The sequence below is a fragment of the Rhineura floridana genome, chromosome 3, assembly GCF_030035675.1.
Source record: "Rhineura floridana isolate rRhiFlo1 chromosome 3, rRhiFlo1.hap2, whole genome shotgun sequence".
In the NCBI taxonomy this organism is placed as follows: domain Eukaryota; kingdom Metazoa; phylum Chordata; class Lepidosauria; order Squamata; family Rhineuridae; genus Rhineura; species Rhineura floridana.
Window position 1 is genome coordinate 32,744,218 of NC_084482.1, and position 65,398 is coordinate 32,809,615.

Here is a 65,398-nt window from a genome sequence, read left to right on the forward strand (position 1 = left end):
GTTCAGGTCTATAGATTCCTTTAGGGAATTCTTTAAACATTGTGAAACTACTTCTGGGCAAAATGAATTCTCATTTGAAGATTCTCAGTTGGGAGAAAAGGATTCAGAAATATTACACCAGAATTTCAAACTTGATATCTGTATTCAACTGTAAAATATGCTTTATTTTTAAAATGCTACAGAAAAGCAAACCAACGTTAGGCATGTATCATGTACATTTTTTCTGGATTATGAAAATATATGTTTGGGATAGGATCATTTGAATTCTGTAAATTATAAGTCTCCTGCAAGAAGAAAACATTTCTTTCACATGTTAAATTATAATTTTTCACGTTTTTTAAAACCATGTTCTTTTCTTTCAACCCGTCAGTACAATAATCATAATATAATTTACAGCCCATAAAGCATACAACTGTAACTGGACAAGGCCTTTTGGGTTTACATTTTTTTAATTAAGAGGGAGAAGATGGAAGATGGCGTCGGTGGCAGATTTGTAAGATAAGAGCTCCTAGTTTTTATTACAGAAACCTTAAAACTTTAGCTCCAATTTGTTCTGGCACAAGTAAGAAAATGGCAAGATTATTATGAGCTAAAAATATATATTTACAATTCCATCATAAGTGCCGTAGTTCCTACTAAAAGAGTAATTAGACCTCCTTATACTGGTGGCCTTGCCCTGAGTTGCTATCTTGGACTGCAGCCATAAAACTTGGGAAGCTCTTAATCATGCTTATTCATGAGTTCTTCAGGAAAAGCCTCTAACTGCCTTCATTTTTCATTTAATCTGTATAATTTGCAAAATACTGTAACAGGTCATCTCAGTATGGTTCTACCAGGGTAGGGCTGTAAGAGCTTGAGGGATTACCCCCTTTCAGTGTTTGACCTTTCTCAAAGGAAAAGGAAAATGCAAAGATTTTATCCTATGTTCCTTCAATAAATGAAGGCAAGAAAGACGAAGCATTTAGCACTCATACTGGTACTCTTGATTGGTCCTGTGGATGGTGCATGGAATCAATTTGGAACATCTGAAACATTAGAAGGAACGTTACAAGGATAGACTTAGCAACTGAAATTGCCCAAATTGAAAAATCCAAGGGATTAACACCCAGGGAAGGGAGCAGCTCTGGCTCTTTATTTAAAGGAAGACTGTGAAAGCTGGACTCACAAACCTTTCATGTTCATCATGGTGAGGATATGGCCCCTGTGGTAATCCAAAATACATGGAGCGATTTAAGATCTTTGGAGGGTGTTGCGATTCCTGAGGACATAAATCAAGTTTCCTGTTTTAACATGGATAGACGAGACAGGACTTTTATGCAGGGAAACTCAGACTCAAAAGAAACGACATCCAAGAAATATTCTGAGTTAATAATCAAAGAACTGGGACTAATTAAGAATTTTTTGTCCAAGTGTTATGGTTTGTTATCTATTACGGCCAAACTATGTAAGAGAGATGAAGGGCCGGTATGTCCTAAAAGAAGTGATGCCAAGAGTGAACCTGTGAGAAGTGGGAAATGTGCATGTGATTGTCACCCAAAGGGTATAGCATCCACAAAACCTAGTAAGGAAAAGAAAAAGAGCCAAAAGGAAATGCCACCAAAAAAGACTAAAAACATCACAATTGCTAGGAAAAGTCAAAAAATGAATAAACAATATAAGAAAATGGATTTTAATAGACTTTTAAAACTATTAGAGGACTTACCAAAGAAGATACTAAAATCAACCCAGAAGAAACCTAAGAATCATGAGGTGTTCCAGCCTAGTGAGGTTGGGTCTACAGGTCAAATAGACTCAGAATCACCTTTACCCATAAATGGGAAAATGGATTTAGTGGTTACTACAGACAAAATACATGATCCATGGTGATATGTCATTGATTCAATGGCAGGTCTAATGAACAACAAATGGAAGGTAGAGCAAGAAGGAATAAAGTTAACACCTCAAAAATGGGAATTGATTTTGAACCATCAAAAGTTAGTCTTCCTTAATTTTCCAAAACCTAAAGGCATGCTTTCTCAATTACAGCATAAATACATTTTTTTACAACTAATGGATAAAGTGATCCCACAAACTCTTAATATGGATGATATATTAGAGTATTTATGCTATGAACATCATCATGCATGCTCTGTGGTGACATTAGGGAGTTGGCAGATTATATGGCTTGGGACCACAATACCTGACAAAACTCCTCTCCCGACATGAACCCACCCGTAAACTACGCTCAACATCAAAGGTCCTCCTCTGGAAGCCTACTCCAAGGGACGTTCAGAGGATGGCAACATAGAATGGCTGCAAACAATGTAACTTAACAAAGATGAATTGGGTCATTATGAATATCCATGAAGACATGAAAATGTAACAGCTAATAAGGAGCCCTTTAAGTCCCCTAAAGGATGTGGAAGGAAAAACTTTCCATACCAAAGATTGTGCTCCAAAGGACAGAGGTTTATTGATCAATAACAAAAAAATACCAGTATGCATAATGGGAGAGCAAGCTCTCTCGAACTTCACTCTGCCAATCAACAGGAAAACATTGCTTTTTATAATAATTAATACACCATACATACATTGGATCTTGTGACCCTCTGTGCCAATCCCTGCCCTGGTATCCTCCCCTGGGGGCAGGTACCTGGCCTATATGTCTTAAGGACTGTTTTTGTTCATCCACAAGAAAGAGGAAGGGTTTTTATGCCCTTCTAACCTTGTTTTGACACATTTAAGGTACATAACAAGACGTCCAGAAACATCTCAAAACAGAGTAATGATCAACACTTCACACAATGTAAAACCAGCATATGTGATTTCTCCTAAGAAACATTCTTGTGGCAGTTCCTCTTTTACACTATGTTGCTCGGGAAATGGCTCTGGAAACATGCCAACCACAAACCACAATCTCTTCAAGACTGCATTTAGCAGAACATCTATGCAAACATGCTTCTCTTTTATAATTTTCACTGCAAACATTATATTTCGACTTCAGCAAATTAAACATACTTTAAAGATGGGTTCCTAAGGGGATAAAATCAGAATTCCTTTCACAAGGAATAGGGTCTTTGTGGATGAGAATGGGGAGTTGGATCAGACTGTAGAGCTGGATTGACAGATTATCAAGATGAACAGTTATTTAGAACATTGAACCTTTGATTTAATAGATGGTTTAGGGATAACTAGAAGATCTGGATATGATCAACAACCAACTTAAAATCCTTACATAGAACATAGCAGGATGGGTCTCTAAACAAAGGAATTCTGAGGTTTTGGATTTTTAAAGATCTTATGATGTGATTTGTATTCAGGAAACTTGGTTTACTAAGAAAATGGATTTGAATGGTTACTTGGTAAATGATATTCTCGCTGAGCTCGGTAATGGAAAAGGTAGATCAAAGGCAGGCCTGGCAATACTGATATCCACTCCTCTTCAATCAACCATTAGATGGTTTCTGCCATGCAGAAAAATTGCAGTGGGTGGCTTACGTGAGTTTAGATCTCTGTCTCTTTTGTGCAATGTTTATATCCTCCCTCTTCCTACTAGGAATGGTACAAAACAGGTCTGGGAAGATTTGGAGACATATATATCTCCCAGAGCTCATATAACGTTAATGGGGGGGGGGGTTAATGTAAGAATTGGCCCTAATAACAACACACTTTTTTCATCTAGTTTATGGGAAGTACTTGATACTGAGAATTATGTTTTCAGCTATGATAGAAGCTCAAAATATCTTAAAGTGAATTATGGCAGTATATGTTTGATACAAATGGTGAGATGACTTGCCCTCTCAATCTTGAACGGAAATCATATTTTTGATGATTGTGCTGAATTTACATATGTATCTGGGCATGGATGCAGTGTGGTTGATTATGTGCTGATTTCTCTATCTAGCCCAGCCTTTCCCAACTAGTGGGCCACCAGATGTTGTTGGACCACAACTCCCATCAGCCTCAGCCAGCATTGCCAATGGTCAGGAAAGATGGGAATTGTGGTCCAACAACATCTGGTGGCCCACTAGTTGGGAAAGGCTGATCTAACCTGATTAAGGACTTCTCGGTAGGAGATAGGCTTGACAGTGATCATTTACCCCTTAATCTTACTCTCTTATCTGCTTCTATCCTCTTGGATGCTAAACATCAGTACAGAGACCAATTCCTAAAACTTAGGCATAAGAGACTATATTGGTCTAAAACACTAAACACTGAGGTTGTTGATCTATTAAATTCTCCTGCAGGGGAAGAACTGGAAAGTTTTTTTTTCTTTTTTAGACCTAAATGATTTGCCAATATGGACTCCAGTTATGCAGTCTGAAACAAAATCTCTTATTATTTGTCTCAAATCAGGAAAGGCGCCAGGGATAGATATAATAGCCCCTGAAATCATGAAGGTGAATATAGCCTGGTGGGCAAATCTATTTACGCATATTAATAACACTGGTCAATTTCCTCTAGCATGGCTAGAGGCCATCGTGATTCCAATCTTTAAGAAAGGGGACAGGGAGGATCCATCAAATTATAGACCAGTCAGTTTACTGTCAATAGTGGGTAAGTTCTATGCTAGTTATCTGAACTCTTGGATAAAGGACAAGAATATTTTGGGAAATGAACAGGCAGGCTTTAGAAAGAGCAGATCCACCATTGATCATTGTGCAGTTTTACATGATTTGGTTGAGAAATACATGAACTCTTTTGGAAATGGTTTGTTTGCTGCATTTATAGACTTGGAATCCGCTTTTGATTCAATCCCAAGAGGTAAATTGTGGGTCAAATTATCTCATTCTTCTATTGATAAGATTGCTTTATCTTATCAAATGTCTCTATCAGAATACTATGCTTCGAGTAAGGTGTGGACTAAAAGGTAATTTGACAAATTCTGTTTCTGCCACTAAGGGAGTTCATCAAGGTTGCATATTAGCCCCTTCATTATGCAATCTCCATCTAAATGATTTGGTTGGATATAGTTTAACATCTGATTTTCACCCTCCAAAACTGGCAGAGACTAAATGCCCATTATTATTATATGCATATGACGCAGTCCTTATGTCCCTATCAAAAATAGGTCTCAAGCATTTACTTTGTGTTTTTGTGACTTATTGTAAGGGCAACTTGTTGACAATTTTAGTAAAACAAAGATTATGTTTTTTTTCTTGGTGTGCTCAGGCAAATAAGTGGACAATTGACGGGCAACACATAGATCAAGTCAAGCGTTTAAATATTTGGGCATTATGTTTTTTTCTAATATTTCTTGGACCCCCCACAGACAGTATACAGTGCAGGTAGGTAAGAATACAGTTAAGGCAGTTTTTCATTTTTTCTATACCAAGGGGGCTCAATATATGCCTGCTGCCTTTCAGGTATTTAAGGCTAAAAATTTGCCCCAACTACTGTAAGGTGTTCCGATTTGGATCCAGGGATTTAATTCAGCTGTGGAGTGTTCTTTCAAGATTCCTGAGATCTCTCTTCAGAATGCCAAGATGTGTCACAGCTTCAGGTCTATGACTTGAGGCCAGCCTTGCATCCATTGAATGCTTTGCTTGGTCCTTTGCTTTCAGATATTGGCTTAAGGTTGTTTACAGTAACCCATCTTTAGAATATTTAAGTCTTCTTCAGAAAGATGTTTGTACCAGCTCCTGGTTTAAATCTTTTATTACTAAATTGCATTTATTAGGTCTTTCTATAGATTTCCTTCACACACAAGATTTCAGGGCTGCTAAATTTATTTTAGATCAAAGGATATTGATTTTCAATACAGTATTCTGTATCAAATGCACGTAAAATCTGTTCCCCTATTCGTTTTCATCTGAGTTTGCAGCTTCCCAAATATGGTAGTTATTTGGCGAATCTAACTATCCCTAAGTATCACCATGTTTTTTCTAGAGCTAGATTTAGTCTCTCTTCTGCACTCTTGGAAGGGCGGTACCAAGGTACCCTTTATGAGGATTGGCTGTGCCCCTGTGGATATGAAGTTGTTGAATCATTAGATCACTTTTTTTGCATGTAATTTTTATAGGGAGGAATGTAACAGACTACTTGGCCCTGTTATGAGGAACTTTTCTGGCAGATACCAATAAGCTTGCAACAGGGTCAGCGGCCAAGTTCCTCTTCTTTGCCCAAAGGAGTCGTAAGAGGATTCTTTTTTTAAATTATAATCTTTTATGTTTTATCTTTGGCATTTCTGTATTTGAACTATTTTGATGTTTTATTATGTATTTCATTTATTTTAATGGATCTGTGACCATATATCAATAAACTAACTTAGTCCCCTACAAAAAGAAAAGCATTTCTTTCACACGTTAAATTATCATTTTCTGCATGTTTTTTTTAAACCATGTTCTTTTCTTTCAACCCAGCAGTACAATAATCGTCATATAATTTAAGGCCCATAAAGCATACAATTGTAACTGCACAAGGCCTTTTGGGTTTACATTTTTTTAATTAAGGATTTTTCAACTTAGTTCAGCAAAGTTAACAACTGTGTACAAAGCATAGATTATAGAACATTCATTACTGTAAAAATAAATGGCTAAATATACTTGTTTGGAAGAGGAAGCAATATGTTAAAAAGGGAAATGAGGCAATTCCAATACCGTAAGAGAATTTTCCTCTTCAGAGAACAAGATGAAAGGTTACCCACCCAACAGTAAAAAGTACAAGAATGCACTGAAAGCTCTTAGTAGTAGTTCTGTTAAATAACATGGCTGCTGAATCTATCCAATCTCTGTACATTGCTGTGCGTATATAGATTCCTGGAAGTTTTGGTCGGCCACAACCAACTCCAAAGCTAGTGATTCCTATCAGATAATACTTGGTATCATTTGGGAAATAACACACCAGAGGTCCACCACTGTCTCCCTGGAAGATGAAAAACAAAGACAATTTAAGTGATGCTTATGCAGTTCTAAAGTTTTAGGATGCAGAGAGTGTGAGCCAACAAGTCTTATGCCTCACATTAATAGTCAGAACAAAATACTGTTGTCTAGGCAATATGAATGTTTTATTCGTTGCTATGATTTCTATCTTTCTTATTTCCTTGCCCAAACCTCAGTCATCTGTATCTTAGCATTCTCCCAGAGCATCTAGATTACTACTGTAGTCTGGTTGGATTCTTAGGGCACAAACCAACTCACTTGTCCGCTCGGCTGGGGTGAGCTGGATGCTGTGGGTTCCCAACAGCGCCAGCAGGCTCCCGGCGATGGTGGGGTCTGCCAGTAGCAGCCCTCCGCAGCAGCTGAGCCGTGGTGCTGCCAGGAGTCCACCGGGGATGGCCAGCTCGGCAAACGGAGGCTGGCAGAAGTCCCAAAAATGGGGCATTCCAGGGGCATGATGGGGGACGAGCCACGGGGGGGGGGAACGTACGCAAGATCCTCCTGGCGTTCAGAGCGCTCCCCTGGGTCCCACTCCACCTGGAAATTCCACTGGAAGGCTGAAGGAGTAAAAAATTGTAATGGGCCTCTACAGGGAGCACTTATTCCCTGGCAGGCTGATTCATGGGAGCCGGCGCTTCCCGGCCAGCCCACGTGTGTGGCTTCCAATGGAGCTGGCAACTCCCGAGCAGGAGGAGGATCCTGCGGAGCTTTCTGTTAGCTCCTCCACTAGCCCCCCTTCTGCTGGCTCCCCGGCATTTGGATTGCTCTGTTAGTGCTCCTCCCACGTCCACATGCAGCAACTATGCCCCTTCCGTCTATTTCTGGCATAGAAACAAACAAGTATAAGCCTTTGGTTCAACCATTGTGGGTTTGGGTAGTAACTACCTATTGCGCACCTCCCCAATCTCTGAGTGGTGAGATTTCCGGGGTCTCTGCGTTCATCCAGGGTTTGGTTTCCTTTAAGAAGAAGGTCCATCCTAAGCTCAGGTTGGAATGTGTGTAAATAATAAACCATATTTTATAAAGACACCACAGTCTCTGCTGACCTTCTTCCTCCGCTACTGACTGCAACTCCTCACAGTCCAATCCCTCCAGCTGCCCATCCACTTTCTGGATCTCTTTAGCCATCCCCATCTGGGTGCTCTGCAGCTGGACTCCCAGGTCACTCTCGACTAGGGTTGCCAGGTCCATGGCCTGAGACTGATCCTGTATCTTTAGGAGAAGGTCAGCCAAGTGCAGGTGTTCTTGCAACTCTGTAATGGGAAAAACCACAAGGTGGAATTCTCCCTCCCCCCTCCACAACTTTTAAAGATACAGAAGACCTCTTGGAGGCCGAGCTTGGCAACCAAGAGGTCTTCTGTATCTTTAAAAGTTGTGGAGGGGGGAGGAAGAATTCCACCTTGTGGTTTTTCCCATTAGAGTTGCAAGAACACCTGCACTTGGCTGACTTTCTCTTCTCCTAAAGATACAGGATCAGTCTCAGGCCAAGAACCTGGCAACCATACTCTTGACCCCTTGTAGCGGCTGATCAGGCAGGGCTCTCACCTCCTCACACGGGGTCACCCTTTCCTCTCCAAAGATGCTTTCAAATATCTCTCCCATTCGTTGCCAGTGCTCCTGGCACTCTTTTCGCCTTTGCTGCTGGTCCTCCTGGCGCTCTAGTTGCCTTTGCTGCTGAATATTCTCAATCCGTTCTGCTTGCTGATGGAACATCAATCTCATCTGTTCCAGGAGGGTTGCTGTTATCTCCTCCATCTTGACTCAGGCACACCTTGCTCCCAATGCTTCTTCTAGGAAACTCAATCCCACTTCTCACACCAGTGTTGCGCGCCTCCCCAGTCTCCGAGCAGTGGGATTTCTGGGGTCCCTGCGCTCATCCAGGATCTGGTTTCCTTTGGGAGGAAGGTCAGCGGAGACTGCGGTGTCTTTATGAAATATGGTTTGTTTATTTACACACATTCCAACCTGAGCTTAGGATGGAGGGGTTCAAGGCATCAGCAGTCCAATATCCAGCTTTTCCATCTGGGTTGCAGGGGGCATCCAAAAGCCATGGTGCAGAGGGATAGCCTCTCTGCCTGCCTGCAGCCCAGCCATTCTCTAGACACTTCTCCAACACTGAAAGTACCAACCCCTGCTAGCTGCCAAGATGGGAGGGAGGCTCTCCTGCAGAGTTTAATTGACAAAAGGGTCTTCCTGGCCCATTCACCAGTTGCTGGGCAACTGAAAGACCCATTTTTCTACCTGGTCACTCTATTTGATTAACAAAGGAGAGACTCATCTGACCAGCAGAGTGAGTTCCTCATTCCAAGGCACAGGATTCCAAATCAGAAAGCTGGAAAGGGGAATCACAGGGATCATCCATTCCAATCCCCCCCCCAAAAACCTCATAACATACCCATTTTATTATTCTGTACTATTGTAGCTGGTGGTTCAAGCTTCAAGGATACTTTCTCTGCCATTTTGTTAAAATAAATACTATCTAATCCATCTTTACCTTGCAATTTATTAGTCTTTTGCTAATTCCCCCACTTAAGGAAAAGCATATTGGTGTTGGTATGGTGCAATAGCCTTGTGGTGTACAATTATCTGCAGATTAAAAATTCCTAAAACCACACTTTCATGAGTACATATGTAACATTTAAATTCATATACACATGCAAACAGGGACATGGGCAAGCCAAGTAATAAACCATATGGGAAGATGTTTTGGCAAGATGTTCTAAAATTGAATTATTTTGATTTTACCTGGCAGCTATCAACATGTCCACTTGCAGAACCAGCGCAAACCATATTCCATGATATTGCCCCTCCATACCAATCATATCTATTACAGATATATAGTGGAATAACATCAACTTGAGCTTCTTGTAAAATATATTTGGCTGTACCTGTAATGAACAGAAAACATTGCTAGAAGCATGCTTGTGTTTGCTTAATGTTACATTACAATATAAAATTGCTGGCAATGGATAGCTCTTGGGGCAGTACAATTTTCCTAAAACTAATATCCTGGCCACATTGTCCCACATGGAGTCTAGAGAATCTATATTAATTGCCACAATAAGACATAACAGTTCTAGCATATGGGAATTGTGGTGAATTTTATCTTACAGATAACATGACCATTTGCATACAAAGCTGTGGATACAATTACACAGGTCCCAGAGCATGACCCATTCCCTTTTCCAGTAATGCAACCTCTAAGCAAGCAGTCTGCATGCCTGGTTACAAAGATGGTGCAATGAGTTCAGACATCACCAATGGCTGGATTAGATCACTTTTTTTGCATGTAATGTAATCCCTGTTGGTATAGGCAAATGTTGCATGGTCACTTTAAGGGATATTTGGGGAATATCCCATGTACCTGTTTTACCATGATGTAACTTCCTAATGGGTGTGGTTACTTACCTGACTTCCTCCTCCTTTGTCCTGGGGGATTTTTGAATATTCTCCATTGCTGATCTATCCACCATTGAGAGAGGCCGCATGGCACAGATGCTGTCTCTGAGAGCATCAATACTAAACCACTAAAATGAACTGAGACTCCTATTTTCTTTCTTCTAAGCTAGAGCCCATGTTTCTGAACATATGAAGAATCTGTGAATAAATGCTTTATCTTTTACCTAAAAGATTGTGTCTGTTGTTTATATAGAGAAAGGTGGGCCTGGTTTACATTCTCATTCTGCTGCTTGTATTTTTATATCTCTGCTAAGAAATAGGACCAACCAAATTAGTTCCTATTTCTGTGTGTATTTTTATAATACCGAACAATCCCCACGTGTGTGGGGATGGATGAATATGTCAATATTGGTTTCTCCCAACTTCTCATTTTTCCAATCTTAAATTCCATTTGCCAGATTTCCATATCAGTTTGGGAAGTCCTCATAAAAATCCATCAGCATTTCAGTATGGATTTCTCTTAATATACATATTTTATATGATTTTGCCGAATACATTTTTGCAAGCAATATATAATGCATTTCTTTGTTATCTTCACTAATATATGTATTTCCATACATACTTTGCCCTAGTACTACATATATTACACATTATTTAGCTGGAGAACTGTATTGCAAAATTTGGACAACTGCAAATTTTGAAAGATGGCAGTGTTTCAATGTATGGATTTTTTCAAGAAGTATAAATTAGGTAGATTCATCTTTAAATAAGAACTGAAGCAAATTTCTTCCGCATCCCTAGTTGTGCTAGCAGTAAAAGCCTATGGGAGGCATGGTAATCACATTTAAATGTACCCAAATAAATTATTCAGTTCAGTTTCAGTAATCAGCCATAACAAAATCTATGTGCAGTATCTAACTATTTTATGTAGAGTAGACCCACTGAAAGTAATGGTCCTAATAACTGACTTAAATTAATCATGTCCTTTAATTTCAATTGGTCTACCCTTAGTATGTCTCTAAATTGTCCAGTTAGTGCAAGGGCTTGTGCTACAGAACTTCCTCCTCCTCTCCCCCCAATCTGTTCTGGGGGTTTCTCCAACCTTCCAGAACAGGTCACCAACCTTTTTGGACTAGAGGGCACATTTCAAATTTTGAGAGAGTGCTGGGGGCACCATTCACAAAACAGCTGCCATGGGAGTGTGGCATAACACAAAATTAGAGAGTAGTCAGCTTTTCCCGTAATTCTATTTCTATACTAGAAAAGGCTTGATCTGTTGAATTTCTGCTTGCCATACAGCTGTTAAAGGCACAAGAACCCTATTTTTCCCCAATGCCAACCCTAAACCAAAGCCTAGGCTATCATACTTCACCCACTTACTTGGAAGTAAGCCCCATTAAACACAAGAGACTTACTTCTGAGTAGACATGTAAGTTAACTATATAGTGAATTCTTAATGAGTCCCTGGTCTTTAGCTCCTACAAAGCAGGAGTTGCGCCTAAGCCTCTTTGCAAAGTTTTCACATTTGCCTTTTGAGGGGAGGGAGAATCTTAATCATTCACTCACATTTATTGTGTGGCAGTATTTGCAAAAAAGTATTTTCTAGGCACTACTTGATCTCAGCCAAACCCAGCACAGGAAAGTTTCATCCTGATTGCTAGGAAAAAAGGAAGGACAAACTATAGAGATTCCAACAACTAGGCAAAAAGACAGAAGCAGGAAAGGGAGGACAAACCAGCAGCTTTTTAGGACCCCATGGATTCCTATTGCCTGGTGTCCAAACAACACACTTATCAATCACAGTTCTGAATTCACTCCTTGGCTAATAACATTGACAGGCAGGAGCAGGCAGGCTGGCTCATTTCACATAAATTGCTTAGAAGGGTACCTGTACATTTTGTTCTATAACTTTCTTTCTATGAGGGCTAGAGACTGGCTATAAAAAAAACCCCTCGGATTATCTGCTGGAGGTGTCACTGAAGGCCTTCACGGGCACCATGACAGCAACCCCCGCTCCAGAGTAGATAAGGGGTGGGGAGAGGAAAGTCCTGTTGTACAGGCAGATTTCCCTCTGCTGATGGGACAACTTCATTGGATATAGACCCATATACTACATAGCAGTTCAAGCAATTTACAAATTAAAATGTAGGCTAGTCCAATGCACAATCCAAAACATAAGAAAGTTCACACAGGCTTTGGCCAACAACATTTGAAGTTGGCCAACAGCATTCGAAGTTATCATATTTGCATTGGCAAGAAGGAAATCTGACTTTTGTACATTTGTCCAATTTCCTGAAAAATAAATCATTTATAATGGTAGCCATCTAATTTATGTAATGTGCTCTTGGTAGTGGTTAAGAGATTTACAACCTGCACTGTGAGTGTTGCATATCTATAGCTGAAGTGTGAACAGAACATAAAAGATACTTGCTGATACTAATGATAATCACTAATAGGCAAAAAACCTTGCAGTTTAAGAACGTACCTATAGCCCACAGCTATTTCTATCAAACTTTAAAAAGCAGGGAAATTGGGCAGCTCTAGTGAATGCACCAGGGGAACAGGGGACCTGACCTTCTCTCTGAGATATTGGACTGCCCTACAAATTGGTCAAAATGCAAACACAATTTGGGTTGGTCTTTCACAGTCCAATCCACTTCCTGTGTAGCTTGGAAGAATTTGGTAACGTGCCTCTGAGCATATGGCGAGTGGTGGCAACATCTGCCATCTCCAAAGATGGCGAATTACATTTTTGTATGTTTGTTGGTGTTCTTCTTACTTTGCTTCTTTCCTGTGTTACTAATGTTTCTACAGAGAATCTAAACTAGAAAGGTTTATTTCCCTCATTATTCATCCTAGAAATCTGTGTCAAATTTATTTTTATTAATTTCAAAGCCTTTTTCTTGGTCAGTGTCATACGATGGTGAAGACAGCATTTTTTTGTGTTTCAAATTGGAGGTTATGTTCTCTTTCTATTTTTGGTGCATTAACAGTGGAATCTGAAACTGCAGTTTGATGTAAAATCAGACTGATTCCAATATGTTGCTACTTCAGCAATGACTCTAGCTGTTCGGGAAAAGAGGATGCATGTTTTCAGCCTGCTATGTTTAAACCACTTTATTTAAGGCAAGGTGGGCATGGTCAATTAAAACATAGAGCACACCTAGCATTTTCCTAGAATATATTTCACCTCCCACTGTTTTATCTTGTGCAAATTGAGACACTCCTGAGGTCCACTGGAGACTATTCTGCAGAAATCAGTGCCATTACTCCACAATTATGTTTGGAGTTTTTTTAGTGTAAATTTTGCAAAGTGTTGCTGTACTTCACATATTCACAGAAACAGAAAAAAAGAAAATATTTCCTATAGGAAACTTCACTAACATTGCAAAGGAAATCAGACATATTCAAAGTGACCATCTGAACTATATCAACTGTCTTAATAATGTTGCTTCCTCCCTGCTAAAACAAGATCAGCACAGCACGTCTTCTTTCTATTATTTGGGCTGATTGCAGGTTTTGCCATCACTCACTATATGCTCAGAGGCACATGTTACCAAATTCTTCCAAGCTACACAGCAAGTGTATTGGACTGTGAAAGACCAACCCAAATGGTGTTTGCATTTTCACCAATTTGTAGGGCAGTAGAATATCTCAGAGAGGTCAGGTCTCCTGCTCCTCTGGTGCATTCACTATAGCTGCCCAATTTCCCTGCTTTTTAAAGTTTGATAGAAATAGCTGTGGGCTATAGGTACGTTCTTACTGCAAAGTTGTTTGCCTATTAGTGAATTTCCCTGCTTTTTAATCCGGGAGGTAGGAAATGGGATCCTGTCCAAGTTTGCTGAGAATGGACTGATCTTTGCATGCTTATTTAGTTCAATGGGATTTACTCCCCTGCAATCATGCTTAGGATAGGTGAAACTGACCACAGAAGATGGTGAGGGGAGGAGGGAGGGGAGGAAATGCAGAGGGGAGGACTGGGAGGGGAGCAGGCAGGAAGGGGAGCAGGCAGGAAGGGGAGGGGTGGAGGACAGGTTTGATCATTTGCATGTTTATTGAATTCAGTGCGATTTACTCCCATTCAATCACACTTAGGATAGGTAAAACTGACCGGGGGGGAGGGAGGGAGGGCTGGAGTGGGCACGGGAGGAGGAAGAAGGAAGAGGGGAGGGGAGGAAGAAGGGAGATGAGAGGGGAAGGAGGGGAAAAGCAGGTCTGATCATTTTCATGCTTATTCAGTTCAATGGGATTTACTCCTATGCAATCTTGGTTAGGATAGGAAAAACTGGCCATGGGGGAGGAGAGGTGGGAGTGGGAAGGAGCGTATTGGAGGGAGGCAAAGGAAGGGGGAGGGGAGGGCAGGTTTGATTATATGTATGCTTATAGAGTTCAATGGTACTTACTTCCATGCAATCATGCTTAAGATAGGTAAAACTGACCATGGGGAGGAGGAACAGGAAGGGGAAGAGGAAGGGGAAGGAGTGGATTGGAAGGGAATGGGAATGGGGAGGGAGGGGCAAAGGAAGGGGGAGGGAAGGGGCAAGAGGGAGGGGATAGGAGGGAGAAGAAGGGAGGGAGGGTTTCATCATTTGCATACTTTTAGAGTTCAGTGGGATTTATTTCTATGCAGTCATGTTTGAAAATGCAAATGGACTGCCTTCCAGTCAATCCTGACTTATTGCAACCATATGAATAGGGTTTTCACAGTAAGCGGTATTCAGCGGTGGTTTTACCATTGCCTTCCTCTGAGGCTGAGAGGCAGTGACTGGCCTAAGGTCACCCAGGCAGCTTCATGGCTGTGTGGGGATTCGAACCCTGGTCTCCCAGGTCATAGTCCAACACTGACCCAGGGAAGGGGCAGGGAGGGGAGGGGGAGGAGATTGGGTGGGTGAGCACTGGGCAGAAGGGAAGCCCCTTTCCTTTCCAAAAGGAAAACATTGTGAACAGTATCATTCTTTTTCAGGCTTTCCCCCACCTTTTTATTCTACAGCAGGCATATGTAGCCTCCCACCCAAATTTAAACCAAAGCTTTCCCTGGCCACATCCACAACAGGCCTTTATTTCACTTTGGACAGTCATGGCTTCTCTCAAAGAATCCTGGGAAGTGTAGTTAGTGAAGGGGGCTGAGAGTTGCTAGGAGACGCCCTGTTCCCCTCACTGACCTTCAATCAGAGTGGCTGACTGTTAAACCAGTCTGGCCACTGAAGCTCTCTCAGTGGAACAGGAGTCTCCTCTCAGTACCCTTCACAAACTACACTTCCCAGGATTCTCTGAGGGAAGCCACGACTGTCTCAAGTGAAATCAAATCTGGTGTGGCCCCCTGATTAGCCAAGCCCAGCAGCTGTGAGGCTTTTAGAACACTGACAGTTGGTTCTTACTGAGCATGCCCCGCGTTATCATAGGCTGTCAGCCAAAATTTATTAAATTAATTAAAAATCAGCCAGGCATTTTTGTAACTTTTAAACTGCAGAAGAGGAAGGTCAGAGTATGGGGCAAGGTCAGTATTAGGATTACAGGTACTCTGTGAATATGGCTGATTTTTAATGAATTTCAACAGATTATGAGAACTCAGAGAAAAAAGTCCAAAAGGCCTCTGCGGTTTCCCCCCCTCTTTTTAGACTTTGAACTCTCTATTCTCTCTGACTGTTTTGTGTATCGCCATGAAAATTGAGTGTGTTGTTAAGCAAGCGTTTCTGAGTTCAGAACTACAAGTTTTGTAAGGTTTTGTTTTAAAATGAGCTTATGGGAAGCATCAAAATGGCATGGGGGTATTTTCAATTTAACATTACGGAATGTGAAAAACCCACACTGGCTATAGTATACAGCCACTCTTGTGGCTGTATAATGAAGGAAGTTAGAACAAAAATTAATTTTCCCCTCAGGAATTTATGACACAGATGCATTGTGGAATACTAATTTTGTCATGTTGAGAAAAACGGGAAACACACTTCTAGCGTTCTTCAAAATGTTACAGGCTAATGACAGGGCTCAATCCATTCCAGCTGCTCAATCCTTTCCACTTTCCTCAGCGGACATCAGTGGGAGATGTTGCTTAGTAGGCAGATGCCAAAGGGCAACACCAGAAAAGACCAAAGACAAAGGCCGAAAATGGCACCTGAATAATCTTAGTACCGCAGGGACCATTGTTTTTACTGAACCAGACTTTAATGTGATTTATACTGTGAGAACATTTTTAAGCCCCTTTGAGAGCCTCTCAGGGCTATGTTGTTGTTATGTGCTTCCAAGTCAACTTCGACTTATGGCGACCCTATAAATCAGCGACCTCCAAGAGCATCTGTCATGAGCCACCCTGTTCAGATCTTGTAAGTTCAGGTCTGTGGTTTCTTTATGGAATCAATCCATCTCTTGTTTGGTCTTCCCCTTTTTCTTCTCCCTTCTGTTTTTCCCAGCATTATTATATTTTCTAGTGAATCATGTCTTCTCATTATGTGTCCAAAGTATGATAACCTCAGTTTCATCATTTTAGCTTCTACTGATAGCTCTGCTAACACCTAATTATTTGTCTTTTTTGCGGTCCATGGCATGCACAAAGCTGTCCTCCAGCACCACATTTCAAATGAGTTAATTTTTCTCTTATCCGCTTTTTTCACTGTCCAACTTTCACATCCATACTTAGAGATCAGGACTACCATGGTCTGAATGATCCTGACTTCAGTGTTCAGTGATACATCTTTGCATTTGAGGACCTTTTCTAGTTCTCACAGCTACCCTACCCAGTCCTCGCCTTCTTCTGATTTCTTGACTATTGTCTCCAGTTTGATTAATGACTGTGCCAAGGTATTGATAATCCTTGACAAGTTCAATATCCTCATTATCAACTGTAAAGTTACATAAACCTTCTGTTGTCATTACTTTAGTCTTCTTGACGGTCAGCTGTAGTCCTGCTTTTGTGCTTTCCTTTTTAACTTTCATCAGCATTCGTTTCAAATCATTACTGGTTTCTGCTAGTAGTATGGTATCGTCTGCATATCTTAAATTAATTATATGTCTCCCTCCAGTTTTCACACCTCCTTCATCTTGGTCCAATCCCGCTTTCTGTATGATATGTTCTGCGTATAGATTAAATAAATAGGGTGATAAAATACACCCGTCTCATACCCTTTCCGATGGGGAACCAATCAGTTTCTCCATATTCTGTCCTTACAGTAGCCTCTTGTCCAGAGTATAGGTTGCGCCTCAGGACAATCAGATGCTGTGGTACCCCCATTTCTTTTAAAGCATTCCATAGTTTTTCATGATCTACACAGTCAAATGCTTTGCTGTAATCTATAAAGCACAGGGTGATTTTCTTCTGAAATTCCTTGGTCCATTATTGGTCCATTATTCAACGTATGTTTGCGACATGATCTCTGGTGCTTCTTCCCTTTCTAAATCCAGCTTGGACGTCTGGCATTTCTCACTCCATATATGGTAAGAGCCTTTGTTGTAGAATCTTGAGCATTACTTTACTTGCATGGGATATTAAGGCAATAGTTCGATAATTACTGCATTCCCTGGGATCCCCTTTGGTGTTGGGATGTATATGGAACGCTTCCAGTCTGTGGGCCATTGTTTAGTTTTCCATATTTGTTGACACATTTTTGTCAAAATCTGGACAGATTCAGTCTCAGTAGCTTGTAGCAATTCTATTGGTATGCCATCTATTCCTGGTGATTTGTTTCTTCCAAGTATTTTAAGGGCAGCTTTCACCTCGCATTCTAAAATTTCTGGTTCTTGATCATACGGTTCCTCCGTGAATGAATCTGTCATTTCTTTTATAGAATTCTGCAGTGTATTGCTTCCATCTTCTTTTTATTTCATCTTGGTCAGTCAGTGTGTTTCCCTATTGATTATTCAACATCCCTACTCGTGGTTTAAATTTCCCTTTCATTTCTCTGATCTTTTGGAACAGAGCTCTTATTCTACCCTTTTTGTTGTCCTCTTCTATTTCTATACAGTAACTATTGTAATAGTTCTCTTTGTCCCTACATACTAGTCGCTTTATTGTTGCATTTAGGGTTCTGACTGTGTTTCTATCTCCTTTTGCTTTCCTTCTCTCTTTAACCATCCATCTTCAGTCATCCATTGAGGTCTTTCTCTCTTTTTAACTAGAGGTATTGTCTTTTTGCATTCTTCTCTGATAACATCTCTGACTTCATTCCATAGTTCTTCTGGTTCTCTGTCAACTAAGTTTTAAGCCTCAAACCTCTTCCTTATTTGATCTTTATATGCTTCTGGGATGTCATTTAAATTGTATTTTGGCATTATGATTGCTTTGTCGGTCTTCTTCAGCCTTATTCTGATTTTTGATATGACCAGTTCATGATCTGTACCACAGTCTGCTTCTGGTCTTGTTTTTGCAGAAACTATGGAACTTCTCCATCTTCTGCTACAAATTATATAATCAATTTGATTTCTATATTGACCATTTGGTGATGTCCATGTGTACAGTCATCTTTTCAGTTGTTCAAAAAAGGTGTTCGCAAGAAACAAATTATTGGCTTCACAGAATTCAATAAGTCTTTCTCTTGCTTCATTTTTGTCTCCTAGGCCCCATTTCCCCACAATTCCCAATTCTTCTCTGTTCCCTACATTTGCATTCCAATCCCCCATGATTATCAGCACATCTTGTTTTGGTGTGTGATCAATTTCTTCCTGTACTTCTGCATAAAATCTCTCCAATTCCTCTTCTTCTGCGTTTGCCATTGGAGCACAGACTTGGATGATGGTTATGTTGATAGGTTTCCCGTTTAATCTCATTGATATTCATTCAGACCTTGTGTTGTAGCTCCTAATTGCTCTTGCTAGATCATTTCTCACTATTAAAGCAACCCCATTTCTTCTTAATTTCTCATTTCCTGCATAAAATATTTCGTAGTTGCCTGATTGAAAATGTCCCATTCCAGTCCATTTTAGTTTGCTCACACCAAGTATTGTAATGTTGATGCGTTCCATTTCTTGCTTGACAATTTCTAGCTTTCCCTGGTTCATGCTTCTCACATTCCATGTTCCTATTGTGTGCATCGTACAACTCCGGACTCTCCTTTCGCATCTGTGCGCATCAGCCTTTGGGCTTCCTTTTGGCTTTGACCCATCTGCGTCATTAGTCACAGCGCTACTCGTACTTGTCCGTTGTTCTTCCCCAGTAGCTCAGTGAGTGCCTTCTGACCTGGGGGTCTCATCTTCCAGCACTATCTCATATTGCATTTTGGATACTCTGTTCATAGGGTTTTCATGGTAAGAGGTATTCAGAGGTGGTTTACCATTTCCTTCCTCTGAGTTTGGATGCACCTTAGTTTGGTGTTTCAGCTTGGACCATTCCGCCTTGGGTGCCCCTGCTAGGAGTCTAGCCTCTTGGTCTAGACTCCTGACGGCATTGCTCTCAGCTTCTTCAACACTCTCAAACCCCCTCACCACATTAAAGTGTGCATCCTAGAGGGGGTTATAAAGCAAGATATAAGTATTCTAAATAAATAAGTAGTAAGACTTGGCAGGTTCAGTTTACGACACACTTACACTGCTCTGTTTGGTTAGATGTTTTATATTTTAATAGGAAACTATAATCTAATCTAGGGTGGGCAACCTTTTTTGTTGTTGAAGGCCTCAGAGATAATCTGTGGGGCCACATGTTAGCAGTAGGTGGTGCCAGAACCAAAAGTATGCAGGGCTACCTCCTTTTCTCTCTCTCCCCCTGCCTCTTCCTCACTGCCCCGCAGGCTACCAGGGGAACGCCAGACTGCTGTTATTAATCCCTGGACTTGAGAAGTATGACATTTTAAATTTTCCATGTAATTAGTTGGAGTAGCAGGCTCCATATCATGAGACCCTGTCAGTCATGTACCACCCCAGCATCCTTTTGACTACAGTTCTGTCTCATAGGAACAGCCTAGCCGTGTCCAGCCTTCTTTTCACTTTCTCTCTTTTAACAGCACATTAAAGGGTACATAAAATATTTACCTTTCTCCATTGTGTTTCCCCATCCAGCTATGTAGCAAGGGTACTCATCAGATACTAGATGAGTAGTAGTGTTAGGTAAGCAGATGGGCTGAATATACTCATTGAATTTGATAGGTCTTTGTAGTTTAAACAAGGCAACATCATTTTCATAGGTGCTCTTCTTGAAACCAGAATGCATTATGATAGCTCTGACATGGCGCCTTATAGTAGGAGGTTCGTAGTCATAAAGATGATGCAAGCCAATTACAACCCTCCAAAATCCTGGATCCCTAGGAAAGAATAAAACCCCTTGTACAGTCATGTCCACACAGTACTTTGCAAATGGATTGTTCAGATCTGATTTTTTGCATGCATGATTAGCTTGCAGACATCCACACACTGCTGTTTGTTCAGGCATCTCTTTTTAATGGTTGCTTGATCTCAATAAAATGTTGTTGTTTTACTTACATTTATTGCCATTCCTCTGCTTGCTGTCCATGAGTGGAACTGACGGAAATAATTCTGGGTGGTTCTTTTTTTTGTCCCTCCCATCAGTCACCAGCCCTACCCTTCACTACTGTTTTTGCTTCACTATGTTAAAAAAAAAAATAATCTCCGGACATGTGCAAGACTGCAAAAGCAAATGTTATCAGCTTTAGTTATGTTTCAGTGGGCAAGCTGTGGGCTTGTGCTTTGTCTATATATGCATGGGCAATATAAATTTCCATTTGTTTTAATCTTTAATAAGAGATCTTGTGCAAGACTGATACTTGCCTGCATCTCTGTGACTGTGTGCAAGTCCTCCCAAGATCATTGCTACCCCTTAATGAGACTCCTTTATCCAGTGATGTGCAACCACTCCAATGCTGATTATTTTATTTACAGTCAGAATTGTATTTCTTTTGGCTAAATTACTTTAACTGAGCTGACATGGAAGGCCGCAGCACTAATTACAGTGGAAGACACATGGTGGTAGCTCACCTCATGAGCTGCATTCCTAGATCTACTTACCTGTAAGTAAGCCCCACTGAGTTACATGGGACATACTTTTGAGTAGACTAGGGAAGTGCTAGAATATTTCCCAATTATGATTTGGTACCAAATTTTTTATTAATTCATTTATTCTCAATTGTTGAGGATTGAATTTTAATATAGTGAATTTCCGCGGCTATTTTTTAAAACGGACTTTAAAAAAACCAACCCTCTAAAATACTGATTTTAAGAATGACAATTTGTTGACATTTCATTTTATCATATTGATATTAATATATCAGTTATTTTTCCAAGCGAAAAAACCCACAAATCAGTAAAAGCAGCTAGTGGATAAAAAACGAACTCGAATTGATGCCAGCCTGTTAGGTCAACAGAACCGGCACCGGCTAGGCTGGAGCAGGAGGCAACAGAGGCCAAAAAGAGCAGTCTTGTGCAAAACTGATGTGCTTCAAACATGTGGAGCAGAAAAGAGATGGAAGGAAAGAAGGGGTGGTTGTGACAAGATTCTTGAAAAAGCAAAATCAGGAAACCAGGAGCCCTCTTTGTAGGACCTCTCCCTGAGAAACTGCTTTTGAAAAGCAGACAAGTCCTAGCTTTCAGCATGAAAGGTTTATTCTGGAGGAACCATCATTGTAATGTTAGCTTGTGGCTCTTCTTGGGCAGTTGGCGCTGCTTATATAAATCACTTTGCCTGTTCCAGCATAGGGATGGTACAAGAAGGGGGGGATCTGTTCCTTTATCTCTTGGTACGTAATTCCTTGCCCAGCTGGACACATATACAGATGCACATATGATGTGATCGTACCTCTTCAGGATTTCCCGCCAACCGGCTTTTGAATCTCTGCTGCCACTCTATGCGTGTGTATGTGAATAGTCTGTTGCCTCACACTCAAATCTAATAATGAGGGAATGGCAAAGATTTCTACAGATAGTAAAAGTAGACCGGAAAAATGTATTTGTCCAGGTGTTTATATAGATGTGCTACTTGTTAAACCAAGCTCAAAAGATGTACAATGATAATTCTAGTTCCATTCAACATTTCCCTCAAAAACTTGAAATCTCATCAGGACAAACATTTCAGTAAATATAACAATGCTATAAATTGTTTTCCTATGTGTGCCATTCACTCCCTGGTGAGTTTGGATTGGCTGGGATTAAACTTCTCCCCTTGTAGGGGATAACATAAGATGATGTACCCCTGAAGACTTGCAGAGTCTGAGGAATTGCTGGACACTCTGGGGGATTTTTCAACTGACACTGCTAACGTTCCTGTCAGTGCCCTTTGTCACACTGTGGTACAGTGAGATGGGTTGGGCATTTTGACAGGGCAGCTTGAGTGCTTTCTCTACCCACAACTAGCCCAGAAGGCTCCTCGCTGTCCAAAAAAAGTTAAGGCAGTGACATGAGCTGGACGACAGATGGAGCACAGGTGTATCTTGGTCTGGATGCAACTGAACAGACATTTGTGCCTTGCATGTGACATTAGTAAAGAAAGTTCTGCAACTATTGTGTCCTCAGTATACTGCCCAACAGAGCTCTTTCGGTTGGTAAATAGACTGGTTAAGTCCAGTCTAGAGATTGGACCAGATGACCATTCAAAAGAGCAATGCAATGGATTTGTGAAGCACTTTGAGGGCAAAGTTGTTCATATCTGTGCCAAAGCTAGATGCCACAATTCAGGCAGGTCCACTGGAGGTGTTCAAAGCACCACCTAGTCACAATTAGTTATTTCAACTTCAGGATGTGGACAGGGGTTAGGCCAACCATGTGTCCTCTCACCCCTTGCCCCTCTTGACTTGTTAGATGTACCAGGGAGGGACTGACTGGCTGTTAAATGCCTCACTATGGGAGGGGATGATTCTGACCTCTTTGAAAAAAGGAGTGATGTGGTGCAGTCCCCCCTGAAACAGTCCTCCCTGGATATGGAGGCTTTAGATCATTACTGTCAAGTCACAAACATCCCTTTCTTGGGCAAGGTGATCAACAGGAGAGTGTTCAGCCAGCAGTAGGTGTTTTTGAATGGGTGGATTATTTAGACTCTTTCAGTCTGAAGCCAGACTCTGGTATGGCATGGCATTGAAACAGCCTTGCCCTGAGTGATGATCTTTTTCAAGAGAGAGATGCGGGGAGGGCTACCACGTTAATTCTGCTCAACCTTTCAGTGGCTTTGATACTATTGACCACATTATCCTCCTAGAGCAACTCTATGGGTTGAGAGTAGGAGGAACTGTATTGCAGTGCTGCTCCTATTTGCAGGGTTGCCAGCAGGCAGTGACATTCTGCTTTAATGATGCGAGGTGTCATTTGGAGCATGGTGTCATCAATATTCAGATGGCATCAAGGTCTACCATTCCATCTAAATCAGGACTGTGCAAATGCTAGACTGGTATCTGGAGACAGCGATAAACTGGACGAGATCCAATAAACTGAAGCTGAACCCTGATAAAATGGAGGCTCGGTGAATAGCTCCAAAAATTAGTTAAGACAGCCTGTTCTGGATGAGGTATTCTCCAAGTGAACAGGTACTTACTCTGGGGATATGCCGAGATTCCAAGCTGTCACTGAAGGCCCATGTGACCCTAGTGGCAAGGAATGTCTATGGCCAGTTCGCCAGCTATGCCCATTTTGGACTGGGATAATCTAGCTACAGTAATCCACACTCTGGTTACTTCTTGATTGGATTACTGCAACATGCTACATAAGGCTTTCCTTGAAAACAGTCCTGAAGCTGCAGCTGCAGCTGCTACAAAATGCTACTGCTCATTTGTTGTCCAAGATAATGAGGTAGAATCACATTACAGGAATACCCCGCATTAACGTACACAATGGGTCCAGAGCGAGTACGTAAACCGAAAATGTACTTAAAGTGAAGCACTACCTTTTTTCACTTGCACCGCCACTGTGCCACCTCTCCTTCACGCGGAGATCGTGACCGTGCCTCCCAGCTGATCTGCGGTCGCATCTCTTTCAACCCCCCCATCCACCGAAAGAACAGGCCACAACCAAAGGTTAAGTGTCCGTTCTTGCAAAGCGGGAGTACGTAAACAGGGAAATGGTGCTACTGTAAGTATGTCTGTACTTGCGAGTGTCCGTAAAGTGAAGGTCTGTTTAGCGGAGTATTCCTGTACACCAATCCTGAAAGCCCAGCACTGGCTGTCAGTGAGCTATTGGGCCCAATTCAAAGTGCTGCTGCATACAAACACCTGAAACGGCTTAGGACCCAAGTACCTGAGGGACTGCCTTCCTGGCTGCCAGCCAACCGGGATTTTAAGATCTGTAGGAGAGGCCCTGCCTGTTGTATCTTCCGTGAGTATGGCTTCTGGGAATTCTACACAAAGTAGGTTCTTCTCATTGGTGGCTCCCTGCCTATAAAAATGGAAGTGGACTGCCTTCAAGTTGATTCCGACTTATGGCGACCCTATGAATAGGGTTTTCATGGTAAAGTGGTTTCAGAGGTGGTTTACCATTGCCTTCCTCTGAGGCTGAGAAGCAGTGCCTGGCCCAAGGTCACCCAGTGAGCTTCATGGCTGTGTGAGAATTCGAACCCTGGTCTCCCAGGTTGTAGTCCAACACTCTAACCACTACGCCACGCTGGCTCTCAACTATAAAGATCCTGTTAATCCCTACATTGTTTTCATTCAAGCTACAACTCAAAACTTATTTCTTTCTGGAAGCCTTTGGAACATTGCGAAAGTGGTTTACCTGCACCATTTTCCACCGCCTATTGTATTTTATTTTATTGTGGATTGTGATTTTAATTACTGTTTTTTTGTGTTGGATTTCTGTGATTGCTGTAAACCATCCTGGACTCTTGAAAGAGGAAGGGTGGAGTGGAAGATAAATCAATAAATACTGGAAATAGTATTCAGAATTCAGGAAAACTTATTTTCCAAAACTAACAGAGACAGCAAATAAGGAGATAATGCAGAAGATTATCCACTGAATCAGCACAGCAAACACTAAGGCTAGGTTGCAGAGAACTGCAGATAAACTCTACATCCTCAATAAGGGCTTTGGACTTGTGTTTTTTGAGCAGGAGGTACCTGTGTTGCATGACAAGCCTCTTTAGAAAAATAGTGAATAAAAAAAAGTGAATGTGGTTGCATAAACAGGTAGCCATTCAGCATGAGCACTTGCTGTTCAAAGGAAAGAATCCCACTGGGCAGATGCTAGAGCAAACAAAATATTCCTCAAAACCATGGAACCTATAATTTGGCTAGCTATAAATGCCCTTTTTACCTGCATACTCTAAAATTGACTAAATAATCTTCCATGCCTTGAGGCTTGAAATCCAGAAGATCTAATTCTTACTAAATCCTATTGGACTTCTATGTCTTGAATTTTAATATTTCTGGGTAGAGGTTGCAATCCTACACATGCTTACCTGGGGGTAAATCTCACTGAACTCAGTGATGTTGAGTGCCTACATACATGGAGGATTCCCTAGTTATACCGAACCATGTGCGTAGTTTTAAAAAAAAGAAGAATGGAAAAGACAAAACAAAATGGTCATGTGAACTTCCAGGGACTAATGGAATACTGAGGGCATAGAAATAAATTGTTGAGTAGCATATCATTGTCTGGAGACAGAAATTATGGATTCACATTAAACCTCCCAGACAGGAACTCCTGTCTTTGTTGCTATCTTGTTTGGTGTACGGAGGATACACTACTGCCCAATCACAACTACACTAAAATTCTGAATTTCTCCATTATTTTCATAGGTGACTCTCACTTCCAATGTAGGGAAGTTTAAAAAAAATCTAAAGGAACTAGAAATTGGGTAGATTATGGTAATGTGTCTATCAGGCCTATGGTTGAGAGCAAGTTGCAGGGAGAGCAAGATGGAGATAGAGGAAAATGGGCTGGTTGAGCCCCCTAAACACCTTATAGTATCCTAGAAGTGAGAAGAGTCAGGAAGATGCACACCATGAGGGTAGAAAAACAGGCATCACATGTGCTTCTACCCACCCCAGTCTTATTGCGATAAAGAGGTCACGTTCAGGGCTGGTAGCAATCCTAAATTTTAGCATTATATAGCAGATTAGAGGAAGGTTTCAGGAAAAGAAAAAAGAAGTATTTTCAGTGATTCCCAAACAGTGCTACAAGGTCCTTGTTCCAGGCTGGCTAGGGGCCTGAATAGGAGGCTTCTTGCAAGAGGTAGAAGATACACTGTGATGCTTTGTTCTGGGTCCCCTCTCATTCCCTATAATACTATGTGGCAGATAGTGGTCCCTATCATTTTGGAAGAGAAATGAGGCCACCCCAAAAAGAGTGTTTTATGAATGCTTGAGGGGCCTGCTAGGTATGCAGAAATTTATTAGTTTGTAAAAAAGAAGAATTGTTTGAACAAAAAGAATGACTGACAAGGAGCTCTAGACCAGTGGTTTCCAACCTTTATGAGCACGGGACCCTCTTTATAAGCTGAAATTTTTTTGTGACCCCCTCCCCCCATGGAGGCAGGCTGGCTGCCAGGAAGGAAGGAAGGGGGAAAGCAGCCTTTCTTTGCAGGCTTGCTTCTTTTTGTTTCACAAAAAGCCCTCTCCTCTCGTTCTGAGTAAGGGTGTTGCCAGTAGCGGCAGTGCAAGGAGACGGGAATCAGTGATAGTAATCTCCTCTTCTTCCTGGTACCTCCACCCTCAGCCTCCTTTGGCATCTGCCATGTGTTCTAGTGCTCCTGAAAGACGCTCTGGTGCTTCAGCAAAAGGCCTCCCCTCTCGTTTGGAGCAAGGGGGAGGTGTCATCTGCCGTGGCAGTGGAAAGTAGACAGTGTTGAGGAAGTGAAGACTTTTTTAAAAAGATAATAAATAATTCATTTCTTTACTGTTCACAGCCCCCTCTGGATTACTTTGCGGCCCCCCTGGGTGTCAGGCCCAGGATGTGACTCAGGAACCAGACCAACGATTGTAGTTAATTCGTGTTTTATTAGGGTAATGTCCAAACAAAGACTGCGTTTTCTCATGAATCAATACAGGGATACAGGTCCTGCGGCATTGGGAGAAAGTTGACAGAGCAAGGGACTTCTTCCCGCCTGTTCTTTAAGAAGGGGCCAAACGGGCGCGCAATCTTTCGCTCCTCCTTAACTGCCCCTCAGGTACTGCCCGCCTTCCCCCCCTTCTCTCCTGTCTTTTCAGCTGTCTGCGTGTGCGCGGTGAGGGGGGAAGCATCACCCCCTCCTCTTCTGAAGTTTCCGATTCCAGGATGGGGGATAGGGGAGGAGCTGATGGTAAACTGCCTCCCCGCTTTTCGGCTGTGAGCAGCCCTCCCTCTTCCCCCTCTTGCTCTGAGAGCCTGAAAGAGGGGGAGGCGTGAGAATGTCCAGGGAGGGCTCAGGCTCCCCGTTGCTAAGCGACCTTATCACTGGCAGTTCCTCTATTTCGTCTTCGCTCCAAAGGGGGGAAGTTCCTCCCCCTTCCCTCTGCCATCCATCCGAATACTCTTCTCCCAACTCTCCGGGATCCAGCTCCCCGCGACTGTGACCCCAGCTCTGCCTTCCGACACCATCCCCCCTCCCAGGCTGTGCCCCCCTCCCCTTGTCTGGCTTGGGACGGTGGGGAAAACGTTGATGGAAAAGTTTTACCAATTCTGGAGCATGCACATCAGCTGCATCTTCCCATGATCTGTCAGCCACCCCATAGCCTTTCCAGTGAATCAAGTACTGCAGCTTGTGGCGTCTGATCCTGGAATCTAAGATCTCCTCAACTTCAAACTCAAGCTGCTCATTTACCAGGAGTGGAGCTCCGGGAGGTTCCTCCGGCCGTAACTCACTGGGAGGGGCGGCTTTCGTTAAGAGGGATCGATGGAACACAGGATGTATTTTAAACGTGTCAGGCAGCTTCAGTCGGTACGCCACGGGATTGATTTGAGTTTCTATTTCGAAAGGACCCACCCTCTTGTCTTGTAATTTTCTACATTTGCCCGGCATCTGGAGGAAGCGGGTGGACAGCCATACCTGGTCTCCCAGTTGAAGGGGGGGCCCTCCTTCCTGTGCAGGTCAGCAACTCGCTTGTACTCCGTTTTGGCTTCGTTTAACTCCTGTTTCAGTGTCTGTTGCGCCGCTTGCAATTCCCTAAGGAAGTTCTCAGCTGCCGGTACCAGCATTCCTTCTGAGCTGCTTGGAAAGACTTTAGGATGGAATCCATAATTAGCGAAGAACGGGGTTTGTTGAGTGCTGGAGTGCAGAGAATTGTTGTAGGCGAACTCTGCAAAATGCAAATATGATACCCAGTCAGTCTGTTGATAGGACACATAACTTCGTAAATATCTTTCCAAAACGGCGTTCAAGCGTTCCGTCTGCCCATCTGTCTGGGGGTGATGGGCGGAGGAGAGTTTTAATTCCGTCTGCAACTGTTTCCACATTGCTCTCCAAAATTCGGCTGTGAACTGAGTTCCTCGGTCTGAGACTACGCTGTTTGGCAATCCATGCAGCCGGTAGACTTCTTTTATGAATAACTTGGCCGTTTCTTTAGCCTCTAAGGCCCCTGCACAAGGAAGAAAGTGTGCCACTTTGGTAAGTAGATCCACCACTACTAAGATGGCTGTCGTTCCTTGGGACTTGGGTAGATCAGTTATAAAATCCATGGAGAGGTCCTTCCAGGGTTCGTGTGGGACAGGCAACGGTTGTAACAGTCCTGCTGGTGTCCCTGTTTGTGTTTTTGTCCGCAGACAGACAGAGCAGGACTTTACATAACTCTCAATATCCCGACGCATTTTAGGCCACCAGAAGTCCTTGGCCACGTTCTGAATGGTCTTGTAAATCCCAAAGTGTCCCGCTGTGATGGAATCATGACACTGGCGTAGGATTCTGAGCCTTAATTCCCCTTCTGGCACATATCTGGCGGTTTTGAACCATAACAGTCCATTTCTCCAGTGAAAGGTTACTTCTGAGTCTTGACCTTGTCCCGTCTCCTGCTGATATTTTAGCATGTCTGCATCTTCTTGTTGTGCCTTTTTGAGTTCCTCTTCCCATGAAGGCTGGCATACTCCCAACGTTAATTTCTCTGGCGGGATTACGTACTGAGGCTGGTCCTCGGATTCACTTTCTTTGTATTGTGGCTGTCTGGATAAGGCATCCGCTCTCTGGTTTTTGGCTTGGGCATGGTAAGTAATCTGGAAGTTAAACCTAGTGAAGAACTGGGACCATCTTATCTGTCTCTGGTTCAGCTTTCTGGCGGTTTGGAGGCTTTCAAGATTCTTGTGGTCGGAGCGCACTTCAATTTGATGAGAGGTCCCCTCTAGGTATTGTCTCCAGTTTTCAAAAGAGTCCTTGATGGCCAGCAGCTCCTTCTCCCAAACTGTGTAGTTCTTCTCTGCAGGCTTTAACTTCCGAGAGAAGTACGCACAGGGGTGCAGCTCCTTCCCTTCTTGGTCTAATTGTAGCAGGACCCCCCCCGATGGCAAAATCTGAAGCATCTGCTTCCACTACGAAAGGGCGGTTCGGATCAGCAAAGCGCAGAATGGGCTCAGTAGCAAACCTTCTCTTCAGCTCCTCAAAGGCCTCGGTGGCATTCTCTGTCCACTGAAACTTCTTCTTCCCCCTTAAACAGTCAGTCAGAGGAGCTGTTAATTTGGAAAACCCTGGAATGAACTTTCTGTAATAATTGGCAAACCCCAAAAACCGTTGTACATCCTTTTTGGTGACAGGTTGGCCCCAGTCCAATATGCAGCTTACTTTCCCTGGGTCCATCTCCACGCCTTCCGCTGAGATTCGATATCCAAGGAAGTCTAGAGACTTGAGGTCAAATCCACATTTCTCTAATTTAGCATACAGGTGATTTTCTCTCAGTCTCTTCAACACCGTCTTCACATGCTGGTCGTGGTCTTCCTGGTTCTTTGAGAACACCAGGATATCATCTAAGTAACAGATTACATACGTGTCCAACAAGTCTCTAAACACGTCATTCATGAATTTTTGAAAAATTCCTGGACTTCCACAAAGCCCGAACGGCATGACCAGGTATTCATACTGTCCGTAAGCGGTCAAGAATCCTGTTTTCCATTCATCTCCCTCCTTCATTCTGATCAGATTGTACGCTCCTCTCAAATCCAACTTCGTGAAGATTTTTGCAGAGTGCAGTCGGTCCAGCAACTCTGAGATCAGGGGCAGCGGGTAGCTGTTGGGGATGGTGACATGGTTCAATGCGCGATAGTCGTTACAGGGTCTGAGTTCCCCCCCTTCTTTTTCACAAACAATTGTGGTGCTCCAGCAGGGGATTGTGAGGGGCGTATGAATCCTCGCCTCAGGTTTTTATCCAGGAATTCCTTCAGGGCCTCCCTCTCATTCTCTGTGAGAGAGTAGATTCTCCCTGATGGGATGCTGGCTCATGGCACTAGATCAATCGCACAGTCGTAAGGGTGGTGGGGGGGTAAAGTCTCTGCCTCTTTTTCATCAAACACATCTTTGAATTCTTCATACTTTGGCGGCAGGGTCACTTGCTCGATCTCTTGCACTGCCCCCGCTAAGGTGTTCTTGATTCCTTCAGGTTGACAGTTCTCCTGGCAATACTGTGAGGTGAACCACACCACCGCCTCTTTCCAACTTATTTTGGGTTCATGCTTTGCTAGCCAGGGCATTCCCAGAATCACCTCAAAGTTCGAGAGATCTGACACGTATAGCGAAATGAACTCTTCGTCCCCAGGGATTTGAAGTTTCACTTCCTCCGTGGCTTGTGTCACCCCTCCTGACTTCAGGGGTCTCCCATCGATAGTCTCCACAGCTAGGGGAGCGTCCAGTTTCCACCAGGAAATTCCATGACGCTTGACTAACTTTGCATCAATAAAATTTGTGGAGGCTCCACTGTCAATTAAGGCAGTGGAATTAAACACCACTCCTCTGGAAGTTGTAATCCGAATAGGCAAGACCAACACCCCCTTTGAGGGAGGTTGGATCGTTGGGGGGCCTTTATACAACGCTGCCCCCAGTCCACCGGCCTGCACGTGGACTGGGTGTTCTAGTTTCCCGACGGCTCGGCTTTCCCCCCTTTCAGTCCACAGTCTCTGGCCACATGGCCCGGCTTTGAACAATAAAAGCATAAACGTTCCCGGCGTCGTCTTTCCTTTTCTTCTTCCGACAGTCTTGGCCTAGCCCCTCCCTGTCCCTCAGTTGCATTACCTGCCATCCCTGTAGTGGAAAGGGTCTTGTTGCGGGATGCCGAGGTTGAGTATCTCGGGACCTCCTGCTTCCTTTCCAGGCGCCTTCCTTCCATCCGGTGATCTATCTGTAGGCATAGCCGGATGAGCCCTGGTAGGTCAGCGGGGGGGGGAGGTCCTGGCCAACTCATCCAGGATTTCAGCATTTAATCCACTCCGGTACATAAACATCAGGGCGGCGTCATTGTAACCAGTTTGCTGGGACAGAATTTTAAAAGCGTTAGTGTACTCGGAAACAGTCCCTTTAGCTTGCTTCAGAGCACCTAGTTGCCGCGCTACTGTTTCAGCCCTTTGCGGGTCTTGAAACATCTCGGTCATCTCCTGTATAAATCCTCTGTACCTTCCTAAGACAGTATCCTTTCTCACGAGATACGGAGTCACCCATTTTGCAGCTTCTCCCTCCAGGAGGCTAATCACGAAAGCTACTTTAGCCCCATCGTCTGGAAATTCCGTGTGCCTGACATCCAGATATAACTCACATTGAGCCACGAAGGTTGCCAACTGATCACTTTGTCCCGCGTATTTTGGGGGCAATCCAATGGGAACCTTTACTACGGCAGCTGGAGGGGCTGTTCGCATCTGGTCTATCGTGGCCTTCAAGGTTTGATTATCCGTCTTCAGCGCCTTGACTGCTGCTAGCAGGGCTTGAACATCCGTCTGCAAATCAGCTACCTTAGTCCTCAGGAGTTCCACTTCTTCCGTCTCAGAAGTGGGGTTCGTCCCCCCCGCTGCTCCCTTTGACATCTTGTCCCAGTCAAGTGAAGAGAGCGTTGAGGGTGATTTAGGTGGCTCTGTCAAGCTGTCAGGCCCAGGATGTGACTCAGGAACCAGACCAACGATTGTAGTTAATTCGTGTTTTATTAGGGTAATGTCCAAACAAAGACTGCATTTTCTCATGAATCAATACAGGGATACAGGTCCTGCGGCATTGGGAGAAAGCTGACAGAGCAAGGGACTTCTTCCCGCCTGTTCTTTAAAAAGGGGCCAAACGGGCGTGCAATCTTTCGCTCCTCCTTAACTGCCCCTCAGGTACTGCCCGCCTTCCCCCCCTTCTCTCCTGTCTTTTCAGCTGTCTGCGTGTGCGCGGTGAGAGGGGAAGCATCACCCCCTCCTCTTCTGAAGTTTCCGATTCCAGGATGGAGGATAGGGGAGGGGCTGATGGTAAACTGCCTCCCCGCTTTTCGGCTGTGAGCAGCCCTCCCTCTTCCCCCTCTTGCTCTGAGCCTGAAAGAGGGGGAGGCGTGAGAATGTCCAGGGAGGGCTCAGGCTCCCCGTTGCTAAGCGACCTTATCACTGGCAGTTCCTCTGTTTCGTCTTCGCTCCAAAGGGGGGAAGTTCCTCCCCCTTCCCTCTGCCATCCATCTGAATACTCTTCTCCCAACTCTCCGGGATCCAGCTCCCCGGGATTGGGACCCCAGCTCTGCCTTCCGACACTGGGGGTCCTAGCCCCCAGGTTGGGAACCACTGCTCTAGACCTTCAGGGCACATGGAATATTGAAAGCAGTTGAACCACAGAACGGTGGGAGTGTCCACTTGGGAGGAGGGAGAAAAGGAGAGAGAAGTGTCTTCTGAAAACTCAAAACAACTTAGAGTACATATTTGTGGTGGGGGATGTGTGGCATCAAGTTTTTTTTTTTTTTTTTTAAACCCACACTATAAATGCAGGGTGGTTTCAGGAAGGAGATGAAAAAAAATACTTCTCCCTCTTTCTACTCACTAGAAACCTCACCCCAATATGTAGCAATCAAGAATTCAGACTGAGGGCTGGTAGCCAGTCCCAAACCTGAACCTTTCAGTGCTCTAAAGCAGAGTTGGGGAACCTCAAGCCTGGGGACCAAATGGAGCCCTCCAGGCCTCTGAATCTGGCCCTCGGGATTCTACCAGGTCACATATCCCATTGGCTCGGCTCTGCACCCGCTTCCAAGTGCTTTTGCCTGGCTATAATGTATCCTTGAACTGTGATGTGATAATGGCTCATTTGCCTGGAGGTGGAAGGTTGTTAAATGTACATGTAGGTATGTGTGTAAAACCTGGAATATAGCCTCCTGAACAAAGATATGAATCACATCCACATTTTGCCTCTGGTCCTGCCCACCACTGGCATGCGGTCTTCAGGTTGCCTAGAGGGAATAGGGCCTTCGGGCTGAGAAAGGTTCCCCTGCCCCCCCCCGCTATAAAAATAGCAGGAAAAGGTTTCAGCAGGGTGGGAAAGAATAAAGGCATATTTTTCCTTTCCAATCCCCCTGCCTCTGAGCCCTTATCAACATTACAAACCTCTTGCCCCAGTCTGGTCGCTCCTGCTAGTGAGACACTGAAATATTTTGTTCAAGGTCTCCAATTGTAGATACAGATTTCAAAATTCAGCCAATGCCTTTTTGATCAATATACTTTGCTTACACCTATAATTAAAACAGAAATATACATACGTCCATTTTTTAATGCAGTGTGCTGCTGTCAGCACTGAGTTGTTATTAATTAAAGATCCACCACATGTATGATGATATCCTACACCAAAGCGGTAAACTTGAAGACTAACTTGCCACGGCCATGACCCTGGCTGAGCATCGCGTCCACCTACAATCCGAATCCATGTTGTCATCTCATCCTCAAGAGGCCTTGTCCCACAATCTAGAAATAAAAAAACAGTTATACTGAAAGTGAGATATAATGTTTGCAAATGTCTGTTAAAGTATAGCTGCCATTTAGCAACACATTTAAAGTAGACCCTAAGAGTCATTGTTTTGAACTAATCAGTTTGGCATACCAATTCTGTTATGGTAACAGGCGTCCATACTGGAGATACAAAATTTCTGGAAATTTTGAAGCCATGGGAAAAAATCTTTTTTGAGGGCAGCAGAAATTTTGGGAAAATTTTGAAAAATATTCAATACTTAATTTTTTTTAGTGCCCTGTACCGGTTGAAAGTCACTTTTTTACATTAGGGACATAAAATGTATTAGGTATAACTTGGTTTGCCATTGCATTACTGTTTGATATATTAAAAGTAGAGTTTATCCAGACAACAATTACAAATTGGATTTACTTTCTTTATATATATATATAGATGGAGCTTCAATCAGCTGAACTGTAAGAACCTAGTATCTCTTTTGTTTTGCCAATTTATAAAGAGCAGGCAAAAACAATAAAAACAGGAGAAAATAACATTATGTCAAGCAGACATAAAGCACTCACTTCCATGGATTTAAAAAAATTGGCTTTGGGAAAGAACTGGGGGGGAAATTCCTATTTTTTGATAGGAATTGAAGAAAAGACAATCACTGTCATTTTCTTTGACACATAACTTTGAAGTGTCAAAATTTTCTTGAAAACCAAAAATGCTGCCGCTGGGATTTCTGTAACTCTTGAGGGATTTCTGTTTGTTTATTTTTTCAATGTAGTGATTATCCTGAGGATTATTAAGAGTGACAGTTGTCTGGCTATGTTAATCTTGACTAGAATCTTTCATGTAACTAGGCAAACCCAGGAAATGAGATTTGCCTGTATTATATAGCTAAGATTCTGAAACAATATAGAGACTAAAAAGAGAAGCAGCCCCCCATTAGTAAAGCCATACTTATTTTGGGAATATGGAAACATGTAAAACAATCTTTGATAAGAAACTATCATTAGACAGTTTACCAAGGTCACTATTTGGATTTGTTCCCAGGATGAGAAAAGCTAAAGTGATTAAGAAGGAAGAGGGGAGTTATAAGGGCAAGTGAGACAGAAAACTTAAAAGCGTTCAAGTTTATTTATTTATTTGTTACGTTTATACTCCGCCTTTCTTTTCATGATAGAAACACAAAGCGGCTTATATATGGTTCCCAGGCACTGACCAGACCTGACCAGGGAGCTGGCCACATGTGCCTTCAGACCAGACTACAAAATAGCTATTTAACACTAAGGGGTGGTGGCTGCATTAACGGCAATACAGATTTTTATAACAGAGCAATCCAATTTATGGAAGGCCGTCAGGAGCGGAGCTGGCAGAAGGGGCTACCGCATCCGGCTGCTGGAGGACTCTTGGAGGGGAGGACATCAGCTGTGCCAGCAGAAAGAAATAACATGTTTTCTTCTGCCACCCCTTTTACCAATGTACTGGCTGCCAGCACAGAGGGCTGCGGGCAGGAGCCACACGGGACCTGGGTATCATGCAAATTACCCCTTTGGTCTCTCCTCCAACACGTCCCCAGAACACCCCTTTTGCTAGCCTTCCGCTGTCTCCCCTTCTGCCAAGCTGGGCTTCTCTGGCGGACCTGAGCCAGGGGTCCGCCATATCCAACTCCCCTCAGCCCAGCGTAAGTAGTTGGATTGCAACCTAAGTGTATGTTTTAATCAGAGCAAACATACATCTTCTACGAGGATTTCCATACTAATTATGTGGATTTATACAAGGGTCACAGGTTTTGAATAGATTTTTAATTTTGTTTTAGCACTGGAGCACAGAACATTCTTATGTACATACATGGGCATACTCATATGATTATACATATTCAGATGGAATAAAAATCCTTTTTTGGTTTCCAGCCTCCTGAACTTATGTCCTGATATTTTCAGGGACAAGCCTTCATAGAGGGGCAAATATTCTCATGGGGAAAGCATATTCTACTGAGTATAGAAGTAATATCAAATTTGGATTCATGACAGTCATTTCTATCAGTTATATTCTGTGCTGACCCCAGTAAATTTGTTAGTTCTTCAGCCGTTGCGTAGCCTAGGTGTCAAGCTGCTGGAGCATCTTCTTCTTTCCCTAGATTCATTCATTCATTTATTATTTATTGAATTTGTATACCGCCCCATAGCCAAAGTTCTCTGGGCGGTTTACAATTAAAAACATTTAAAACAAATATACAAATTTTAAAAAAAATTTTTTAAAAAGCAATTTAAAAACACATGCTAAAATGCCTGGGAGAAGAGGAAAGTCTTGACCTGGTGTTGAAAAGATAACAGTGTTGGCGCCAGGCGCACCTTATCAACAAAACCATTCCATCATTTGGGGGCCACCACTGAGAAGACCCTCTCCCTTGTTGCCATCCACCCAGCTTCCCTCCGAATAGGCACCCAGAGGAGGGCCTTGGATGTGGAGCGTTGTATACGGGTTGGTTCGTGTCGGGAGAGGCGTTCCATCAGGTATTGCGGTCCCAAGCCGTGTAAGGGTTTATAGGTTAAAACCAGCACCTTGAATCAAGCTCAGAAACATGCAGGCAGCCAATGCAAGCGGGCCAGAATCCGTTTTATATGTTCGGACCGTCTGGTCCCTGTTACCAATCTGGCCGCTGCATTTTGCACAAGCTGCAGTTTCTGAACCATCTTCAAAGGCAGCCCCACGTAGAGTGCATTGCAGTAATCTAACTTGGAGGTTACCAGAGCATGGTTATCCTTGCCCAGATAGGGGCGTAGCTGGGCCACCAACTGAAGTTGGTAGAAGGCACTCTGTGCCACTGAGGCTACCTGAGCCTCAAGTGACAGAGATGGTCCTAGGAGAACCCCCAAGTTATGAACCTGCTCCTTCAGGGGGAGTGCGACCCCATCCAGAACAGGTTGGACATCCACCACCCGGTCAGAAGAACCACCCAATAGCAGCATCTCAGTCTTGTCTGGATTGAGCCTCAGTTTATTAGCCCTCATCCAGTCCATTGTCGCAGCCAGTATGTCTGCATCAGAAGCTTGTTTTGGAATCACAATAAAAAAATTATCTTCCACATGAAATAAATGTCAGGAAGAGCATTAACTCTTATGACTGCTGTCATCTATTGTTTGCAGGTAAACACGCTGTTGCTCAATCACATTAAAATCCAAATTCTGGGTTTTCTTGGGGAAGCTCTCACTTCCACTCTGATTTTTTTTAAAAGTAACAGCTTCCTTATTGTGGATCTAGCTACAAGTCTGTAGTGGTAACCCGACTATTCTTGGGATCTTAACTAGTATATACTACAAGATCTGCACAGATCCCATAAGGGCAAGGAGGTTTGCCTAAACATTTTTTTATCATAGAGCATTCAAATTACGTGGTTTATTTCTCATGGCAATGGACTTGTAGGTCAGGTGGGGCCTCTATGAACCTTGTAAAACAATGGTTCTTAATCTTTTCGGGGTCACGGACCCTTAAAAATCTGATGAAACCTACGAACCTCCATAAATAAATTTTATTTTACTGTATTGGCAATTAATATTTTTTGCACCTTGTTCACACACACCCGAAGCCCACTCTAGGGATCCTTGGACCACAAGTTAAGAACTCCTGTTGTATTCCATTTCTCCTTACCATGTACAGGCTCTAGCATACACAGCATAACTCAACTGGACACCATTTGCGAGAACAAGCAGCCAGACCTGTAGCCAGCCTGAAAACTGGGAGCCCCCCCCCCCCCCAAAAGTAGAGGCGATGTTCTTTTTCTATAACAAATTAGGGCCGTTAGGACCTAAATGCCTCCAGACGCTGTGGCCAAGAAGAGGGAAGGGGCTTCGCCGCCCTCTCCCCCTAAGCGGATTCTCACAGCGGTAGACCCACGTGCCTCGACCTTCTGGCAGGAGACGGGTGGTCGAGGAATACGACGCCCAGTGAACTTGGGAAGAGAGCCCACTTAATCTCCGGAGCAGAGAAGGGCTGTCTCCTGAAGATCCCACCCGGAGGCATGTGCCACCCTCACTCCATATGGGACTGGGGTGGGTTTGCCTCTTACGCGTTCCTCGCCCAAAACGTGACCCGCTAGCACTGGAGGCTGCCGGGACCGGTAGTTTGATGGAACACCCCTTCCCTCGGAAAGTGTACTCTAGGCGCAGTTCCTTAGCAGCGTGCTGGCGAGCCTGCCCAGCTCAAGCGCCTTCGACGCCTGCGGAGCGCCACCGAGTCGCGCACCGCGGAAGGTAGGAGGAAGCCGGGCTCACCCTGTGTAGGGATCACGGACGATATGTTTTGGGGCGTGGCTTCACGCAGCAGCACAAGCAGCGCCAGTAAGGAAACAGACGCCCTGCGAAACCGTCGCCGCATCGTCCGTCGAGGAAACAATGGAGCAGCCGCCTTGCTTCCCTTTGTTCTCCTTCGAGCGAAGTGACGTTGAGCATCGGGGGGTGGGAAGGAAAAAGGTGGTTGGAGAAGGACGCGCCAAAGGTTCCATGATGTTTCTTCTTTCATTGGGTTGCTTTTTAGTCTTAGATGGGGATGGGGAGACAAACAAGGATACGGAACGTAGAGTCTGCGAGGCGGCGGAACGACCTCCAAGTTGTGAGGGCGAAGCTTCTCACTACTAAACCCAGAGTTGCCATGCGACAAAGAAATGAAAACCCTCAGAAATATAACAGTGATGGTAGGTGAGCTGAACAGCGTTTGCAGAATAAGGGAAGGTTGATCCCATTTCATTGATTGATAGCCGATGTTAGTCATAGAGTAGATCCACTGAGATCAACAGACTTAAGTCAACTGATTTTAATGTATGACTTAGTTAATTACCCATTGCCATTACTAGGGCATTGAATGAATGTAGTTCTAGCCTTCAGGAAAGGACTTTTAAGTGACATTCCTGTGCCTTACTTTGGCACACTGGATTTTCTGTTTTGCTATATTCTTCATCACAACCATTTTAATGAAGCATCTCCTTTGTTTAATGATGTGAATGTTGGCCATTACAATAAAGAAATCATATCTTACTAAGGGCAACCATTCAAAGGAGGACAGGGTTACAATGAGTTAACAATGATAAAGTGGAGGGAATTTTGACAAGGGAGGATTGTTATGCATGCCTGAGAAAACTGACCTGCTATTCCCTCTTCCAGGCAGCCACTGTGGAGCTTTAAGGGGGTGGCAGGGAGAGGCACAGCAATACTTGCAGAGATTTAGTTCTAAATAAACTTGCATAGGATTTGTGGGAGAAGGGGTATAAAGCTCCTGGAGTACTAACTTTGCTTCTGGTCAAGTGAAGCACAGCTCATATATAATGTAAACATTCTATAGCACATCTTGAGATGAGTTTTGCACATTTATTAATAATGGGTTGTATTTAACATAATGCTAAAGCAAATGGTCTGTCAGCGCAATTATTTATAGGTCTTCACACTTTCTTCTCTAATGCAGTCAGTTGTCAGTGAAGGATTAAAGAAATATTAAATCTGAATTTTAAAACGACATCTATATTCAATTACAAAGTATGTTTTATTTTAAAAAATACTGTGGATACTACAGCAATATTTGGCATTTGTTTCTCTATATTCTAGCATGCAGCATTATGGACCATGCTATCCTGAACAGACTGTGTGAGAGGGGCATTGTGGGCACTGTTTTACAGTAGTCCCAACCCTGTGTCCAAGGTCAGGTTCAGAGGATAGCATTGGATGATTATTTTTTGGCCCACTGGCAATTGTGCTGTGGGGTGCTGCAGGATCCTACAATCTTGTCCCCAATGCTACTTAACTACAGGAAGCCATGGGGAACAGTCCTTAAGAGATCGGGGCAAGGTGTCATCAGTATGCTGCTGATACCTGCCTCTGTTTCTCTGTAACATCCAAATGAAGAGAGGCTGTGCAAGTCTTGGAACAGAGAGCTGAAGGAGGACCAGCAGAATGAATCCTGAAAAGTTGGAGGCACTGTGGGCAAGCAGTTAAGTCTGGGTAACTGGTCAGTTCTCTGGTTGGGATGGGGTCATCCTTGATCCATCTTTGTCACTAGAGGCCCAAGTGACCTCAGTGGCTAGGAATGCCTTTTACCAGCTTCAGTTGGCCTGGAAGTTGCAGCTAGTGTAAAATGCAGCCCACTGGGGCTGAATATTGCCATCATGTTACACTGCTGCTGAAGTAATTGCACTGGCTGCTAGTTAGCTAGTGGGCTAAGTTGCTGATACTGATATACAAAACCCTATACAGTTTTGGACTTGGATTATTATTATTACCCACCCTTCATCCAAAGGTCCAGGGCAGGTCACAACAGTTTTAAAATACCTAATTAAAAACAGCTGAAATCAATCTGAAATCACACCACAAAAAATAGGTTGGGTCCTAAAAGTATACATCTCTGACAACAGAGGGTAAAAATGTATCTAAAATCTTACCCCATCTATACCCAACCAGATATCATCTCATCAGGAGGTCCGTTCCATACAGTGCAGGAATTGGACCTTTACTGTGGTACCACCTGTTTGGAACTCCCTCTTGCTATATATCAAACAGGTGCAATCTCTATTATTTTTTCTCTGCCTACTGAAGATCTTCCTTTTTCAGCAGGCCTTTTAAGTGGAGATTTTTACTCCCAGTCTGTATCTATATCGGACCTGAAATTATTTTTACATTATGTTTTTATTGTTAAATCAATTTGGGAAGTTTTATGAGAAGTTATTAATAAATGAAATTAAATGAATAAATATGGAACTGAACAGTGCTTTTTGGTTTACAAATTAAATTATGGATAAAGTACATTTTTTAATTTGTAGGTAGGTAAATAGTGTATATTACAAAGCGTAAATAATAAATTTTTGTTAAATAATGAATTTTGGTAAACATTTGCCAGGGGAAGCAATTAAAGTTTAAAAAGTAATCTAATTCTAGTGCAATGGAAGTCTATTTACAGAGCAAAATGGAAGGTTATACATATCACAGTTGAAAAGGTCAGAACACCTGGAATGCTCACAGCGGAGGTTTTGCCAAGCAGGCGTGAATCTATCCAACTTCTGTAATTAGCTGTATGTACATAGATTCCTGGTAATTTTGGTCGGCCACAGCCAACGCCATAACTGGTGATTCCTACCAGATAATACTTGATTTTATTTGGGAAGTAACACATCAGAGGACCACCACTGTCTCCCTGTAAAATGAAAAACAAAGACAATTTGAGTGTTGCTTATGGTGTTCTGTTCAGCATGTAAAGGGATTGAGATCCAGTAGTTCTGAGTTATAAATTATCAAAAGAAAAAAAACCCTAGCTGCTAAGGAAATATGGATGAATCTGGAAATGATGAATTTGAGTAATCTTCCTTTGACTGAACTGCAGTATCAGCAGGTTGGTCACTTACAACATTTGGTCACGGTTTTGGGGAGGCGGGGATTTCATGTGTAGGTTCAACATGCATACCCTGAAAATCAAGCTAGAGATCCAACAGTGCATGACATTCCATTTAATTAGCTATCATAACAAGAACCTTGTGTTCATTACAATTCTTGCCTCAACTTCTATTGCCAAATTCTGTTTCAGGTGGAAGCAAAGTGGAGAGAAATGAATATACTGACTTTTCTGTACAACTCTGCTTTTAGTTTTGAAATGTATACCCCCCCCTTTCTTTCTAAAATAAACTCAAAAGCCCCCACTCTCCTTAGCTACTAAGAAGTTTCAATGAGGCTATATATATATATATATATTTAAAATAGCAGTGACAGATTTTCTGTCCCAACTGGAATTAGGTCACATGGAATCTCAAATCAGTATTAGACATTAAATTATGGTATTGCTTGAATTTTACTGTGATGTCTGTAATCAACTAATTTCTATTAATTTCCCAAAATGCTTTGGTAGTACTGTGACTGATGCTACTGTTATCCAGTAGCGATGTTTGGCCTAACACCACGTTTGGGAAATTTGTTTTTATAATTATCTGCATTTTACCTGGCAGCTATCAACACGTCCACTTTCAGAGCCAGCACAAAGTTCATTCCTTGATAATGCCCCAGCATACCAGTCATACCTATTACAGACTTGTCGTGGAAAAACGTGTACTTGAGCTTCTTGCAATATATAACTTGGAGTACCTATAAGGAAAACATAAAATACTGCTGATACTATGTTTTTATTTAATATTCTGTAACAAATTAAGCAACATGCAGCTTTTGGTCCAATATAACTTTCCTAGGTGTCATGTACCATGCTTGTATTCCCCTTGAAATCCAGAGAACCTATGTTAGTTGCCAAAACAAAGCTCAAGAGACTTTCCATCATCTTGGAGATGTGATGAGTTCAGTCAACACTGATCCTAGGTGAATACAGAGGTATGGATGCAATCCCATTTATCCTTGAGTGTGCTGCATTCTTCTTTAATTTTTGTAGTGGTGCAACCTTTAATGAGCAGTCAGCATGGCTAGATTTAAAGATGATGCAATGAGTTCAGACATCCCTATGCGCAGGGTTAGAACTTATCTAGCCATGCACGAAGTTGTCAGTACACAAGCCTATACAATCCTTATCAAATGTAATCTGATGAATTATTTTGTTCATTGTAAGTTTATTTGTTCTGGTCATTAGCTGTAACAGTATCCATATGCTATGTATAGTAATTCAAACAGTTTGCAAATTTAAAATATAGCTTAGTCAGGTGCATAATCCAAAATACAAGAACAAAGTTTGCATAGCCAGAGCAAAAGCAACTTAATTTCTGAGTAGTATTTCTATATTTGAACTTGCAAGAAAATAATATTTTGTAGAGTTGTCCAGTGTCTCCATTTATTTTAAAAATTAAGGAGTTTCAAAATAACATATCCATTAATCTTTGAAGGGCAATCTAGTGAATTGTGCCATCTAATATAAAAGAGTTTACTGCCTGGACTGTGTGTATTGCACATCTGTAACTGAGGGATGAACTGAGACCTTTTACTAGATTGTTTTTTTCCAGCTGAATTTCTGATATAGATAAGGCAATGCTGGAGGCAGGGGTGAGGAATGGGGTAACACAGCCTACATCGCTATTCTTAAGTTAGTGATAAGGAAGGTCTGTCAGGCTTAACTGTATACATATATACGTACACTGTGTACTGTTCTCTTTCTCTAATTAGAGTTCTAATCTTTTCATAAGATGTTTAAAATGTTGCAAGCTTTCAAAACTTCATACATGAAGGATTTTATTGACCAAACAATTCATGCCTCTCATTGTGTGAGATTAAAACAAAAAGATTGAACTTTATATCCCTCTTACAGACAAATGAGAGGACTTGTTTGATAACTTGCTACCATTGATTGGTTCCAAGAGATTGCCAAGAAGAAATATCTTCTGAAGTTCAGTACCCAGAAAAGGTAATGAGTGAAAGTCATTTCACATATCACATTGTTTAGGTCTCTACTATGTTAAGTGTACATCTAAAAATATGAAGTATGAATGCAGCAAATGTGTGTACTGCCCAGGTATACCCAGTGGAAAGCCGTGCCTGAGAGTTGTATTCAACTAAATCCTACTCAGAGAAAACCCACTGAAATTCATGAATTTAAGTCAGTCATGATTATTAACTTCAATGGTCTACTCTGACTAGGACTAGTATTGAGTACAACCCAATGAGTACACTTGTTGGCAAACCTGGGCTTCCCCTCTGAGAAATGGTTAATAGTCGCAATGTACTCACAGCAAGGAAGTGTTCTGAGATCACTAAACCAGTCACCAATAATAGATTAGTTGAAAGGAAAATTAGAACATTTACCATTCTCCTTTTTCAGTCCCCATCCACTTATGTAACATGGGTTGTCGTCAGTCAGGACAAGAGGAGTTTCAGGTAAACAGATAGGCTGAATATAGTCATTGTATGTGATAGATTGCCTTAATTTAAACAGGGCAATATCATTTTCATGGGTTTTATTATTGTAACGACAATGGGCCATGATAGCTCTAACCCGGCTCTTTACAGTACGATGCTTGTCTCTATAAAGTTGATGTAAGCCAATCTCAATCCTCCAAAGCTCTGGTTTCCTAGGACAAAATAAAATCGTTTGAAGAGTCAATTGTTATGATAGTATTGCAATTTCAGAAAAAAAAGTTGTGTCTTGCTTCACAATCCCTGCAAAAATGAAGACAGACTCAGATCAAATGGCAAAAGAATGGAAAGGGTTGCTGCAGATAATAAAAGCAATATATCCAGCAAAACATTTACATCCAAATACATATTACAGCAAATTTGCTTATGCAGAGTGAAACTCTATGTGATGTTCCTATATTAATGTATATATGGTAAGTGTTGGTTGTTTAGAAGATACATGGTAAGTGGAGTGAAAGAGGAGGGGGAGTGAATGGGCAGTAGAATGCTAGATGATTGGCTGAGTGTTTAAAATGGCTGAACGTATAAAAGGAAGAGTGAGAGTGGAATCTGGGGGGAGAAGAGAAAGAGTGGGTTGTTTGGTGGGTTTGAGAGAGTGGTTTACCAGGAGAGAGTGGAGAAGGAGGGGGGTGGAGTTCGGATTAGTATTGAGTAAAACCATATGCTTATGTGCCTTAAGAAGAAATCTTGTTAATCTTGTTAGCTTTGTTATCTTTAATAAATACTTAATTTGGTTTACCAAAGGCCTGATCCTTGGCTGGGGTTTCACAGACCAGAAGGGAGGGTAAGGTAACGACCAAGGCTGAAGGGGAACTGTAACAAATGGTGGCAGCGGTGAAGAGAATAACAATACCAGTATTCAGAGTCTCTGGGAATACTAGTATTAGGACGTGACTGGTGGTTGCCTAGCAGGGGGATCTGTTGAGATCTGTGCTAGAGCGGGGAGAGAAAAAATAAAATAAAGGACAGTCCGGACTGGTGGAGTCCCTGGTGGTGCCTAGTGACAGGCAGTAGCCACGCGCAGGTAGGAACCTGACAGGGAGCGCCAGGGAAGGGCATCACACTCTACACGTGATTTCTACATAGCAAACACTGAGTCTGGCAGTTAAGCTACACCTTAGCTCCCTCTGCAACAGATGCCACTTCAAGGAATTAACCCCTCTTCATATAAGCACACAGAAATATAAGGTTCAGGGATGAGTCTCGGGCGTGTAAATTTGGTAAATACTTAATACTTAACAGAACTTAATCAAACATTACAGAAAATAAAATAAATGAGATTAATCAATAACACAGAAGCATTGTAAAATACAAGTTCTATTATTACAATTCTAAATTATTGATGTGGAGCCGAAAAACACTATTAAATCAAAATTACCTGAATCAACAAGGCTGTCTAGAATGGAAGCAAGGTGATAGGCACCTCTCAAAAAGGAGGACAGATGCTCAAAAGGGATATTTATACTAAATCTTCACTCTGAAGAAGATAATTGTATGATGCATTTCTAAACATCCCTAAATTGCTAACTTTCTCAATTATCAAAGAAAGACAAAGCCACATTCTACAAAATATTCAACCGTAAAGAACAGCTGAATTGTCCAAACTCAAAATGGCTTCGTCCTAAAAGATTGTGGGGGACATCTCACATGGTTTGTTGGGGTTCATCAGACTAGGAAAAATTAGGATATCTCACTGATTTCAGAGGAAGCCTATTATTACTGAGGGGATGCGTTACCTGTAGTGCCTAGTACTCAACATCAGAAGGCCTGAGTGGTTGTAAATTAGTAGACCTGTCCTTGCAGTGAACTTCTGGACTATTCCATCACTAGAAGGTGTCATGATTGGCTAATTGGTCCCCTCTCTGTTACTGGGCAAATTCCCATTAAAAGAGGGGTTACCATTTAGCTAGTTGCCCCATTCCTATTCCTGACTTACCTGTGTTACATCTGCTAATATAAGGAGCCAAGGGGCCAGGCTCTTATACTCCTATGTGTAAGTATGTTGTTTAGGCTAGTTCAGTTTTATTGTTTTATGTCTGTGTTTGAACCTTCTCACTATTTTCTTGCATGGGCCTTGCCAATGCCTAGTGTTTTGTTGGAGTGTTTGGCTTATAGGAGTTGCTATGCTATTCTTTCTTATATGCACTTTTTTAAAAATAAAGTACCTAATATTTACTTGGTGTAAGTTCCTTGGAAACAGTGTGGCTCTAAATTCTGTACTTTGACCACGAAGCTACCGCTAGTGAATTGGGTTTGGTTTGAGGCAAGAGCAGTGCGTATAAGGTTTGGCTCTCGCCCTTTGGAATTTCTGCCAGTCTACTGAAACCTTGGGTTTTCCACTTGTGTCAAGGTGGAAATTGGCTAAGGAGTGGTGGCAGTCCACTAGCTCCCTTGCAAAGTTGGTTTGGCAAGCGGGGGAGAGGCGCTTGCTGAGATACTCAGATTCAGGGTGAACCTGAACAGTCCTGGTGTAAAAAAGGTCACCTCAACATTCACATCGACTACATGAAGCACTTCAATAAATCATATGCCAAGGTCACATACATTGCAACAATTTTGATTAAACACAGTAGACTCTCATCAAAGAGAAATAATTATAGGCACATCTTATAGAACTACATCAAATACAAACAACTGTTATTATCAAAACCCAGATTATATTAATATGAGAATTGTTTAGTTCACATCTGTGCATAGCAAACGTATCAATGCTACAAAATATCATTTGCTATGGACACAATTTATTCAGCTGATCTACAAATGTGGGTTTGTAGTCTAGTTAATTCCAGGTTTTCTTTGTGTAACAGGAGACATTTTCAGAGAACAGCATTAGGTGATTGCCTTTCCCCCCCTGGCAGTTGTGCTGTGGTGTGCCACAGCGTCTTGTCCCCAATGCTGTTTAATATCTATATGAAGCTGCTGGGAGGAGATTTGGGGTGAGGTGTCAGAAGTATGCTGATGATACTCAGGTCTATTTCTCTAACAGCTGAATCAGGAGGGGCTGTGCAAACCCTGGACCAGTGCCTAGACTTGGTGGTGGGCTGGACTTGGGGCCATAAACTGAGTTTGAATCCTAACAAGATGAAGACGCTTCCCAAGTGGAGGGGGTTCCCAAGTTTGGATAATTGGTGAATTGCCTGCTTTGGATGGGGGTCGTACTCCCTCTGAAGGAGCAGGTCTGTATTCTGGGGGTGCTCCTGGATCCATCTTTGTTGCTAGAGGCCCCAATGATCTCGGTGGCTAGGAGTGCCTTTTACCAGCTTTGGCTGGAAAGGCAGCTGTGGCCGTTTCTGGACTGGGATAGCCTGACCACTGTTGTCTATGCACTGGTAACCTCCAAGCTGGATTACTGTAATGTGTTCTATGCAGGGCTGCCCTTGAGGTTGTTCCAGAAGCTGCAACTGGTGCAAAATGCGGCAGAGCAACTGCTCTCTGAGGCAAGGTATTGCCAACATGTTACCCTGCTGCTGAAAGAATTGCACTGGCTGCCCATTAGCTACTGGACTCAGTTCAAGGTTCTGGTTTTGGTGTACAAAGCCCTTTGCAGCTTGGGACGAGGATACCTGAAAGATAGTCTTACCCCTTATATACACAGTCGATCACTGCGCTCTGCAGGTGAGGGCCTCCTGCAGATATCATCTTATCAGGAGGTACATTCCACACAACATAGGGAGTAGACCTTTAGTGTTGTGGCACCTGCCCTTTCAAATTCCCTCCCCTTAAATATTACAAAGGCACCATCTGTGTTATCTTTTCTGTGCCTACTGAAAACCTTCCTCTTTCAACAAGCCTTTTAAGTAGAGACCTTGTCCCAGTCTGCATCTGTGTTGGAATTATGTTTTAATTTGTTTTTAAAGCCTTTTAAAAAAGATGTTTTGTTTTAATATGTTTTTAAAGTCTTTTGTTTTTAAGATGTTTTAGTGTATTTTTGCCACCCTGGGCTCCTTCTGGGAGGAAGGGCTGGATATAAATTGATTAAATAAATAACTAATGGTAGAGTTCCTCAGAAACCACAGAAGCCATAATTTGAAAATGAAAGGAGATAAAAATGCTTTTCTTACTTGCATACCCGGAACGCCCTGTTTTGGGGCCTTCCACCAGCTTCTGCCCAGCCTCCATGTGTCAGGATGGCCGTCCCCAGTGGACCCTCAACAGTGCTGGGAGGTTCCTAGCAGAGCCACATCTTCACCGTAGTGAAGGGCTGCTGCTGGCAGTGCCCGGTGCTGTCGGGGATCTGCAGCATCCAACTCACCCCAGCCTGGTGGAAGGGTGAGTTTATTGTGCCCCAAGTTTTTATTTTCCCTTAATTGCCAGGTTCCTAAGATCTTTGACCCTCCTGTGAACAACTTCCTGAACAAAATGTCTTCTTGTAATTTTGACCTTCCTGATAACTTTTGACCTTCCTATGTACCAGAGGCTTTAAAGCAAAAAGCAGTCATTTTACAATCCAAGTTTTAGAACTTAAATCCCAACATTAAATGGCTGAAAGTCCTGTTTGTTCATAGCAATAGTCCTGTAATTCTCAAGTACAGAATTTCTGCTTTAGCTTAAGATATTTTGCTGCCTGAAGCAAATAAGATGCCTGCCCCATTTCAGGCACAGATACTGCCAGGACTGGATGTTGCTTCAACACTGGTAACATGACAGCATCCTTTACCAGCAGCTTAGGTGGTTTAGAACAGGCTGTGTAGCATACACTGTTCTGTCCTCAAAACACATTGCTGTCACCCCTCACTTCTCAGCATCCACCACCTGAGGCAGCCACCTCACTCTCCCTAATAAGGTTTACCCTGCAGTTGTTCATTACAGAATAAGTTTTCAAAGAAGCTACTCACAAAATGATGCAAACACATTATTTAAGATTCATGAGAAGCCCACTTAAGGAATACAGGAATACCCCGCTATATGGACCTTCACTTAACGTACACTCGCTTTTACGTACATACTCCATACTCCACCATGCCCGTTTACGTACGCTTGCTTCACACTTACGGACACTTAACGGTGCGTGGGGGTGGAAATAGATGTGATCGTGCCACCGCAAATCAGCTGGGAGGTGCGATCGCGATCAGCTGAGAGGCGCGGCAGCACAGCAGCAAAGACTTTAGCGCGGGGCTTTGAGGCTCCGCATGAAGGAGAGGTAAAAAAAGTTTTAAAAGGTAGTGCTTCACTTTAAGGACATTTTCGGTTTACGTACTCGCTCTGGTCCCATTCAGTACGTTAATGCGAGGTATTCCTGTATGTACAGAACATGGAAATGAGACAAGCTACAGATAAGTAGGCAGATGAGTACCTGCCTCAACTTCCCACTAGCTAGCCAGCTTTGCCCCAACTTCTGTTCCCTGTTTCCTCCATGTTCCTCAGAGCTTGATTCTGTGCACTGCCTAATCTGTTATTTTATCTGAACCATTTGGAGTTAATTTACTGTATTACAAATAAGTGTGCGCCTGAGAGATTGGTTTACTGCAGGGATGCAGAACCTGTGGCCCTCTACATGTTGTTAAGACTCCAACTTCCATCAGCCCTAGCTGATGTCACAAACAGACAAACTGCACATTCAGATAGCTTTTCTGTAGTTCTTCCCACAGCAGTCAATTATAATTTGAGAAGGCTTTCAACCTGGTAAAAAGTAGCAGATATTGCAGATACGGCTACAACCTCACACTTTTCCTGGCCTCAGAAGGTAAATCGGGGGAGAAGTTGGATTTAGATATAGATTAACAAGGATAGAATATGAATACACACATATATACATATTCAGTCAATACTCTTTTGATCCATATACTTCTCTCACACAAAACGCATACAAGAAAATGATAAAAGGCTTGAATACATACCTGCTTCTAACGCAGTGTGCTGCTGTCAGCACAGAGTTTTTATTAATTAAAGATCCACCACATACATGAAAGTATCTTCCTGAACCATTGTGATAAATTTGAAGACTAACTTGCCATGGCCATGCCCCACGCTTAGTGTCCTGTCCACCTATAATCCGACTCCCTGTTGCTGTCTCATCCACAAGCGGCCTTGTTCCACATTCTACAAATCAAAAGTTATATTGGTGATATGCAATGCTTGTAAGTGCCCCACAAAACACAGCTGGTATTCTGCAACAACACTTAAAGTAGATCCAAAGAGCCATTGTTTTAAACAAGTCATGGGGCACCAACCCACAGGCCCAATGTGGCCTAGCAGGCCTCTGAATCTGGCCTTCTACACTCTCCCCAGGCCACACCCTGCACGGTCCCTGCTCCACACTTCCAACTATCAGGCTGGCAAAGCACAGTATGCTATCCCTACTACATCAATTTCTAAACTGGGTGCAGAGGACATGAAGCCACTTCCTTCCATGACCTGTATGGAAGCCAGTTGGGCTGGTGTGCTGCTTTGCCAGCCTTAACAGCAATTGGGTTGTTTCTTTCCATTTGCACAAAGACTTCTACTTGTGGCTGTATACTATAGTCAGTATGGATTTTTTTGCATTCCGCAATGTTAAATCGAAAATATTCCCCATGCCATTCTGATCCTTCCCATAAGCTCATTTCAAAACTTACAAAACTTATAGTACTGAACGCAGAAATGCTTGCTTAACATCCCTCTAAATTTCCATGGTGACACACAAAACAGTCAGAGAGAATCAAGAGTCCAAAGTGTAAAAAGAGAAAAAACCAGACCCCTTTTGGACTATTTTCTGTCAGAGTTCTCATAATTTGTTGAAATTCATTAAAAATCAGCCATGTTCACAAAGTACCTGTAATCCTATTACTGACCTTGCCCCATACTCTGACCTTCATCTTCTGCAGTTTAAAAGTAAAAAAAAAATGTCTGGCTGATTTTTAATTAATTTAAGAACTTTAGCATTGAACTCGATGTTGGGCATACTCAGTAAGAACCAACCGTCACTGTTCTAAAAGCCAGACTCACAGCTGCTGGGCTTGCCTAATCGGGGCCACACCCACACCAGACCTTTATTTCACTTTAGACAGTCATGGCTTTCCCCCAAAGAATCCTGGGAAGTGTAGTTTGTGAAAGGTGCTGAGAGGAGACTCCTATTCTCCTGACAGAGCTTCAGTGGGCAGACTGATTTAACAGTCAGCCGCTCTGATTGAATGTCTGTGAGGGGAAGAGGACCTCTCCTAGCAACTCTCACCACCCTTCACTAACTACACTTCCCAGGATTCTTTGGGAGAAGCCATGACTGTCTAAAGTCAACTTAACTTAAAAGATGGCGACGAGAGAGGATGTTTGATTGGGAGCTCTGCACCTCAGCTCCTAATTTCTTCCCTTCCTACCGCCTGGTATTTATCACCTTACCTTACCTTACCATCAATGTCCTTGTTTATGCTGGCGTTGGTGCGATCTTGGACTGTGGCTGGACTTTACATCTTTGCTTTTACATCTTTGCCTGGACCCAGTTTGCTGTTTCGGCCTTCGGTTCGGGGCGGAGCCGCGGTTCTTGGGTTGCTCTGACCCGTTGCGGAGTTCCATCTTTGGCGTGCTACGGCTGGAGTGTGTCGGGGGGCATTATTGCCGCGGCGTTGCTGCCTTGATTGCTGCAGTTCTCGAGGCATCGTTGCCCTTTGGGTGCTTTCCAAGTGCGTTTGGGCCGTTTGTTTTCGGGCCCGCTGTTCGGTCTTCGGCGTGGCTCTGGCCGTTTTGGATTTACAACTGCCGCTGCTTGGCTCTGGCTGTTGCTGCCGCTGCTCTCAGGTCTTTGGACTGCTTGTTGGTCGGTTTCGGCGTCGGTTCGCCGGTTGCCGTGGCTGCGACATGTTTGTGAGTCCTGGATCGCTGCTGCTGGGTTTCTGCCTGCTTGCTGCCACTCCATTCAAGCTCGCTGGATCGTTGCTGCTGGGTTCCGCTGCTTCTGCCTGCTTCTTGTCGCTGTTTCATTCTGGCTTTCTGCCTGCTTGCCGCCACTCCATTCAAGTTCGCTGGATCGCTGCTGCTGGGTTCCGCTGCTTCTGCCTGCTCCTTTGTCGCTGTTTCATCGTGGCTTTCTGCCTGCTTGCCGCCACTCCATTCAAGTTCGCTGCTTGGGGCGTGTCCTGTCCTTCTGGCTTGCTTACTTGTTTACTTATTGGGTCGCGGGCAGATATTTTACAACTTTATTTGAAGACATTACTTATGGACGAAGCTTGATGCGAAGGAGTATTTTTAATGCCGGCTGCTATTGTTGTTGTTTGGGTGCATTTTAATTGTTTGTTTGTTTGTTTGTTGTGTGCGTGAATGAGATTGTGTGGATGTGTTTGTATGTATTTATGTGCATTTTATGTGTTGTTGTGTGAATGTGCCTGTTGTGTTTAAGTATTTTTAAATATGTGCCTGGGAGAGCATACTTTGTATTTAACGGGGGGTTTTCGGGGGGCCCAATTAGCGTAGTGATGGGTTATGGGAGGTATGGTGCTAGGAGGAGAACGTGCCAGGTAAGGGGAACTCGCCCCAGACAAGTTGTGTCTGTGCCTTGTTCCGGTTCTCCTCAAGGCCACAGAACTGCTGGTTGTTCTATCAGCCAGCCCTTAGATCTCCAGGTGCTGCTTTTGAATGCCAGGTCGGTATATAATAAAACCTCCCTTGTCCACGATTTAATTGTGGATGAGGGTGCCGACCTGGCATGTATAACCGAGACCTGGGTGGGTGAGCAGGGAGGAGTTGCTCTCTCTCAGCTTTGTCCACCTGGGTATATGGTGTAGCACTATGGTAGATCTGAGGGTCGGGGAGGCGGGGTTGCTGTGGTCTATAGGAATACTTTCTCTCTCACCAGGCATCCTGTCCAGATGGCGACTGGTCTAGAGTGCCTCCACCTTGTGCTGGGCCAAGGAGACAGACTGGGAATCCTGTTGGTGTACCGCCCACCTTGCTGCCCAACAGCTTCCCTAGCTGAGCTGACAGAGATAGTCTCGGGGGTATTGTTGAGGTCCCCCAAACTTGTAGTGTTGGGGGATATCAACATTCATGCCGAGACTGTCTTATCTGGGGCGGCTCAGGACTTCATGGCCTCCATGACAACCATGGGGCTGTCTCAATTTGTTACTGGCCCAATGCATGTGTCGGGTCACACTCTTGATTTGATCTTCACCACTGGTCATGGAGATGGTGATCTGGAGGTGGGGTGTTTTTCATCTACTCCATTGTCATGGACAGATCACCGCCTGCTGAGTTTTAGACTTACGACGACTCTTTCCCTCTGCAAGGGTGGGGGACCTATTAAGTTGGTCCGCTCTCGGAGGCTTATGGATCCTTTGGTTTTCAGACGGCTCTGGGAGTTTTTCCACCTGATAGTACTGGCGCTCCTGTCGAGGCCTTGGTCGAACTGTGGAATACGGAGATGGCCCGGGCTATCGACATGATCGCTCCCGCGCGCCCTCTTTGATGCAGAGCTCATACAGCTCCGTGGTATACCCCGGAGCTGAGAGTGATGAAGCAAGAGAGAAGGAGGCTGGAGTGCAGATGGAGACGAACTCCAGACGGATGCAGTTATGCTTTGGTAAGTGCCTCCACTAAGTCGTATATAAAAGCGGTAAGGGCGGCGAAGAAGTCCCACTTCGCTGCCTCTATCAGGACATCTCTCTGCCGCCCTGCAGAGCTTTTTAGGGTTGTACGAGGACTTTTACATTCTGGTCCTCGAGATACCATTGAAACATCTGAAGCTCGTTGTAACGACATCGCAGGGCACTTCCAAAATAAAATCGCATGCATCCGTAGGGACCTAGACTCCGATGTTATGACAGATGAATCCATTGAAGTGTCCAGAACACGGTCTTGTCTTTCATTATTGGATGAGTTTCAGTTGGTGTAGCTTGAGGAAGTGGACAAGATGCTTGGATTGGTGCAGGCGACCACGTCTGCTCTAGATCCTTGTCCATCCTGGCTAGTGAAGACTAGCAGGACTAGTACCACTGGCTGGGCCAAGGAAGTGATAAATGCCTCCTTGAGTGAGGGAGTAGTCCCTAGTAGTCTCAAGGAGGCAGTAGTGAGACCTCTTTTAAAGAAACCTTCCTTAGACCCAGATAACTTGAACAATTATAGACCGGTGGTGAATGTCCCCTTTTTGGGCAAGGTTCTGGAGCGGGTGGTCGCCGGTCAACTCCAGGTGCTCTTGGATGAGACCGATTATCTGGATCCGTTTCAATCCGGTTTTAGGCCTGGTTTTGGCACTGAAACAGCCCTGGTCGCCCTGTATGATGACCTCTGTCGGGAGAGGGACAGAGGGAGTGTGACTCTGTTGATTCTCCTTGATCTCTCAGCAGCGTTTGATACCATCGACCATGGTATCCTTCTGGGGAGACTCGCGGAGTTGGAGGCACTGCTTGGCAGTGGTTCCGCTCCTACTTGGCGGATCGTCGCCAGAAGGTAGTACTTGGGGAACATTGCTCGACACCTTGGACTCTCCATTGTGGAGTCCCTCAGGGGTCGGTTTTGTCCCCCATGCTTTTTAACATCTACATGCAGCCTCTGGGTGCCGTCATCAGGAGTTTTGGAGTGCGTTGCCACCAGTACGCTGATGACACGCAGCTCTATTTCTCCTTTTCCTCTTCTACAGGTGAGTCTGTGGATGTGCTGAATCACTGCCTGACCGCGATAATGGACTGGATGAGAGCTAATAAACTGAGACTCAATCCAGACAAGACTGAGACACTGTTGGTGAATGCCTTCCCTGCCCAGATGGTGGATGTTTACCCTGTTCTAGATGGGGTTACACTCCCCTTGAAGGAACAGGTTCGTAGTCTTGGGGTTGTTTTTGATCCTTCCTTGTCTCTTGAGGCGCAAGTGGCCTCGGTGACAAGGAATGCGTTCTACCACCTTCGGTTGGTAGCCCAGCTACGCCCCTATCTGGACAGGGATGACCTCGCCTCAGTTGTTCATGCTCTGGTAACTTCTAGGTTGGATTACTGTAATGCGCTCTACGTAGGGCTGCCCTTGAAGACAGTTCGGAAGCTTCAGCTAGTGCAAAACGCAGCAGCCAGACTGCTGACGAGGACCAGCCGGTCAGCGCATATAACACCTGTTCTGGCCCGTTTGCACTGGCTACCCATTTGTTTCCGAGCCAGATTCAAGGTGCTGGTTTTGACCTATAAAGCCTTACACGGCGTGGGACCGCAGTATCTTGTGGAACGCCTCTCCCGCTATGAACCGACCCGGTCACTTCGCTCAGCATCTAAGGCCCTCCTCCGGGTACCAACCCATCAGGAAGCCCGGAGGACAGTTACTCGATCTAGGGCCTTTTCTGTAGTGGCCCCCGAACTGTGGAACAGCCTCCCCGAAGAAGTATGCCTGGCGCCGACGCTTCTATCTTTTCGGCGCCAGGTTAAGACCTGGCTATGCTCCCAGGCATTTTAAGCGTTTAATGTTATAATTTTAAATTTTTTTGTTTGCTGTTTACGTTTACTGTTGGTAGGTTGATTTTATTATGATATTCTGTATTTTAATCTTCTTGTACACCGCCCAGAGAGCCATTCACTATGGGCGGTTTAAAAATGAAACAAATAAATAAAAAAAATAAAATAAAGTGAAATAACAGTCTGGTGTGGATGTGGCCAGGGACAGCTTTGGTTTAAATTTGGCTATGTGTATTTGCTGTACAATAAAAAGGTGGGGGAAACCCTGAAAAAGAACGATACTGTTCATAATCTTTTCCTTTTGGAAAGGAAAGGTGCTTCCCTTCTTCCCAGTGCCTACCCACCCAATCTCCTCCCCTCCTCCCCTCCCTGCCCCTCCCCCAGGTCGGTTTCACCTATCCTAAGCAGGATTGCACAGGAGTAAATCCCACTGAACTAAAAAATCATGCAAATGATCAAACCTGCCTTTCCCCTCCCCCCTGGTCAGCTTTACCTAAGCATGATTGCACAGGAGTAAATCCCATTGAACGCAACAAGTATGCAAATGATCAAACCTACCTTTCCCCACCTTCCCCTCTCCTCTGCCTTCCTCCTCCTTCCTCTCCTCCCCTCTTCCTTCTTCCTCCTCCCCTGCCCACTCCAGGCCTCCCTCCCCTTGGTCAGTTTCACTTATCCTAAGCATGATTGCAGGGGAGTAAGCACACCAATGATCAGTCCATTCTCAGCAAACTTGCACAGGATCCCATTTCTTACCTGCCCTATTAAAAAGTAGAGAAATTCACTAATAGGCAAAAAACCCTTGCGGTTTAAGAATGTACCTATAGCCAACAGGTATTTCTATCAAACTTTAAAAAACAGGGAAATTGGGCAGCTCTAGTGAATGCACCAAGGGAGCAGGAAACCTGACCCCTCTCTGAGATATTCTACTGCCCTACAAATTTGTCAAAATGGAAACACAATTTTGTTACCAAATTATTCCAAGCTACACAGCAAGTGGATTGGACTGTGAAAGACCAACCCAAATTGTGTTTGCATTTTGACAAATTTGTAGGGCAGTACAATATCTCAGAGAGGAGTTCAGGTCTCCTGCTCCCCTGGTGCATTCACTATAGCTGCCCAATTTCCCTGCTTTTTAAAGTTTGATAGAAATATCTGATGGCTATAGGTACATTCTTAAACCGCAAGGTTTTTTGCCTATTAGTGAATCCACAATCAATCTGTGAATACGTGCAATCTTATTATGGACTGACCTGACATTTAGCAACAGCATCAACAAGTTAAATCTAGTGCTCCTTTTATATATTGTGGAGATCAGAGGTCTAACTCTTTTACTTACACATGTACTTAGGACAGTAAATCTTAACAGCAGCACTTGATCTCAAACTGCCTATGTTCAAAATGTCCCTAATTATGTTCCTCCCGAATTGTCTCCCTCTGGCTGCCAGTCAGCTGACACATCTTAGTGGCTCATTCTATCCGAGCACAGAAAATACCAGTAGGAACTAAGCTCCTGAGAGAGAACATCTGTGTACATTCTGGAAGAGCATATACTTTTTAAATAAGTCTCACACATATTAGTCAGCTTCCAGGTGGTCTTCTACAGTTCAAACTAGGGTGGCTACACACACACCCTGACTCCCAGGGCGTATCAAGTCATTAAAAAAGATGGAGGCCCCTCTAAGCATCTCCTAGTTTGTCACTTTGTAAAAATTATGGACTGCTCCTGTAGGTTGTCCACTGTGATGCTATGGTGTCAAAAAAAAATGTGTCCATCCGCAAATTTGCCATAACAAAATTTAAAACATTATTTTTAAAACAAAAATACTGACTGTTCTTGTAGGTACCCCACTGTAATGCCAAAAGGGTTTGTGCCCCGCATTTTTTAAAATGAAATTTAATGATGAATGAATTATAAAAAATGAATTTAAAACAATGCAGAATAGCTGACTGGAAAGCTTTTTGGAAGGCAGCCTTAGGAACTGCAGTTCTCACCATACCCACTTGGGACATGGGCACTTTGACATGCAGCCCCAAAGGCATGACCATGGGTCAAAACAGGCTTTGATACAAAATATACCCCTAGTTTAAACAATACTTTACTAGGGGCAAATGTAGAACACATGTGCATGCAAGTCAGCAGATCACAAGGTGAATATCTAAATGCAGCTAAGTGTTTGAATGAGTAGGGAGACTGAATAGGCTGGGACTGACGGAACAACTGAAGTAGAGTGACCTGGAGTGCTTTGGCAGCCTCCCCAACCATTCAGTCCCCAGATGTTGCTGGACAACAGTTCCCATAATTCCTGGCCATTGGCCATGCTGGCTGGGACAACATCTGGGGACCCAAATGTCAGGAAAGGCTGGTGCAGGGGATTCTACCTCTCCCCCATCCCAAAATCCAAACCAGCACCAAAGGAAAGTGATCGTAGGGGTAGGATAACTTCCACAACAGCATTTAGAGCACTGTTTAACAACAGTAAAGTCATCTACATAATTTTATTACCCCTTTAAAGGGAAATTCACTGGGAAAGCTGTGAAGTTGACTGCAGAGCAGAACTGAAGGTACTCTCTCCCTCCAGGCTATTTTTTCCCATCTCAGTTGCTGCCCCAGCTGCTTTCTGATAAAAAAGAAAAAGAAAATTCCCATCTCAAACCAGGGACTGGAAAATGGGCGTGGAGAAGTCAAATCTTAGTAAATGATACAATAAAACACAATCAGATTTCTGTAGTATATTTTTTTCATTCCACCCTCAACGTCCCTCTTCCCCTCCCCACATGGGTTTCCAGCCCTCAGGCACCACCCCGTCTTTGCCACTCCCATCTCCTTATCTCGTCTAATCTGCTGGTCAATGACCGAAATTAATTAATTAATTATTATTATTATCTCGTCTAAGGACTGCCAGTTCTTGAAGACTATTAAATCTTAAAACAATAAATGTAAATCGCTCAGAGAGCTTTGGCTATGGGGCGGTATATAAATATAATAAATAAACAAAGGGGGGAAAGGGACAAAATCACCTCACGGTTGTCATCGTGTACTACTGTTCCACATCCACAACATAGGTATAACACTGGATTACATTGCATTTGCACAGTTGTAAACTACAACCTCTGAAATATCATCAACCCACATTTATACACACACGTAGGAGCTCAAAATGGTGTACACGGTTTCCCCCTCATCACAAACCTGTGAGGTAGGTTAGGCTGAGAGAATGCGACTTGCCCAAGGTCACCCAATGAGCTTCACAGCTGAGTGAATTCAGGGATTCAAACCCTGGTCTCCCACGTCATAGTCCAACACGGTTTAACTGGTTCCATTAACAGCAGACTACATTGTTAAGATTTTTGTAAGATAATATAATAATAAAATTTTATTTCTAGGCCGCCTATCTGGCCGCATCAGCGGCCACTCTAGGCGGCGTACAAAATCAGATAAATACAACAATATTTATCAATATCAAATACACATATAACCAAAACTTTGATATAAAATTAAGCTAAAACCATCCACAACTATCGCCAATAAAATTAGGCAACCCCAGGGGTCTTGTAGGCCTGCCTGAATAGCCGGGTTTTCAAGGCTTGGCGAAAACTTGGCAAGGAGGGGGCATGGCGTAGATCGTAAGGGAGAGAATTCCAGAGGGTGGGGGCCACAATTGAGAATGCCCTCTCTCTGGTCCGCACCAGCCTAGCTGTTTTAACTGGTGGGACCGAGAGAAGGTCTTGAGTGGCTGATCTCGTCAGGCGGCATATTTGTTGATGCTGGAGGTGCTCCTTCAGGTAAACTGGGCCGAGACCGTATAGGGCTTTAAAGGTTAATACCAACACCTTGAATTGGGCCTGGTAAACAACTGGTAACCAGTGTAGATCTTCTAACACCGGAGTGATGTGATCAAGGCAACAGCTGTTCTTAATCAGACCTGCTGCCGCGTTCTGTACCAGCTGTAATTTCCGGACTGTTTTCAAGGGTAACCCAACGAAGAGCGCATTACAGTAGTCTAAGCGAGAGGAGACCAGGGCATGCACCACCCGTGGGAGAAGATGGACAGGAAGGTAGGGTCGCAGCCTCTGTATCAGATGTAACTGATACCAAGCTGCCCGGCTCACTGCTGAAACCTGAGCCTCCATGGACAGCTGGGAGTCCAAAATGACCCCAAGGCTGCGGACCTGGTCCTTCAGGGGCAATTTTACCCCATTGAGCACCAGGTTTATATCTCCCAACCTTCTCCTGTCTCCCACGAGCAGCACCTCGGTCTTGTAAGGGTTTAGTTTCAGCCTATTTCCTCCCATTCATTCACTTACTGACCTCAGGCAATTGGAAATGGTCTCCACAGCCAACTCTGATGAGGACTTGAACGAGAGATAGAGCTGAGTGTCATCCGCATATTGGTGGCACTGCAGCCCAAATGTCCTGATGATGGCTCCCAGAGGCTTTACACAGATGTTGAATAGCATAATCTCTCTCTCTGACACAGCGCTTAAACCGGCAATACAGTATGTGGATAACAACAATAGACTGTATTTGCATTTTCACAAGGAGTTCCATGTTTCAAATACTTAAAAGTGAAAACAAATTAACTCGCGTTTCAAGATTCTAGTTAGTAAAAGCATAGACGCTGGACTTTACTCCTACCTCCCCCATCTGTTTTTTTTTTGGGGGGGGGAAGGAAAGACAGGGACATTCTGCTGCCCAGCCACACTGAAATCCAGGATTTTTCCATATGCGCAGCTCTCACTTCTGTCCGAGGTTGCGCGCGCACAAGCACACACGCGTCAAGAGGAATCAGTAAAACTTATTTCCAGTCAATCAAATTGGTGGTCTAGACTTTTTAAACCTTGTAGAGAATTTGGCTTGCTTTGTTCTAATAAGCTGGAAATTGAACTTCCTTGTTCCCCTTGTCGCTATTTCCCCCCGAGAGCAGCTGAATATCCCACCACTCAGCCCCCGTCGCGAATATGTTTGCCACCCTCACTCCATGCGTGACTCTCGCGGGAGGGGCGCGTGGTTGCGTCTTACACACTTCACGGCGGAAATGCGATACGCTTCACTGGAGGCTGATGAGACTAGCAGTTTGGAGGAATATCCCCGCCCACCCCCTCTTACCCCGGGAACTGTACTCCACGTGCAGGCGCAACTCGTTGCCCGGACTTGGCAGCGTGCTGCCGCCTGACAGAACCCGCCCAGTCCCGAGCCCCTTCGATGCCAACGGAGCGCGCAGCCCACCGCGAAAGGCAGGGGTAGACGGGCTCACCGTCTGTAGGGGCCACAGAGGGTAGAGATTCAGGCGCGGCTTCACTCAGCAGCACAAGCAGCGCCAATAAGAGAGCAGCTGCAGAGCGAAACCTCCGCTGCATCGTCCTTCGAGAAGACAAAATGGCAGGTATGCTTTCTCCCGCTTTTTCTCTCGGTCGCAGTGAGACATCGAGCATCACGTGACGGAGAGAAGCAATGAAGCGGATTATGGACGCAAAACGAGGCGAGGATCTACCACAAGGGAAGCAGGGAGCGAGCCGGCGAGCGCGACTTCCCATCTCACATTCTGCCAGGGGCAAATTTCCTTTTCTTTAGCGCCATTGTTTGTGAAGCCGCGGTGTTGCTATAGGTAAGAGAAAATAAAAAGCCTCTGATATATAAAAGTAAGATTGGAGGAACAGAACATTTAGCTGGAAAAAAAGTAAAGGACTGTTTAACCCTATTTCAACCAGTAAGTGGGCATTGACTGAATGTAGTTCTAGCCTTCAGGAAATGGCGTTGGGCTACTCTTAAGTGATAATAAGGTTCAGAAAGATCTGAGGGAAGGCAGAAGCCCAGGCTAGAGAGCTTGTGCCATCAGCTCCCAATCGGTCTAAGATTCTTGTCACTTGACATTTTATATCATTGATTTGTTTTTGTATTTTAAAAGTGTAAGCTGTCTTAGGTGCCTTGACAGAAAAGGAAGGGCAATAATGAATAAATATTTCTATGCTTTCACTATTAGTGGGTTTCTAAAGTGAAAGCAAAAAAATATTTATTCATTATTGCACTTGCTTTTCTGCCAAGGCACCTAACTTTGTTTTTTTTATCATAACCAATTTTATGTAACTTTTAATATATGTGAACTTTGTCCTGTATATGTTTGAAATATTTTACAAAGATTACTAGCGTATAGAAGAGGGAATTTTGACAAATAAGGTTTGCCATACGACCCCGAAGTTGGTTCCTAGCTCCCATTCCTTACTTGCTTGCAAGTTCAAAACACTAAAAAAGAAGAAAAGTTGACAGCTACAGCAACTTCAAGCCAAACTTAACATGTCTCTGAACCCCAAAATATGTGTTGGGGTACCCTGTATGATATATCACTGTAATCGGGGGACTCTCCCCGTCAAGAATAACAATACATTTATGCAATCAAAATCATCAGGTTTCTGATATCATAAATACATAATGATGTCATAAAATCATAAAAAATAAGTAACTGGGGGTGCCCACCCCAACATCTGCTCTGGGCCAGGACAAATCATACACCCCATGAAAGGGGAGGGTGTCCTCTATGAGATGCCACTGCGTCCTGCCCGGCCCAGGCACACACGAGTGCATCAATGCAAAATCAAAATGGACAAAAACATGCAGAAAAAAAAGTAACGGGGGGTACGCACTCCAAGATCTGCTCTCGGACAGGACAAATCATATAATCAAGGAAAGGGGAAGGTGTCCTCTACGAGATGCCACTGCGTCCCGCCTGGCCCAGAGCTGCTGGGTGCAGGGCACAGAGGAAGGCATCTATGCAAAACCAAAGCAGAGAAAAACATACAGGAAAAATAAGTAACTGGTGGTGCCTACTCCAAAATCTGCTCTGGGCCAGGACAAATCATACAGCCCAGGAAAGGGGAGGATGTCCTCTACAAGATGCCACTGTGCCCTGCCTGGCCCAGAGCTTCTACTGGGCCCAGGGCACAGAGGAGGGCATCTACGCAAAACCAAGATAGACAAAAACAGGAAGGGAAAGATAAGTAACTGGGGTGCCCACTCCAAAATCTGCTCTGGGCCAGGACAAATCATATACCCCAGGAAAGGGGAGGGTGTCCTCTATGAGATGTCAGTGCATCCAGTCCAGCTCAGGTACAAAGTGGTAGGGATAACTTTCAGCACTGGAAATCACTTTGTTTCTTTCCACAATCTGGGAAATGCAAGTGATTGGAACTTCTATGATGGAATTAGGGAACTTCAAAACACAGATGAGTTCCAAGACTTCACCAATAATTTTTAAAAAAATTTATATATTTGTTGTAATGTTTTTAGTTACTGTAAACCGCCCAGAGAGCTTCAGCTATGGGGTGGTATATAAGTACAATAAATAAATAAATAAATAAGATAGTACTCCAAGTCCTATTGTAGCAATGAGGCTATAAAGGACCAAATAATAACCATGACGTGCAATGTGCAATTTAGAAGGTGCTCTTCTAAATCTCCTATTTCAGAGATGATTGAAAATCAGGAGATTATTTCAAATGGGTGAAATTGTTTAATTCCAGCCCATGTGAAATGGTGTTGATTTTGTAAACTGCAAAAATGTTCTAATATATTTCTAAGAAAAAAGTTTTTTACTGTTTTACCAGTTCTGATAATGACTTCCTTATTTCTTTTTAAAAAAAATTAAGTCTGTACTTGTTTATCTGTTAATTTGTATACTTGGTTGTCACCTGTTGGAGAAATATATATATGCAGTAAGTTATTTAGAGATATAATAAATCAAATGCACAACAATTCTTCTCAAAGTATGACTGTATGTTATCTGGTGCCATGGCAGAAGGAAACTTGGCCAGATTACCAGACAATGATTCACTCAAGAAGCATAAAGATGTAATTTCATAGATGAGACTGTAAACTATGCATGGGCGGCATCTAATAGAAGACAGTATCCCTGATGTGTGGAACTATGATTTCTGGTGCCCCAAATCATATTTTGGGATGGGCATCCAAGTTCCTTATAATGTTTCCTATATATTTTGGCTATTCTTCTGATACATAAATTAACGTTGTTGCTGTTGTTTAGATTTATTCCCTGCTGTTAACTAAAACGTTCCTGGGTGGATCACAAAAGTTTAAAAATGCATAATTAAATACAGTTAAAAACACTCTAAAATCAGAAATGATAAATGACCTTGTCTGTGCCATGACTGAACAAAAAGCTCTGACCTGGGTTGGAACCAATGCCATCTTGCAGAGGACCCTGTCCTGTATGAATATGTGTGTGATTTATGGTACTTTGAAGAAAGTTTTGGGGTGGGCACCACCAGATCTTCCCCCCCACACACACCTTATTTAAATATTTTGATGTGTATAGTTGCTCAGATCTATTCCTTCTGCCCACAACAAACTCTGGGCCAGTCAGGACACACTGGTATGTTATAGAGGACACCCTCCCCTTTCCTGGGGTGCATTTGTCCTGGCCCAGAGCAGATTTTGGGCTGGGCACCCCAATTACTTATATTTCCTGTATGTTTTTGCCTGCTTTGGTTTTGAATATATGCCCTCATCCATGCCCTGCGCCCAGCAGAAGCTCTCGGCCAGGTGGGACGCAGTGGCATCTCGTGAAGAACACCCTCCCCTTTCCTGAGGTATATGATTTGTCCTGGCCCAGAGCAGATTTTGGGGTGGGCACCCCCGTTACTTATTTTTTCCTGTATGTCTTAGTCTGCTTTGATTTTACATAGATGGTCTTCTCCGTGCCCTGCACCCAGCAGAAACTCCCGGCCAGGTGGGACGCAGTGGCATCCCATAGAGGACACCCTCCCCTTTCCTGGGGTGTTTGATTTGTCCTGGCCCAGAGCAGAGTTTGGAGTGGGCACCCTGTTACTTATTTTTTCCTGTATGGTTTTCTCTGCTTTGATTTTGCATAGATGCACTCCTCTGTGTCCTGTGCCCAGCAGAAGCTCTGGGCCAGGCAGGACACAGTGGTATTGCATAGAGGACACACTCCCCTTTCCTGGGGTGTATGATTTGTCCTGGCCCAGAGCAGAGTTTGGAGTGGGCACCCTCAGTTACTTATTTTTTCCTGTATGGTTTTCTCTGCTTTGATTTTGCATAGATGCACTCCTCTGTGTCCTGCGCCCAGCAGAAGCTCTGGGCCAGGCAGGACACAGTGGTATTGCATAGAGGACACCCTCCCCTTTCCTGGGGTGCATGATTAGTCCTGGCCCAGAGCAGAGTTTGGAGTGGGCACCCCCAGTTACTTATTTTTTCCTGTATGTTTTTCTCTTCTTTGATTTTGCATAGATGTCTTACGCCGTGCCCTGCGCCCAGCAGAAGCTCTGGGCCAGACAGGACGCAGTGGCATCTTGTAGAGGATACCCTCCCCTTTCCTGGGGTATATGATTTGTCCTGGCCCAGAGCAGATTTTGGGGAGGGCACCACCAGTTACTTAATTTTTTCCTGTAAGTTTTTCTCTGCTTTGATTTTGCATAGATGCCCTCCTCCGTGCCCTGCGCCTAACAGAAGCTCTGGGCCAGGCACGACACAGTGGCATCTCACAGAGGACACCCTCCCCTTTCATGGGGTTTATGATTTGTCCTGGCCCAGAGCAGATGTTGGGGTGGGCACCCCCAGTTACTTATTTTTTATGATTTTATGACATCATTATGTATTAATGATAATATCGGAAGCCTGATGATTTTGATTGCATAAATGTATTGTTATTCTTGACGGGGAAAGTTCCCCGATTATAGTGATATATCATACAGGGTACCCCAACACATATTTTGGGGTTCAGAGACATGTTAAGTTTGGCTTGAAGTTGCTGCAGCTGTCAACTTTTTTCTTTTTAGTGTTTTGAACTTTAAAGCAAATAAGAAACTGGGAACTAAGAACCAACTTCAGCGTTGTGCTTGCCATGTGCAAAGAGCTACACTTGCTGAAATCCCATCTTCTACAGAACTACAACTGCAATCCTAGGGCCCATCCATACCTAACCACAAAATCCATGTTTTCCATATTCAGTTGGTGGCTTCGAGATCTATACGTGTCATGTTTGTAGTCGGATGTATATTGTTGTGCGCCACCAGTCTCTGAGCGGTGAGATTTCGAGAAGACCCTGGCCTTGCCCAGGGTTTGGTTTCCTTGGAAAGAAGGTCAGCGGAGACTTTGGTGCCTTTATGAAATGTGGTTTAGTTATTTAGACACATTATAACCTGAGCTTAGGATGGAGGGGTTCAAGGCATCAGCAGTCCAATATCCAACTTTTCCATCAGGGT

At 43.5% G+C, this 65,398-nt stretch overlaps 1 protein-coding gene across 3 annotated transcripts; it reads right to left on the minus strand.

Annotated features, from left to right (window-relative positions):
* Positions 1 to 4,809: 4,809 nt before the first annotated feature.
* Positions 4,810 to 60,715, minus strand: LOC133379628 (transmembrane protease serine 12-like). Of its 3 annotated transcripts, none has more exons than XM_061615277.1 (9): positions 60,421 to 60,715; positions 49,778 to 49,865; positions 43,716 to 43,981; positions 41,920 to 42,062; positions 40,938 to 41,124; positions 33,761 to 33,962; positions 20,214 to 20,482; positions 9,603 to 9,745; positions 4,810 to 6,843 (listed from the first exon to the last, which is right to left on the minus strand). In XM_061615277.1, exons 1-9 carry the CDS (start codon positions 60,698 to 60,700, stop codon positions 6,598 to 6,600), a joined length of 1,824 nt encoding a protein of 607 aa, XP_061471261.1. In that variant the 5' UTR covers positions 60,701 to 60,715; the 3' UTR covers positions 4,810 to 6,597. The 3 variants fall into 3 exon arrangements, with proteins under 3 accessions (XP_061471261.1, XP_061471260.1, XP_061471262.1); XM_061615276.1 differs by having other exon boundaries at positions 4,812 to 6,843; positions 49,664 to 49,865; XM_061615278.1 differs by lacking the exon at positions 20,214 to 20,482 and having other exon boundaries at positions 6,703 to 6,843; positions 33,871 to 33,962; positions 49,664 to 49,865.
* Positions 60,716 to 65,398: the final 4,683 nt, after the last annotated feature.

What these genes read in the sequence shown, in the direction of transcription:
- LOC133379628 (XM_061615276.1), bottom strand. Translation starts at nt 60,700, where the DNA reads ATGGGAAGTCGCGCTCGCCGGCTCGCTCCCTGCTTCCCTTGTGGTAGA. An exon ending in GGGACTGAAAAAGGAGAATG is followed by an intron (nt 42,063 to 43,715) that starts GTAAATGTTCTA and finishes TTTTCCTTATAG; the next exon opens with GTACTCCAAGTTATATATTG. An exon ending in GACGTGTTGATAGCTGCCAG is followed by an intron (nt 41,125 to 41,919) that starts GTAAAATGCAGA and finishes TTCATTTTACAG; the next exon opens with GGAGACAGTGGTGGTCCTCT.